At 48.0% G+C, this 72089-nt stretch overlaps 1 protein-coding gene across 4 annotated transcripts; it reads left to right on the top strand.

Moving 5' to 3' along the window:
* Positions 1-22651: 22651 nt before the first annotated feature.
* Positions 22652-49927, top strand: LOC132384013 (prokineticin receptor 1-like). 4 transcript variants are annotated; one of them, XR_009508828.1, is made up of 4 exons: positions 22652-22979; positions 32812-33380; positions 41235-48868; positions 49524-49927. XR_009508828.1 is itself a non-coding variant. In XM_059955279.1 (3 exons), exons 2-3 carry the CDS (start codon positions 32929-32931, stop codon positions 41911-41913), a joined length of 1131 nt encoding a protein of 376 aa, XP_059811262.1. In that variant the 5' UTR covers positions 22652-22979; positions 32812-32928; the 3' UTR covers positions 41914-49927. The 4 variants fall into 4 exon arrangements, 3 of the variants coding, with proteins under 3 accessions (XP_059811262.1, XP_059811263.1, XP_059811264.1); XM_059955279.1 differs by having other exon boundaries at positions 41235-49927; XM_059955280.1 differs by having other exon boundaries at positions 22676-22781; positions 41235-49927.
* Positions 49928-72089: the final 22162 nt, after the last annotated feature.

The raw sequence follows: 72089 nt of genomic DNA on the forward strand, positions 1-72089 counted from the left end.
AAGTGACAATACCGAACCTGCCTCTACAACTTCTACTGGAAACTCGTTCCACACAGCTACCACTCTCTGAGTAAAGAAGTTTCCCCTCGTGTTACCCCTAAACTTTTGCCCCATAACTCTCAACTCAAGTCCTCTTGTTTGAATCTCCCCTACTCTCAATGGAAAAAGCCTATCCACGTCAACTCTATCTATCCCCCTCATAATTTTAAATACCTCTATCAAGTACCCCCCCCCCCTCAACCTTATCCGAAGAATAAAGACCTAACTTGTTCAACCTTTATTTGTTTGGTGATGATAAACCCAGTTCTGATTCTGAATGGACGTTGAACCCATGAACACTACCTCACTACTTTTTAACGTCTATTTTTGCACTACTTATTTGATAAAACTGACATATATTTAGTGTAACACACACTTTTCCTCTCTATTATCATGTATTATATTGTACTGCTGCCGTCAAAGTTAAAGTTCACAACGTATGGCGACGATATCAAACCACTCCACGGTCCCTGAACGACGTGCTCGATGCCTGGTTCATCAACGTAACGTTTTGGATTGAATTAGGGAGATTGAAACCTTGCAGCTTCGCTGAAAGGCTGTTAATCTCTCAGGTAAGACTTGTCCTTGTGCACCTGCCTCTCAAGCTCCTGCTGTCGCTCTCCACCGATTCCTTGAGAGCTCTCCTACCCATGGAGCGGGGCCTGCACATTAAAGGGAGATGCTAATGGAGGACCTCCAGCTCGACGTGACCTCGCCTACACAATGGTTCCTTTGATCTGTCCGTTCTGAAGAGTTTTGTTTTAAAAACCCCGTGTTCCACTTCAGTGGGAGTTGGACTTTGCATCTCTGACGTTAGGAGTGGTTACTCTTGACAGGAGGGGTGCAAGAAAATGAGTTCTGATGGGGGACAGGGGAGGAAGGGGGAGGAGCGAGTGAGGAGGAAGGGAGGAGGGAGTGGAGAGCGAGGGAAGGGTGGGTGGGGAGGTGGGGAGAAGAGAGATAGGGGATTGGAGAGAGGGATGGAGAAAAGGAGGGGAGGGGGAAGAGCAGGAGGAGAGGAAGAGGGGTGAATCAGTGGGGAGAAAAGGGGCCGAGGGAGGGAGAAGACGAATGGGGGAGAAGGGTGGGTAGGGAAGGAGAAGAGGGACAGGGAGATAGCTGAGGGAAGAGCAGAGGGGAGGGGAATGAAGGGAGGGAGGAGAGAGGAAGTAGGGGAAGAGGGAGGGAGAAGAGGGATGAGGAGAGAGGATGGCAGGGTAAGGGATGGGGAGAAGGACAGGGAGGGGAGAGAAGAGGGATGGGGAGAGGGGAGGGAGGAGAAAGGAAGGGAAGGAGAGGAGGGGGAGGGATGCTGAGAGGAGAGGGGGCGGCTGGGAGCGGGTGAAGGAGGGAAAGGGGGAGGGGGAGATGGGAGTGGACTGAAGAGGATGGGGACGGCTGGAGTGATTCCCTTACCTTTGCTCAGTTTCCATCTGGATCGGAGAGGCAGGCTTTGAGAACGACATTCAATATTCACCTGCTGACCTCTCCCAAGAAACTTGCAGTGGAACCAGCAAGCGGTTTAGTGAAAAACGTGCCCTTCGTTTCTCTGCCCGCTGCTCCCCTGACTCGTACCGTACCATCTTCCAGTCTCCGTGCACTGCCCATGCCATTTCTCTGGGTTTCTCACCAACACACACTCAACGATTCAGGAACAGATTCTCCCCCTCTGGCATCCGATTTCAGAACGGGCATTGAACCCATGAACACAATCTCACGACATTTCCTGTTTTTGCACGTTAACAACTTCATACAAATTCGCTTACTGTAATTCACGGTTTTTCTCTATTGTTACGTATTGCATGGCAAAGACAGCAAATTCCACGACCTATGCCAGTGACATTCAACCTGATTCCGATTTAACCCACCAGCCGGTCGGTCTTCGGACCGCCGGAGGAAACCGGAGCACCCGGAGGAAACCCACGCGGTCACGGGGAGAACATACAAACTCCTTACAGACAGCGGCAGGAATCGAACCCGGGTGGCAGGTACCGTGAAACATCATGCTGATCTTTCAGCCCTCACCCGTAAAACAGAGCCCCTCTCATTTTCAAATCCCCGGCCCTTGGAAAGACCTTGCTTATTGTTGGATTGAAGTATAGAATGGTTATTATCCCTGCGGAGTAACTTTCTTATCCATGCTTCCACTTTTCTATATTCACCTATGTATAACAATTTTATATATATATATAAATAATTGACCAAACTGTGCAATTAATTTATATATATATATGTGTGTGTGTGTGTGTGTGTGAGAGTGTGTCTATACATACACACACCCACACACACACATTTATAAAATTAATTGAACAATTATTTATATATATATATAAATGAATTGAACAATTGCCTACAGTTCTGGTTGCCCCACTATAGGAAGGACATTGAGGCCTTGGAGAGGGTGCAGAAGAGGTTTACCCAGGATGCCAACGTGAGGAAATCTTCCTCTCCCTCCTACTTTCAGATCTCTTACTATCTTTCCTCTCAGTTAGTCCTGACGAAGGGTCTCGGCCTGAAACGTCGACAGCACTTCTCCCTATGGATGCTGCCTGGCCTGCTGTGTTCCACCAGCATTTTGTGTGTGTCACCAGGATGCTGCCTGGTTTAGAGGGAGTGCACTATCAGAAGAGGCAGGGCAAACTTGGGTTGTTTTCTCTGGAGCGACAGAGGCCAAGAGAAGATCTAATAGAGGTTTACAAGATTATGAGAGATGCCTGTTACAGTGGTAGAGGCAAATAAATTAGAGGCTTTTAAGAGATGTTTGGATGGGCACTTGGATGTGAGGAAGGTGGAGGGATGCGGACATGATGTAGGTTGGAGGGATTAGTGGCTGGGTGTTTTTGATTTACTTTGTAGATGGTTCAGAAAACACAATTACGGTACGGTACGGTACACCTTAGTTTTCACCCACAGGCATCGCCCCCACTTGAATCCGGCTATTTCATGCGTCCCGTTGTCATCACCGGACACGTGACAGGAAATCGCACTGCGGACCGTCGTCTAGGAAAGCAACTCATTGCCTTGGCTGACGAGGGGCGGGGATACCCTGTAAACCTCACCGTGCCATCACTTTCCTAACGGGTGCCCCCGTCAGGGGCTCGGCCACTCACAATGGGTGTCCTGGACTAGAAGGGCATTGCCTTGTCCTTGTCATAGGCTGAATTCCACCCGCCAGTCCTTTGCCTACTGTCCCCCGTTGACCTTGCTCCCATTTTGACTTCCACCGTGCATTACAATCTCGTCCATACAGAACACAGAACACAGCAGGGGCCTCTGCGGCTCTCCGCCGGTCAGACGCTGCCAACGTGCGTCGTTTCCTTGCGAGGGCAGGACGAAACGCCGCTGACATTTAATCTGTCTGGAAAGGCAAGAGATTAATTCAGCACGTCAGTTTTTAATAATTCTAAAATGGTTCAGACAGATACTATCTGCTCTGTGTGACAGAAATGAATAACAGTGAGCTATTTCCTTTGTTTCTTTGTCTTCGCACTTCACAGCAATGCTGATGGTTATACGGTTTCTCGAGGTTGTCATAGTCGGGAGGAGGGGGGGATAGTAGTGGGGATAAGTTCCTACTACCTACTAAATTTTCTCAGTGACGTGTGCCTCATACTACCCTGTCTTGCATATCTCAAGGACAGCGAAAATACAACGTCCATGGTCAACCCCAACCGACAGAGGGCCTTCTGAATACCCCAAAAGAAAAACCCCCTTTCCAAATTTCCAGCTGAATTATTCATGCCTGAGTTTTCATTACCGCTGGAAGATTTCAATTCAGTTCAAGTTTAATGGTCATCCAGCCGCGTGTGAACATCCATGAATGCAGCCAGGCGAGACAGTGTTACTCTGGGGTCAAGGTACAAAACACAATACCAACAGTCATACACATCTACAAGATGGCATCTACAAGATAGTGAGCACATTTAAAATACATCCACACATAAAACAAATTAGTCATCGAATGCTGCAGCTCAGCGACAGGCCCTTCAGCCCATCTAGTCCATGCCGAGCCCTTTAAACTGCCTGCTCCCGTCAACCTGCACTGGGACCATCGCCCTCCATACCCCCACCCCCCCATCCATGTACCTATCCAAATTTCTCTTAAATGTTAAAATTTAATATGAAAAAGAAGCCCAGCAACGTCTCTACTTTCTGCGAAGGCTGAGGAAAGTCCATCTCCCACCCCCCATCCTCATCACATTCTACAGGGGTTGTATCGAGAGCATCCCGAGCAGCTGCATCACTGCCTGGTTCGGAAATTGCACCGCCTCGGATCGCAAGACCCTGCAGCGGATAGTGAGGTCAGTTGAGAAGATCACCGGGGTCTCTCTTCCCGCCATCACAGACATTTACACTACAAGCTGCATCCGCAAAGCAAACAGCTTTATGAAGGACCCCATGCACCCCTCACACAAACTCTTCTCCCTCCTGCCGTCTGGGAAAAGGCACCGAAGCATTCGGGCTCTCACGACCAGACTATGTAACAGTTTCTTCCCCCAAGCCATCAGATTCCTCAATACCCAGAGCCTGGACTGACACCTTACTGCCCTATTGTCCTGTTTATTATTTATTGTAATGCCTGCACTGTTTTGTGCACTTTATGCAGTCCTGGGTAGGTCTGTAGTCTAGTGTAGCTTGCTCTGTGTAGTTTTTCTTACGTAGTTCAGTCTAGTTTTTGTACTGTGTCATGTAACACCATGGTCCTGAAAAACGTTCTCTCATTTTTACTATGCACTGTACCAGCAGTTATGGTCGAAATGACAATAGAAGTAAATTGACTTGACTTGAAATTGAACCCACATCCTCCACTTTTGACACTCTATGTCGTCACTTCGGGCGACTTTGATTGGGCCGGCCTACCCATAATGAACGTCACAGAGCCGGATCGAACTGGAACCGACCTGAATTGAATTGTGCCTGGATTCTTTCGATTTTGTGTCATATACGAGGGGTGATTGATAAGTACCTGGCCTAAGGTCGAAGGAGTCCGTTTTAGAAAACCTAGCACATTTATTTTGCAACACAGTCCCCTCCTACATTTACACACTTAGTCCAGCGGCCGTGGAGCGTACGGATCTTGGACCTCCAGAAAGTGACCACAGCATGGGGTGGTTGATAAATTTGTGGCCCAAGGTAGAAGGAGATGAGTTATACAGCTCTCGTTACATGCACGTGTAGTTCAACTCTTTGAGTGATTATGCAGTAAGTTTGAAGTTAATAACTCATCAGGGTGATTGATAAGTTCATGGCCTAAGGTAGAAGGAGATGAGTTACCAATCAAGAATCTATCAGCCTCTGCCTTAAATATACACAGTCTTGGCCTCCACAGCCGCCTGTGGCAACGAATTCTACAGATTCACCACCCTCTGGCTAAAGACATTCCTCCTCATCTCCATTCTAACAGGACGCCCCTCTATTCTGAGGTTGTGCCCTCTGGTCATAGACTCTCCCACTATAGGAAACATCCTCTCCACATCCACTCTATCTGTGTCCTCTGGTCCTAGACTCCCCCACTATAGGAAACATCCTCTCCACATCCACTCTATCTGTGTCCTCTGGTCCTAGACTCCCCCACTATAGGAAACATCCTCTCCACATCCACTCTATCTGTGTCCCCTGGTCCTAGACTCCCCCACTACAGGAAACATCCTCTCCACATCCACTCTATCTGTGTCCTCTGGTCCTAGACTCCCCCACCACAGGAAACATCCTCTCCACATCCACTCTATCTGTGTCCTCTGGTCCTAGACTCTCCCACTATAGGAAACATCCTCTCCACATCCACTCTATCTGTGTCCTCTGGTCCTAGACTCCCCCACTATAGGAAACACCCTCTCCACATCCACTCTATCAAGGACTTACAGCATTCAATAGGTTTCACTGCGAATCCTCCTCATTCTTCTGAATTCCAGTGAGTACAGGCCCAGAGCCATCATGTGCTCCTCGTACGACATGCTGGAACCGTTTTTGGTGAACCTCCTTCAGACCCTCTCCAACGTCAGCACATCCTTTCTTAGATAAGGGGCCCTGAACTGCTCACCTAATGAGAGGTTTATTTATTCAATGCCTTGGGAAAGTTTGACTCTCCCAGCGGAAAAGACAGAGAGAGCCCTTCGGCCCACAATGTTATGCTGACCTTTTAGCCCACTCCAAGATCAATCTGACCCTTCCCTCCCCCTTAGCCCTCAGCGTGTCCTTTCATCCCTGTGCCCACTAACACTTCCCCGAGGGTTCGTAATGTATCTGCCTTTACCAGGGCCCCGGCAGAGGTAAGATCGACTGAATTTGTAAACCGAGGGAATGAAAGGATGTGGGCGTCGGTTTGGGCTTTCTGGGAATAGAGGGACGTCAGAATCAGAACCAGGTTTAATATCACCGGCCTATGCCATGAAATTTGTTGCCTTTGCAGCAGCAGTACGATGCAGTACAGAATAATAGAAAAAATGTGAATTACTCTAAGTATATATATATATAAAAGAGTTAAACTAAATAAGTAGTGAAGAAATAGAAATTTAAAAATAGTGGGTTCAATGGGTTCAATGCCCATTCAGAAATCGGATGGCAGAAGGGAGGAAGCTGTTCCTGAATCACTGAGTGTGTGTCTTCAGGCTCCTGTACCTCCTCCCTGATGGCAGAGGGGAAGAAGCTGTTCCTGGATCACTGAGTGTGTGTCTTCAGGCTCCTGTACGTCCTCCCTGATGGCAGAGGGGAAGAAGCTGTTCCTGGATCACTGAGTGTGTGTCTTCAGGCTCCTGTACGTCCTCCCTGATGGCAGAGGGGAAGAAGCTGTTCCTGAATCGCTGAGTGTGTGTCTTCAGGCTCCTGTACCTCCCCGATGGCAGAGGGGAAGAAGCTGTTCCTGGATCACTGAGTGTGTGTCTTCAGGCTCCTGTACGTCCTCCCTGATGACAGAGGGGAAGAAGCTGTTCCTGAATCGCTGAGTGTCTGTCTTCAGGCTCCTGTACCTCCTCCCTGATGGCAGAGGGGAAGAAGCTGTTCCTGAATCGTTGAGTGTGTGTCTTCGGGCTCCTGTACCTCCTCCCTGATGGCAGAGGGGAAGAAGCTGTTCCTGAATCGTTGAGTGTGTGTCTTCGGGCTCCTGTACCTCCTCCCTGATGGCAGAGGGGAAGAAGCTGTTCCTGAATCGTTGAGTGTGTGTCTTCAGGCTCCTGTACCTCCTCCCTGATGGCAGAGGGGAAGAAGCCGTTTCTGAATCGTTGAGTGTATGCCTTCAGGCTCCTGTACCTCCTCCCTGATGGCAGAGGGGAAGAAGCCATTCCTGAATCGTTGAGTGTGTGTCTTCAGGCTCCTGTACCTCCTCCCTGATGGCAGAGGGGAAGAAGCTGTTCCTGAATCGCTGAGTGTGTGCCTTCAGGCTCCTGTACCTCCTCCCTGATGGTAGCAATGAGAAGAGGGCACGTCCTGGGTGACGGGGGTCATTAATGATGGATGCCGCCTTTTTGAGGCACCTCTCCTTGAAGATGTCCTGGACACTATGGAGGCTGGTGCCTATGAGGGAGCTGTCTAAATTTACCACCTTACCATCTCTTACCACCATTCAGGGTCCCAAACAGTCCTTCCAGGTGAGGCAACACTTCACTTGTGGGTCTGTTGTGGTAATCTGTTGCGTCCGGTGCTCCTGCTGCGGCCTCCTCTACATCGGCAAGACCCGACGCAGATTGGGGGACCGCTTCATCGAGCACCTCCACTCCGTCCGCCACGACAGACAAGATCTCCCGGTTGCCACCCACTTCAACCCTGCTTCACATCCCCATTCGGATATGCCCATACATGACCACCTCTACTGCCATGATGAGGCCGAACTCCGGTTGGAGGAGCAACACCTCATATACCGTCTGCGTAGTCTCCAGCCCCTTGGTATGAACATCGAATTCTCCAACTTCCGGTAATTCCCTCCCTCTCCCTTCCCCCATCCCAGTTTCACTCTCTCCTCTTCCAGCTCCCTATCACCTCTCTCATGACTCCGCCTTCTTCTACCACCCATAGTGCTTTCCCCTTACATTCCTTCTTCACCTCTCCTGTCTATCCCCTCCCTGCTTCCCCTCCCTCACCCCTTGATCTTTCCTCTGATTGGTTTTTCACCTGGCACCTTCCACCCTCCCCCCCCAACCTTCTTTATAGGGCCCCTGCCCCCTCCTCCTTCAGCCCTGACGAAGGGTCTCGGCCCAAACCGTTGACCGCTCGTTTCCACGGATGCTGCCCAACCTGCTGAGTTCCTCCAATTTAAGCATTGTCTAAATTTCCAATGCCCTGCAGGTTATTTTGCTGCTGTGCAGAGGCCCTCCACCAGCCCCCTCCCACCATCCCACCGATACTGCCAGTGAGAATGTTCTCCACGGTCCGTCTCCATGGCGACATATCAAAAACTCCCTCATTGAATGCTATTGATCGCAGGGAATGGAGGACTGGCCTCAAGGGGCCAATTGGACCACTCCCAGCATTCTTCCTCGTTAGGTTTATAAATTATACCCCCACCCGCCCCAATTGATCCTTCGTCAACACGGAGGGCCTTGGCCTGCTCTGAAATGCCACTGTAAAATGCTGGAGGAGGCTCAGCAGGCCAGGTAGCATCTATGGAGAGGTCAGCGTTTCTGGCCAAGCACCACCTTCAGGCCTGGCTTACACTAATTCCTCCAAATACTGGAGGTGATATAGAAAAGCTTTTTATTCATTTGGGTAATCGGTTTTAATGGCTAGTGAACTAGCTGGATATTCATTCTACTGTCTCTCCTCATGTGCAGAGACACAGTCCTGTGCGAACGGCTTAAGCACATATACGCATATAGCTAGGGTGGACACCTTGCACAGTACTGGAGTAATTTTATGTATCGCACTGTGCTGGTGATGCAAAAAAAAGAATTGAATTGACTTTATTACTTACATCCTTCATATACATGAGAAGTAAAAATCTTTAGACGTTCTATCTCTGTCTAAAAGTGCAATGTGTAATTTATAGTAATTTATATAACATATGACCATTTAACAATTACAGCACGGAAACAGGCCATTTCGTCCCTTCTAGTCCGTGCTGAACGCTTACTCTCACCTAGTCCCACCGACCTGCACTCAGCCCATAACCCTCCATTCCTTTCCTGTCCATATCCCTATCCAATTTTACTTTAAATGACAATACCGAACCTGCCTCTATCACTTCTACTGGAAGCTCGTTCCACACAGCTACCACTCTCGGAGTCAAGAAGTTCCCCCTCATGTTACCCCTAAACTTTTGTCCCCTAACTCTCACTCAAGTCCTCTTGTTTGAGTCTCCCCTACTCTCAATGGAAAAAGCCTATCCACGTCAACTCTATCTATCCCCCTCATAATTTTAAATACCTCTATCAAGTCCCCCCTCAACCTTCTATGCTCCAAAGAATAAAGACCTAACCTGTTCAACCTTTCTCTGTAACTTAGGTGCTGAAACCCAGGTAACATTCCAGTAAATCTCCTCCATACTCTATTTTGTTGACATCTTTCCTATAATTCACTGTCCAGAACAGTACACAATTATAATAAATATTATGTACAACAGGACAGTCAATATTACATAGAAATAGCGTTGCGTCAGCGTGAGTTAATCAGTCTGACGGCCTGGTGGAAGAAGCTGATGGTCCTGGCTTTTATGCTGTTTCCCGGATGGTAGCAGCTGGAACAGTTTGTGGTTGGGGTTACTCAGGTCCCCAATGATTCTTCAGGCCCTTTTTACACACCTGTCTCTGTAAATGTCCTGAATAGTGGGAGGTTCACATCTACAGATGCGCTGGGCTGTCCACACCACTCTCTGCAGAGTCCTGCGATTGAGGGAGGTACAGTTCCCATACCAGGCAGTGATGCAGCCAGTCAGGATGCTCTCAATTGTGCCCCTTGGTATCCTAAGGATTTGGGGGCCCATACCAAACTTCTTCAACCATCTGAGGTGAAAGAGAACTGAGTGATGACAAACCTGATTCTGATAGGGGTCTCTATTGTGGACTGAGAGTGGGAAGGGGGCAGGGAGAGGGGGATCGCGGTTGGGAAAACGGGAAGGGAGGGGGGAGGGAGCGGGAAGCACCAGAGAGACATTCTGTAATGATCCACTGACCAATTGTTTGGAATCAAATGGCCCCGGTGTCTCGGGGCTGGGTGTGTCTGCACCTGCGCCAGCCCCCCCCCCCCACCGCCCCTGGCACTCCTCCTCCGCCACCTGTCCCCCCCTCCCCCCCCCCCCCGGCACCCCACCCTCGCCATTCCCAGCATCCTTTACTCCTGGCAGGTTCACAAACTGGCTCTCCGCTCCACATTGGCAAATACAGTACTGTGCAAAAGTCTTAGGCACCCTAGCTCTGTGTGTGTGTGTGTGTGAGTGTGAGCGTGAGTGTGTGTGTGTGTGCGCGCGCTAAGACTTATGCACGGCGCTGTACTTCATTACTGAGTTTTCCAGAGCACAGCTGCAACGTGTTTAACTGACAGACAAACTGCTGCTTTTCAAGAGTATAAGCGTTTAAAGATAATGGATGCAAGCTGGTCTTTGCAGAATCTGCCGCTCTATATTCTAATTAAATCCGATGGTAGAGATTTACGGCTAAATAAATTACCTCCGCATTGTCCCATAACTATTGATGGTTAAAACGTCCTTCCCGGTGCAGTTGTTCAGCTTTTTTGAAGCTGGTTTTAAACCCCTGTTTGAAATGTACCATATAAATGCGGGTCTGTTGCCAAAATTGCTCTTCAGCTCATTAATTTAAATTTGTCTCTGGTAAGGGGTTGAACGCCCCATCCTTTCCTTCGGGGACAGCGGCAGACAGCAAGCTGCGATGGACCTCACCCTCCGGGAACGTCCCCATGGGACCCTGCTCCTCTTCGAAGGAGTCATCAAGCAGTTAAGGTGTGGTGAGCTCAAGATGTCAGAAGCGTATCCAGCCATTGAAACATGACAAGGTGGTGCGCAGGAGAAGCCTGTAATCTTCCCCAATACTCTTGTGAACCACCACTGATCATCGTGTGCACTTCATGCCAAGGAAATGTTTAATGTCGACTGCTTTCTAGACCAAATTTAAAAAAAAAACTACTGAGACACACTCTCCATGGCGGAAGCTTTTAACAGTGTAAGATAGGAAATTGCATCCCGGCAGAATGCTTGATCTCTTCTTTAATTATTTTAAGACGACAAACACTGATCCCTGAAGTTAATCAGTCTCCTGAACCTAAAACAGGCCTGAGGCCTGCCAGCCAGCAGGAAAACAAAGGAACAGGGCCATTTTTTGTGAGGGTTTTGGAACATTCTTAGTCACAAGACTTTGAATCTGCCTGTTCTAATGGCCCTATGTTCAATAATAGGTGGAGGGGTAGGTTGCTTTGAGATAGAAGGGAGGCAACAGGAGGTACTTGACAGATTAGGAGAACGGGCAACAAAATGGCTGATGGAATACAGCGTTGGTCATGGACTTTGGTAGAAGAGATAAAAGCACAGGCTGTTTTCGAAATGGAAAGAGCTTCCAAAAATCTGAGGTGCAAGGGGACTGGGGAGACCTCGTGCAGGGTTCCCTGAAGGTTAACATGCAGGTTGAGTTGGTGGTGGGGAGGGCAATTGCGATGTTAGCGTTCGTTTCGAGAGGGCTAGAGTATAAAAGATGTACTGTTGAGGCTTTCCAGGTGAGGCTTCTCTTGGGGAATGGTGAGCAGTTTTGGGTCCCTTGTCTAGGAAAGGATGTCCTGACATTGGACAGGGTTCAAGGCAGGTTCTCGAAAATGATAAGATTCCTGATTGGCCAGGGCATGAAGGGATATGGGGAGAAGGCAGGAGATTGGGGACTGAGAAGGAAAATGGATCAGCCATATATAACCATATAACAATTACAGCACGGAAACAGGCCATCTCGGCCCTTCTTGTCCGTGCCGAACGCTTACTCTCACCTAGTCCCACCGACCTGCACTCAGCCCATAACCCTCCATTCCTTTCCTGTCCATATCCCTATCCAATTTTACTTTAAATGACAATACCGAGCCTGCCTCTACCACTTCTACTGGAAGCTCATTCCACACAGCTACCACTCTCTGAGAAAAGAAGTGCCCCCTTGTGTTACCCCTAAACTTTTGCCCCCTAACTCTCAACTCACGTCCTCTTGTTTGAATCTCCCCTACTCTCAATGGAAAAGGCCTATCCATGTCAACTCTATCTATCCCCCTCATAATTTTAAATACCTCAATCAAGTTCCCACCCCTCAACCTTCTACGCTCCAAAGAATAAAGACCTAACTTGTCCAACCTTTCTCTGTAACTTAGGTGCTGAAACCCAGGTAACAATCTAGTAAATCTCCTCTGTACTCTCTCTATTTTGTTGACATCTTTCCTATAATTCAGTGACCAGAACTGTACACAATACTCCAAATTCGGCCTCACCGATGCCTTGTACAATTTTAACATTACATCCCAACTCCTATACTCAATGCTCTGATTTATAAAGGCCAGCATACCAAAAGCTTTCTTCACCACCCTATCCACATGAGATTCCACCTTCAGGGAACTATGCACCATTATTCCTAGATCACTCTGTTCTACAATATGATGAAATGGTGGAGCAGACTTGGTGGGTCTAATTCTGCTCCTATGTCTTATGATCTAACTTTCTTATCGAGTGCTTATGTATCACCATTTACTATCTGGATTCATTTTCTTGTAGGCATTCATGGTAGATATGAGGCAATACAAGAGAATCAAAGAAGAACTACACACAAAGACTGACGAATCAGTATCAGGTTTATCCTTGTAGGCGGAACAAGTGCTACACCTGCCCTTACACTTGCCCCTCACCCCCATTCAGGGCCCCAGACAGTCCTTCCAGGTGAGGCGACACTTCACCTGTGAGTCGGCTGGTGTGGTATACTGCATCCGGTGCTCCCAGTGTGGCCTTTTATATATCTGGGAGACCGTTTCGCCGAACACCTACGCTCGGTCCACCAGAGAAAGCAGGATCTCCCAGTGGCCACACATTTTAATTCCACGTCCCATTCCCATTCTGATATGTCTATCCATGGCCTCCTCTACTGTCAAGATGAATCCAAACTCAGGTTGGAGGAACAACACCTTATATACTGGCTGGGTAGCCTCCAACCTGATGGCATGAACATTGACTTCTCTAACTTCTGTTAATACCCCTCCTCCCCTTCTTACCCCATCCCTGACATATTTAGTTGTTTGCCTGATCTCCATCTCCCTCTGGTGCTTCCCCCCCCCCTCTTTCTTTCTCCCAAGGCCTCCCGTCCCATGATCCTTTCCCTTCTCCAGCTCTGTATCACTTTCACCAATCACCTTTCCAGCTCTCAGCTTCATCCCCACCCCCTCCGGTCTTCTCCTATCATTTCGCATTTCCCCTTCCCCCCACTACTTTCAAATCTCTTACTATCTTTCCTTTCGGTTAGTCCTGACGAAGGGTCTCGGCCTGAAACGTCAACAGTGCTTCTCCTTATAGACGCTGCCTGGACTGCTGCGTTCCACCAGCATTTTGTGTGTGTTGTTTGAATTTCCAGCATCTGCAGATTTCCTCGTGTTGCTCAAGTTTATTATCATCGGCATGTGTCATGAAATTTGTTAACTTAGCAGCAGCAGTTCAATGCAATACACAGGCTAGAAAAGAAACCAAAATAAAATAATAATAAATAAATAAATAAATAAATTCCTGTATACCTATATTGAATAGATTAAAAATGGTGCAAAAATCAGAAATAATATATATTTAAAAAAAGTGAGGTAGTGTTCATGGGTTCAATGTCCATTTAGGAATTGGATGGCAGAGGGGAAGAAGCTGTTCCTGAATCGCTGAGTGTGTGCCTTCAGGCTCCTGTACCTCCTCCCTGATGGCAGAGGGGGAGAAGCTGTTCCTGAATCGCTGAGTGTGTGTCTTCAGGCTCCTGTACCTCCTCCCTGATGGCAGAGGGGAAGAAGCTGTTCCTGAATCGCTGAGTGTGTGCCTTCAGGCTCCTGTACCTCCTCCCTGATGGCAGAGGGGAAGAAGCTGTTCCTGAATCGTTGAGTGTGTGTCTTCAGGCTCCTGTACCTCCTCCCTGATGGCAGAGGGGAAGAAGCTGTTCCTGAATCACTGAGTGTGTGCCTTCAGGCTCCTGTACCTCCTCCCTGATGGCAGAGGGGAAGAAGCTGTTCCTGAATCGTTGAGTGTGTGTCTTCAGGCTCCTGTACCTCCTCCCTGATGGCAGAGGGGAAGAAGCTGTTCCTGAATCACTGAGTGTGTGCCTTCAGGCTCCTGTACCTCCTCCCTGATGGCAGAGGGGAAGAAGCTGTTCCTGAATCGCTGAGTGTGTGTCTTCAGGCTTCTGTCCCTCCTACCTGATGGTAACAGTGAGAAAAGGGCATGCCCTGGGTGCTGGAGGTCCTTAATAATGGACGCTGCCCTTCTGAGACACCGCTCCCTGAAGATGTCCTGGGTACATTGTTAGGCTAGTGCCCAAGATGGAACTGACTAGATTTACAACCCTCTGCAGCTTCTTTCTGCAAAAAGAAACCAATCTGCAAAAGACAAACTGCGCAAATACAAAAACAATATAAATAATAAATAAATAGATAAACAGATAAATGAGGAACAAATGTTGAGAACATGAAGTGAAGAGTCCTTGAAAATCTATAAATTTGCTGACGATACGAACATTGTTGGCAGAATCTCAGGTGGTGACGAGAGGGCGTGCAGGAGTGAGATATACCAACCAGTGGAGTGGTGCCACTGCAACAACCTGGCACTCAGCGTCAGTAAGACGAAAGAGCCGATTGTGGACCAGAAAGGGTAAGACAAGGCAACACACACCAATCCTCATAGAGGGATCAGAAGTGGAGAGAGTGAGCAATTTCAAGTTCCTGGGTGCCAAGATCCCTAAGGATCTAACCTGGTCCCAACATATTGACGCTGCCACAAAGATGGCAAGACAGCGGCTATTAGGAGTTTGAGGAGATTTGGTTTGTCACCTAAAACACTTGCAAATTTCTTCTACAGATGTAACGTGGAGAGCATTCTAACTGGCTGCATCACCGTCTGGTGGGGTGGGGGGCTACCGCACAGAAGTGAGCTGCAGAGGGTTGTAAACTCAGTCAGCTCCATCACGGGCACTGGCCTCCGTCGTATCCAGGACATCTTCAAGGAGTGATGCCTCAGAAAGGAATGTCCATCATTAAGGACCCCCACCACCCAGGACATGCCCTCTACTCATTGCTACCATCAGGAAGGAGGTACAGGAGCCTGAAGACACACACTCAGCGATTCAGGAACAGCTTCTTCCCCTCTGCCATCAGGGAGGAGGTACAGGAGCCTGAAGGCACACACTCAATGATTCAGGAACAGCTTCTTCCCCTCTGCCATCAGGGAGAAGGTACAGGAGCCTGAAGACACACACTCAGCGATTCAGGAACATCTTCTTCCCCTCTGCCATCAGGGAGGAGGTACAGGAGCCTGAAGACACACACTCAGCTATTCAGGAACAGCTTCTTCCCCTCTGCCATCAGGGAGGAGGTACAGGAGCCTGAAGACACACACTCAATGATTCAGGAACAGCTTCTTCCCCTCTGCCATCCGATTCCTGAATGGACATTGAACCCATGAACACTACCTCATTACTTCTTTTATTTCTATTTTTGCACACCGTAATTACTTAATATTCTTACTGTAATGCAGATTTTTTCTATCATCATGTATTGCAATGTACTGCTGCTGCAAAGACAAATTTCACAGCATAGGCCGACGGTATTAAACCTGGTTCTGATTCTGAATTGAGTCCTTAGGCTGTGGGACTGTACATTAATGAGAACATTACACCAATTGGGTTGAAATTGCACCAATTCCTGGCCGAACATGCAGTCTTAAATGAAGACCTCTTTGTATATTAGGCGTAGGAAGTACACAGCATATTGGAATTCACTAGGGTAGACATGAACCTAATCAATCTGCTTCACTCACCACTGATTGAAGCATCGGTTTGTATTGGATTTGTAACACGACAGACTCTTTACCTCACCTCTCTCCCTCTCCCGGTTCCACCCATCACCTGCCACCTTGTACTTCTTCCTCCCCTACCCCCACACCTTCTTACTCTGACTCCTCATCTTCCTTCCCAGTCCTGAAGAAGGGTCCCAGCCCGAAACGTCAATAATCTTTTCCACAGACGCCGCCCAGTCTCCTGAATTCCCCCAACGCTATGTGCGTGCGTGCGTGTGTGTGCGTGTGCGTGTTGCTTCGTAGTTCCACGCTCCCTCTCCACTGCCGACGATCAATTCACTCCTCCTCGAGTTCTGTTCAGCGCCTGTGATGACTGGAAGGGGCAGAAATGGTAGAAAGACAAAATGGAGAAAAGCGGACGTTGAGTTTTATGTACAAAACACAGACATAAAAGGGGGAAAGGGGGGGGGGGGATTTTGTGTTCAAAACTACAAGAGGATCGATAGATTTGGTCACAATGGCAGGCTTGCAATTCCTGGGCTCTTGTGATTCGTGTTAAGATTCAGAAAACTCAAGAATCTGGATGCTAATTTGCACTGAATTAGGAAGAACGTAGCCAGAGACTCGTATCTTCAGATTATAAAGGAGAGAAGGAAGACAGCACGGTGAGGTGGAGACACCATACAGTCCATGGCACAGAAGCACACAAAGCGCTGGAGGAACTCGGCAGGTCAGGCTCTGCGTCTTTGGAAAAGAGCGCGCAGTCGATTTTTCAGGCCGAGACAATAGACAATAGGTGCATGAGTCGGCCATTTACTGTGATCATGGCTGATCATTCCCAATCAGTACCCTGTTCCTGCCTTCTCCCCATATCCCTTGACTCCACTATCTTTAAGCTCTACCTAACTCTTTCTTGAAAGCATCCAGAGTATTGGCCTCCACTGCCTTCTGAGGCAGAACATTCCACAGATCCACAACTCTCTGGGTGAAAAAGTTTTTCCTCAACTCAATTCTAAATGGCCTACCCCTTATTCTTAAACTGTGGCCTCTGGTTCTGGACTCCCCCAACATCGGGAATGTGATTCCTGCCTCTAGCGTGTCCAAGCCCTTAATAATCTTGTATGTTTCAATCCGATTCCCTCCCATCCTTCTAAATTCCAGTGTATACAAGCCCAGTCGCTCCAATCTTTCAATATATGACAGTCCCGCCATTCCGGGAATTAACCTTGTGAACCTACACCGCACTCCCTCAATAGCAAGAATGTCCTTCCTCAAATTTGGAGACCAAAACTGCACACAATACTCCAGGTGGGGTCTCACCAGGGCCCTGTACAGCTGCAGAAGGACCTCTTTGCTCCTATACTCAACTCCCTTTGTTATGAAGGCCAACATGCCATTCGCTTTCTTCACTGCCTGCTGTACCTGCATGCTTACTTGCAGTAACTGATGAACAAGGACAACTAGATCTCGTTGTACTTCCCCTTTTCCTAACTTGACACTATTCAGGTAGTAATCTGTCTTCCTGTTCTCGCCACTGAAGTGGATAACCTCACATTTATCCACATTAAACTGCATCTGCAGATAATAAGAAGGTGGGGGGAGGGGAGGACGGAGTACAGGATGGTAGGTGATAGGTGGAACCAGGAAGGGGTGAAGAAAAGACCTGGGAAGTTGATTTGTGGAAGAGATAAAGGGCTGGAGAAGGGGGAAACATAGGAGAGGGTAGAAGACCGTGGGAAAAAGGGGAAGAGAGAGGAGAACTAGAGGGAGGGGATGGGCAGGTGAGGAGATGAGGTGAGGGAGGGAAATGGGGATGTGGAACGGTGAAGGGGGGGCATTACAGGAAGCTTGGGGAATCGATATTGACGCCGTCAGGTTGGAGGCTCCCCAGACGGAGTATGAGGCGTCGCCCGTCCAACCCGAGCGCGGCCTCACCGCGGCGGGTCGGGGTGGGGCTGGGAAGCAGAACTGAAGCGGGAAGCCCACTGGGCAAGGCGGCCTCCCGGTCCACGTCGGGTCTCCCCGGTAAGCAACCCAGCGGTGTCACCACACTTCCAGCCGAGCGTGCCCGCAGCCCAGGGACCCAGACCTACAGCGCGAGAGCGGAGTGATGTCAGGACAGCGGAATAGTCGAGGGGATTAGATAAGATTAGATAAATTTACTGAATCCTGCAGTATTTTATTTAAGAAAAACTTAGACAGGTACTTGGATGAGAGGGGTTTGTATTTGTATTTGCATTTGTAAATGCAAGCCCTGTACTTGCATTTGAACAGAGCCCTGGTGAGACCACACCTGGAGTATTGTGTACAGTTTTGGTCTCCAGGGTTAAGGAAGGACATCCTGGCTATAGAGGAAGTGCAGCGTAGATTCACGAGGTTAATTCCTGGGATGTCAGGACTGTCTTATGCAGAGAGGTTAGAGAGACTGGGCTTGTACACGCTGGAATTAAGGAGATTGAGAGGGGATCTGATTGTAACATATAAGATTATTAAGGGATTGGACAAGATAGAGGCAGGAAATATGTTCCAGATGCTGAGAGAGTCCAGTACCAGAGGGCATGGTTTGAGAATAAGGGGTAGGTCATTTAGGACAGAGTTAAGGAAAAACTTCTTCTCCCAGAGGTCTGGAATGCACTGCCTCGGAAGGTAGTGGAGGCCAATTCTCTGGATGCTTTCAAGAAGGAGCTAGATAGGTATCTTATGGATAGGGGAATCAAGGGATATGGGGTCAAGGCAGGAACTGGGTATTGATAGTAGTTGATCAGCCATGATCTCAGAATGGCGGTGCAGGCTCGAAGGGCCGAATGGTCTACTTCTGCACCTATTGTCTATAATTCAGCAGGCCGGGCAGCCTCTGTGGAGAAAAAAGTACAGTCGACGTTTCGGGCCGAGAGCCTTCCTGAGTTCCGGCTAAGAAGTTCCTGTGGAATTAGTACATGAATTGGTGGTTGGGTGGGGGGGGGGGGGGGGGTAGGGTAACAGAGCTGTAACTGCAGATGGAGAAGGGGGGGTGTGGCGGGGAGAGAGAGGCTGGGGAAGGGCCTGGAAAATACCGCGGGGGGGTAAATATAGGTACTTGGAAATAATTCGGGGGAGAGCGCTCACAAGAGATGGACTTCGATAAGCCGAGGAGGCAGAAGTAAACCTTGAACAACCTCCAATTCCGAACGGGTCCCAGGACGGAGTTTGCAGTAGCCTAATTTCGATCGAGTATTTAAAGCTGTGGTATTCCCAAACAGTCCCCAAGTCCCGTCGTTGCGATTAAAGCGCTTTAATGATCCCCTAGGGGCGACTTCAGGAGCAGGCGCCGGCTCCAAAAGGAAGCATAAATCCAAAGAATCTGAGTGCATTGTCAGACGCTGTTCCCAGAGAGCACAGCATCAGTATTGAGGTCAAAGGATCCCAGTTGGTGCTGTCAGGGCTGACATAAGACACAGGAGCAGAAATAGGCCATTTGGCCCATCGAGTCTGCTCCGCCATTTTGTCACGGCTGGTCCATTTTCCCTCCCAGCCCCAATCTCCTGCCTTCTCCCACCCCCCCCCGCCACATACCCCTTCGTGCTCTGACCAGTCAGGAATCTATCACCTTCTGCCTTAAAGATACGTGAAGCCTTGGCCTCCACAGCTGCCTGAGGTAATGAATTCCACAGATTCGCCACCCTCTGGCTTAAAAAAAGAACTCCTTACTTCCGTTCTAAAAGGGTGCCCCTCGACTCTGAGGCTGTGCCCTCTGGTCTAGCACTCCCGCAACGTGGGAAGCATCCTCTTCTCATCCACTCTGTCGAGGCCTTTCATCGTTCGACAGATTTCAATGAGGTTACCCCCGCCCCCCGTCGTTCTTCTGAAATTCCAGGGAGTAGCGTCCCCAAGTCTTCAGACGCTCTTCATATGAGCATCACACGCAAAACGCTGGAGGAACTCAGCAGGCCAGGCAGCGTCACTGGAAAAAAGTAAACAGTCGACGTTTTGGGCTGAGACCCTGGAACATCGACGGTTTACTCTTTTCCGCAGATGCTGCTTGGCCTGCTGAGATCCTCCAGCACTTTGTGTGTGTTACCTTGGATCTCCAGCGTCTGCAGATCTCCTCTGGTTTGTGACTTCTCATATGACAAGCCATTCAGTTCCGGAGCCATACCCGTGAACCTCCTTTGAACCCTTCCCAATGTCAGCACATCCTTCCTTAGATAGGGGGCCCAGAACTGCTCACAACAGCCCAAGTGAGGCCTCGCCTTTGTGAAGCCTCAACGTTACACCCTCGCTTTTATATTCCAGTCCTCTCAAAATGAATGCTGACACCTCATTTGCCTTCCTCACCACCTACTTCATCTTCAAATTAACCTTTAGGGAATCCTGCACAAGGACCCCCCCCCCCCCCCACCCAAGTCCCTTTGCACCTCAGACTTTCTAAATGTTCTCTCCTTTCAGAAAATAGGCTCTTATTTCTTCTACCAAAGTGCATTCCATACACGGTTTTCCATCTGCCACTTCTTCGTCCATTCTCCTAATCTGAATTAAGGAGATTGAGAGGGGATCTGATTGAAACATATAAGATTATTAAGGGATTGGACAAGGTAGAGGCAGGAAATATGTTCCAGATGCTGGGAGAGTCCAGTACCAGAGGGCATGGTTTGAGAATAAGGAGTAGGTCATTTAGGACAGAGTTAAGGAAAAACTTCTTCTCCCAGAGAGTTGTGGGGGTCTGAAATGCATTGCCTTGGAAGGTAGTGGAGGCCAATTCTCTGGATGCTTTCAAGAAGGAGCTAGATAGGTATCTTATGGATAGGGGAATCAAGGGATATGGGGACAAGGCAGGAACTGGGTATTGATAGTAGATGATCAGCCATGATCTCAGAATGGCGGTGCAGGCTCGAAGGGCTGAATGGTCTACTTCTTCACCTATTGTCTATTGTCTAAGTCCTTCTGTAGCCTCTCTGCTCCCTCGGTGCTAACTGCCCCTCTACCTACCTTTGTATTGTCCGCAAACTTGGCCACAAAGCCATCTATTCAGTCATTCAAGTCATTGACATATAAAGAAAAAAAAGAAGCATTCCTCCAATTTCCTTCAGAGCCGTGGTGACACGCTCAGGAAACCCCGCAAGTGTCCCGTCTTCCCAGCTTTAAGTGCATTTTCTTTCTCAAAACTGCTGCACTTGACATAGAAACAGAATTGGGCCATTCGGCCCATCGAGTCTGCTCCACCATTCCATCATGGCTGATTTATTTTCCCCCTCAGCCACATTCTCCCTGTAACCTTTGATGTTGTTACTCATCTATCAACCCTTAATTTAAATATATACAACACGTTCCTTTTCACGCCTTGTGGCGCACCGGGCTGCGTTTTTTTTTGCCATTTCCGTGGCATTTGACTGTTTTTTTTTAACGAGGCCGAGTCGCCAGCTCGACGCTCAACCCAGCGCGGATGGAAAGCGCGCAAGGGAGCCGGCCGGATTCGAACCCCGGACCAGTCCAGATGCCACCACACCGCCGGCTGGTGTTGGCCCAATGAAGTGCGCTAAAACATGAACGGTGCCGACAAGGCGAACGTGCAGAACTTTTTTTTTAAAAAAACACTGGGGTTAAAATGGTTCCATTTTAACGTAAGAGAATGTATACAGTGTACAACCTGAAATTCTTACTCTTCACAGACATCCACAAAACAGGGGGAAAACCCCAAACTGTATTGAAATATTTATTTATTTATTGAGCGACAGTGCGGAAAAGGCCCTTCTGGGCCTTCGAGCTGTGCTGCCCAGCTATCTCCCGATTTAGCCCTCGCCTAATCACTGGACAATTTACAGTGACCAATTAACCTACGTCTTTGGTCTGTGAGGGGAAACTGGAGCACCCAGCAGTGAGGAGAACACACTAACCCCTCCTGGGCAGCGTATTTCTGTAAGATTCTGGTGAGGCCTACTTTGGAGTAGTGCGTGCCGTTCTGGTTGCCTAGCAACAGAGATGGCGATCATTAAGATTGGGAGAGCACCAAGAACATTTGCAAGGATGCTGCCGGGACCCGAGTTTTTTCTTTGGGAAAAGTTGAATAGGTTAGGACTTTATTCCCTGGAGTGTAGGAGAATGAGGGGAGGTTTGTTAGAGGCATTCAGCATCTTAAGGGGTATAATGCAAAAAAAAACACACACACGCAGAGGAGATTCTGCAGATGCTGGAAATCCAGAGCAACACACAGACACAAAGTGCTGGAGGATCTCAGCAGGCCAGGCAGCCTCTATGGAATAGAGTAACCGGTTGACGATTTGGGCTGGATAAATGGACTGGGTAGGGAGGAGAAGGGTGGAGGGGAGGGGGGGTGAGGAGGTACAAGGTGAAACCTGGAGACTGAGGGAGGGGTGCTGGGAATGGAGGGCTGAAGAGGAGGGGATCTGATAGGAGAGGGTAGAAGGGGAAGGGGAGAGAACGGGGGGGGGGGGGATGGAGGTGATAAGGTGAGGGAGGGGAACAGGAATGGGGCAATGGTTGAAGGGGGGACAGGGGCAGAAGTTTCAGAAATGGGTGCTCAGACAACCAGGTGTCCCCTAGGTGACGGCCCCCAAAGCCACAGCCATTGCCTCCCCTCCCCTCCCCGCGTCGCCCCCGGACCCGGAGGGGCGGGACTCCATTCAGACAAACGTTGCGGTCGGTGGATCAGCTCCTCCCGGCGGCTGAGTCAGGCGAGGCGCCGAGCCAGGGCAGAGCTCCGCCGGCTGGCGCGTCCCGAACCCGGGCGAGACAGGAGCGGGGCAAACTCCCCACTGCCCCACGAAGGGGAGGCGGCCCCTTCCCGGGCGGGGGGGGGGAGGTGGTGGAATCACAGGTAAGGCACAGAATAAAGAGAGGGGGCAACAAGAAAGCAGAGGCGACTTCGCATCACGCTCGTCCGTCCGGAGCAGCCGAAGAACTGAAGGCGCGGCGATTTCATTTGCCTCTTGCTGGGGCGCCAGTCCCAACCATCTGGGGGCAAGCGAAGCAAGAAGTGTTCCTCTTTTTGCCCCCCCCCCCCGAGGGGCTGAAGGTACTTCTGCAACTTCTGGGCGGAGGGCGGGTGAGTCGGGCTGAGCTTTTGAGAAGCGTCTGTCTGTGGGTAACGAGATTAAATCAGGTGCGACCCGGGAATGGGGTGAAACCGCGACTTGGGGCGGGGGGGGGGTAGGGGGAACGGGGTGCCTGGTTATCGAACTGTGACCCCCCCCTTCGAACGTCAACTGGCCATCGGGGGTGGGCTGGGGCAGTCTAGGACCAGAGAGCCCTTTTACAACGGGGCTGAGGGGGGGCATTTCCTTTAGCCCGAGAGGCGGCTGTGGAGGTCAAGTCATTTGGGTATATTCAAGGCAGGGGTCGATAAGGAGTCTTAATTAGTCGGGGCGTGAAGGGGTCCGGGGAGATTGGGGGCTGGGAGGGAAATGGATCGGCCGTGATGGAAAAGGCAGAGCAACTCGATGGGCTGAATGGCCTAATCTGCTCCAGAATCTTTTCATTACACACACGCACAGCAACAGATACACCAGCCAGCCAGAGGGTCTGCGTGGTTTAGTGGGACGCCCTGCGCTAGGCGAGAGCTGGACAACATCTGTCGATGGACATTCAGACAAGCCGGGGTCCGGTCAGATAGGTTATTATCGTATTAAACGGCAGAACAGGTTAGAAGGGCAGGGTGGCCTCAGGCCTTGTACCCTTGCAACCTGGACAGAGGTAACACTCTTAACAGGCCAAAATGATAGTCATAAGGCACAGAAACAGGCCGCTTGGCCCATCTAGTCTGTACCGAACTGTCCCCAAGGATCTAAACCTGGACCATAGCCCTCCCCTGTCCAGGACTGGCTCTGCGGGTGACCACTTCACCAGAGAGATGAGAGAAGAGCTGGCCACGGCCACTGGGGAACTCAAGTCGTTTGAGAAATCTGGAAATAACTCTCATCTCAGATCAGCCAGATTAACATAAAAACGTAGTGTTTGAGGAAGAGATATCTGCTGTCCTTACGCAGTCTGGCGAAAGTCTTGTGCATCTGCTCTTTACTTGCATTAGAGACATAGAAAACCTACAGCACAATACAGGCCCTTCGGCCCACAATGCTGTACCGAACTTGTACTTACTTTAGAAATAACCTAGGGTTACCCATAGCCCTCTATTTTACTAAGCCTCGTGAACCTATCCAGAAGCCTCTTAAAAGACCCTAACATATCCGCCTCCACCACCGTCGCCGGCAGCCCATTCCACTCACTCACCACTCTCTGAGTAAAAAACTTACCCCCGACATCTCCCCCGTACCTACTTCCAAGCACCTTAAACCTATGTCCTCTTGAGTTAGCCACTTCAGCCTTGGGAAAAAGCCTCTGACTATCCACACGATCAATGCCTCTCACTTAATTAATTTTTAATATATTTTTTAATACTTCCTGTCCATGAGTGTGAGGGGAACAAAATAATTGTTCCAATGCAGCACAAAAAAAGTCCCCACAAAAGATAAAGAATGCAAAAAGTGCAAGCCAAATGTCAAAATACGTAAGATAGCTTATGTACATTGATTGTGTGTCCATAAAATGGTGCTAGGCTGTACATAAGATGACTGATGGGAAATTATAATTGAGTGGTGGGGTGGGTTAGTGGGTGGAGCTGCTGATCAGCTTTACTGCTTGGGGGAAGGGTCTGTTTTTGTGTCTGGCCGTCCTGGTGTGGATGGTACGTAGCCTCGTCCCTGATGGGAGAGGGGCAAACAGTCCATGAGCAGGGGTGAGTGGGATCCTTCATAACGTTACTGGCCCCTTCCCTGTACGTAGGTTCTTGATGGCGGGTAGGCCGCTACCAGTGATGCATTGGGCTATTTTGACTACCCGCCGTGGCGCCTTCCTGTCTGCAGCACTGCGAACGGTGATGCAGCTTGTTAGGATGCGCTATAGGATGATGTGAGCGTGGATGGGCAAGGTCTGGCTCTCTCCAGAAAGTAGAGGTGTCGGTGAGGTGTCTTGACTTTGTAGGATGTGTCCTGGCACCGTGAGAGGTTGCGTGAGATGTGGTCTCCCAGGGGTTTGAAACCGCTCGCACTTTTCACGGCTCTGCCGCCGATGTAAAGGGGGTGCGAGTTCTCCTGAAGCCGATACCCACCTCCTTTGCCGTGCCGACGTTGGGGAAGATGCTCTTTGCCTGGGACGGGGCCCTGTGCCCTTCCACCTCCTCTCTGTTGGCCGTCTCGTCGTCGTTGGCGACGAGCCCCACCGCCGTCGGGTCATCGGCCATCTTGACGGCGCGATTGCTTGGGTGTTGGGCCGTGCAGTTGTGCGCGTGAGCAGAGCATACCGCGGCGGGCCCCGGGGGCCGCGTTGAGAATGATAGGGAGTGGGGGGAGCGATTGTGTATCCTGACCGTCCGAGATCTGGCGGTTCGGAAGTCCGACGCCCGGATGCACAGCGGCGCACTTAGACCGAGGAGCGGGAGTTTGTTCACCGCGGTCTGCAGGACGACAGCGCTGAATGCCAGAATGAAATCCAGAGATGGCATTCTAATGTAAGGGTCCTTGTTTTCGGGGTGTGTCAGGGCCAGGTACTACGGCATCTGTCCGAGAGTGGTTCTGTCAGTAAGCACATTGATAAACGTCCAGTGTGGCAGGGGAGGAGTTTGTGATACGTGCTGTTCAAATCGCTTCAAGACAATCAGCATCAGTGCCACTGGGCGGTAGTCATTTAACTCGGAAGGTGTAAGAGTCCCTAAGTACAGGGATGACGTGGCAGGGATGTCTGTGAGCTGGTGGGCGCACTATATCCTGTATAACATTTCTTATTCTAATTTATTATTAAAAAACAAAACAACAAATTTCAGCACTGATGTCGGTGACATTCAAACTCATTTTGGCACGCACAGTCGCCTCTTGTATCTCCCTCCTCGGTCCAGAGCAGCGAGGATGGATGATAATTGTATTTTAGCTTCAGCCGCACGTACACACACACACACAGAGTGAGCAAATAATGATTCAGGGGCATGAAGGTCGTCCATCAGTCAGCACTGATTGAAGGCAGCGGCCAAAGCAGTGGAGCGGAGATGAAGGGGGAGGCGAGATATGGTGATGCAAGTTCCAGTCTGGAGCCTACGGTGAGCTTAAAAGGAGCTTTCACACAAAGGGTCATTTTAAAGGGGAAGAATATCGACAGGGCTTTGGGGAAAGGAGCGGGTGATGGCTACTAGGGTGCTGCGAGGAATTGAGGCACTGAATTATAGGGACAGGGCTCCGTTCCTGTAGGGCGTTGTGTTGACTTTGTGTCCTCGCCGCGCCTTGCGGCACATCCAGCGGCATCCTTGCCGGTTATCAGTTTTCAACGAGGCCGTGTTGCTAGCTCAACCCAGCACGGGGGCGGCCATCTTGCCCCTGAGGACCGGTGCTGACGCCACTACACTGCCGGCTGGCGGTGACTTTATGAGGTGCGTTTAAAAAGTGAGAGGCATAGATAAGGTGAACGTGCACAGTTCTTTTTAAAAAACCAGGGTCCAAATGGCTCAATTTAGTATCAGAGAATGTGTACGGTATACCACCTGAAATTCTTACTCTTCACCGACATCCACCAAACAGGAAACCACTTAGAATGAATGATAGACACCTGAAGCATCTCCTCCCCCTCCCAGCACACAAGCAGAAGCTTTGACCCTCTCCCTCCCCCTCCCCACACTTGCACCAGCAAAACCACCAACCCCACCCCTTCCAAGCAATAGCAAAAGCCCCCAAAGGTGGAGGAACTAGGAGATGAGGCCAGAAGAGTTTGTAGACCCAGGCAACTACTTCCAGATGGTCCATGAAACAGCTTAATCTTCTTTCCTCGTGACTTTCTATTCTTTTCGAGGTGGCTGGGGTTGGGGAATCCAGACCTAGAGGATGTAGGTGAAGGGGAAAGATTTACGAGGAATCTGAGGGGCAACTTGTTATGCCGAGGGTGATATGGAGATATGTCTCTACCAGAGGAGGTGTGAGGCGCTCCTTCCCTCTGCTAGCCGGCAGGTCACTCTTGGGCAAGGTGTAGCACCTGTTTAGCCCCACCGACCAGGGTGACGTGAAGCCCTGAGAGCAGGTAGTGGATGGTTGTATGAACAGCCGGTGGCATATCACATATCACTAATGCCAGGCAGACAGTCTTTGAAGAGTATTGATAATGGCTGGGACTCACCCATCTGCCCAGAAGAAAGCAATGGCAAACCACTTCTGCAGAAAAATTCACCAAGAACAATCATAGATTGTTCCATGAACACCCATGTCATATGACACGGCACAAAATGAGGATGTCATAGACACAGATGATGATGTCATGTGACATGGCACATAATGATGATGTCATATGTCGTGGCACATAATGATGATGTCACAGACACAGCAAAAGATGATGATGTCATATGACACAGCACATAATGATGATGGTCCGTGTATGGGACCAGCCACCAAAGGAAGTGGTTGCGTTAACTTCATGAACATTATTTAATAACCAGTTGGAGAGGTACGTGGATAGGAAAGGTGTGGAGGGAGGTGGCCCAAATGTGGCCGAGTGGATCTAGCGTAAGTGGGCATCTTGGTTGGTTTGAAGGGCCTGCATCTATGCTGGATGAACCAAATGGAAACTTCCCCCCAGGGACAGCACTGATATAAGGGGCTGAATGGCCTCCATTTGGCTTCTATGGCTCAGTAACTCAAGGAATAGATCATAGGACAGTACAGCCCCTCTCGGCCCACGATGTTGTGTCGACCTTTTAACCGATTCCAAAATCAACCGATCTCACTCTTCCCTCGTTCCCTCATGTTTCCCATCATGCATGAACGTCAAAGTCAAAATGAATTTCTTATCAAAGTCGCCAGAATACTCTTTTTTTTTGCAAGCATTTACAGAAAAATTTAGTTTCTTAAACATCCCTGTACCACCACCCCGGCAGCATCATTCTCTGTGTTTAAAAAAAAAACCCACCTACTTCTGACATCCCCCCCATGCACTTTAAATTAATGTTCTCCCCCCTCCTGTTAACACAAACACAAGAAAGTCGGCAGATGTTGAAAACCCAAAGCAACACACACAAAATGCTGGAAGAACTCAGCAGGCCAGGCAACATCTGTGGAAACGAGACCCTTCATCAAGACTTCTTGTATTAATCATTGCCCCCTGGAGAGAAGGCGCCAGCGATTCACTCCATGCCTCTTGTCATCATACACAGCTCTACCAAATCAGATTATCGCAGATACAGTACTGTGCAAACATCTTACGCATATATTGGTCACCTAATTACAGGAGGGATATTAATAATGTTGAAAGAGTGCAGAGAAGATTTACGAAGATGTTGCCAGGACTTGAGAAACTGAGTTACAGAGAAAGGTTGAATAGGTTAGGACTTTATTCCCTGGAGCTTAGAAGAATGAGGGGAGATTTGATAGAGGTGTATAAAATTATGACGGGTATAGATAGAGTGAATGCAAGCAGGCTTTTTCCACTGAGGCCAGGGGAGAAAAAAACCAGAGGACATGGGTTAAGGGTGAAGGGGGAAAAGTTTAAAGGGGACATGGGGGGGGGGCTTCTTCACACAGAGAGTGGTGGGAGTGTGGAATGATCTGCCAGTTGAAGTGAATGTGGGCTCACTTTTAACATTTAAGAAAAACTTGGACATGTACATGGATGAGAGGGGTATAGAGGGATATGGTCCAGGTGCAGGTCAGTGGGACTAGGCAGAAAAATGTTTTTTTTGGTTTTATTGGCCCAAGAAGGCCAATATTTTTGCACAGTACTGTAGTAATTTTATGTATTGCTGACGCAAAAAATAAGACAACTTTCATGACATATGTGAGTGATGATAAACCTGATTCTGATACGGGTCTCTATTGTGGACTGAGAGTGGGAGGGGGGCAAGGAGAGGGGAATCACGGTTGGGAAAAGGGGAAGGGAGCGGGAAAGCACCAGAGAGGCTTTCTGTAATGATCAATAAACCTATTGTTTGGAATCAGATTACCTCACCTGGCGCCTCACGGCAGGGTGTGTCTGCAAATGTGCCACCCCTTCGCCCCTGGCACTCCCTCTCTGCCACCTGCCCCCCCCCCCCACCCTCGCCATTCCCAACATCCTTTCCTCCCGCCAGATTTACAAACGTGCTCTCCACTCCATATTAGGTTTTTCCAACGCATGCCGGGAGAATGAGTCCTCATAAGGAATTTGGGGCCATCTCTGTATATATGTGTCGAAGACTTTTGCACAGTACAGTCGGCCCTCCTCATCCGCGAGTTCCGCATGCGCGAATTCAACCAACTGCGAATCGAGAAAACCCGGAAGTGCTCTTCCAGCACTCGTTATTCGAGCATGTACAGGCTACTTTTTCTTGTCATTATTCCCTAAACAATGCAGTATAACAACTATTTTCCATAGCATTTACATTGTATTAGGTATTATAAGTAATCTAGAGATGACTTAAAGTATACAGGAGGATGTGTGTAGGTTATCATGGATTGGGATCGAAAAAGATCATTAGTTCTCTTACTAAGTCGGAACAGCTACATCCAGTATTATTTAGTGTCAGTTAGTCAAACGTTTGTGTCAGAAAATATTATATATTTCACTTTTCTATCCATATAAAACACTTAAGAAACATATGTATTTCAATAATTAAACCACTGTGTTGCTTAGTAATAATTATAGCTTTCATTGGGGCAGGACCTTTCTCACTTTATCCTTTAAAATTGTTCCAATTGTTGACCGACTGTAGCCCAACGCTTTTCCAATGACCGCAAGAGGTTTCACCTCTTTCCGATCACTTTATTATTTCCACTTTATTTTCAACCGTGATGGTGATTATTTTCGTGAACAGAAACACTGCGGATTCAGAGCTCCGCTGGGTCCTAAAGTCCACCGCACTGAGACAGATTAAATAAGGCCCGGGGCTCCGCTGGGTCCTAAAGTCCACCGCACTGAGACAGATTAAATAAGGGACTTAAGCATCCACCTTTTTTTTGGTATCCGCAAGGGTTCCCGGAACCAATCCCTCATGGATAAGGAGGGCTGACTGTACTTTATTTGCCAATGTGGAATGGAGAGATAATTTCTTATCTGAAAGTATTATTAAGGTAGATATGAACTACTAGGAAGGCATGCATTTTTTTTCCCCTGGTCTGGTCTACACAGAGAAGCAGCCATGGTGAATCAAGTGCCATAGCAACAATACTCAAAGGTTCAAAGGTCATTTTTTTATAAGTATGTATGCAGAACACAACTCTGAGATTTGTCTTCTCCAGATAGCCACGGTACAAAGAAAACCGCGGAAGTTCTTAAAAGAAAGACATCAATCCGCCTCCCCCTGCACAAAAAAAAACAAAATCTCACAAATCCCAAACCACCCCCCCCCCCTCAACCCCTTCCCTCGCACAGAAACTTAACAGATCACCCACATGGAAAATGGCAGCTGGAACATCAAGCCTCAAACCCCCTCCCTCGCGAGAATAATACTAATATATCGCCTATAGGGAAAAACGGCAGCAAGAACATTGAATCTCCAACCCCCAAACCCCTCCCTTGCAGGTATCTCCCTGGAGATAATCAGGAGGTATCGCGAGTGATCGTTCACTCACAATCCAGTACAGGGTCTGCTAATTTCTGTTTAATAGAGTTCATGATTCCTGGAGAAATTAACATTGTCAGATTCACCAGTATTATTCCAACAATAACTTATACATCCCGACTCAATAGGACTCAGCTGATTCATCTGGGGAGAATGGGAGCAGAGGTATCATTAGGAGGGATGGAGGCGAGTGATGCTGAGGGAAAGGCAGCCCACCCACTCTCCCCCTCCTCATCACCCGACACTACCCTCACTCCCTCCTCACCTGCCACCCTCCCCTCTCCACCAACCCTCTCTCTATTCTCCCCTCTAATGACTCACATCTATTTCTCTCTCTCTCTTCCCCTCCCCCCCCTCCCCCTCCTCTCTCTCTCTCCCCCCTCTTTCTCTCTCGTCGGTGTCTTTATGCGTGGTCTCCCATAAATTCGATTGAACTTCTTTATTTCCCAACAAATCCCTGCCAGAAAATGGATCTCAAAGTGACCCGTGCAGAATTGGATAATAGATTCACTTCACGAGAAGGAGGGAGGGGGTGGGTGAGGGGTGGTAGTAACAGTGAGAGCTCTGCGGGGACCGATAAAGCTGTGGGGCGGGGGAGGGGGTGACGTGACGGAGGGAGGGGAGGTGGCAGAGTGGGAGAGTGATGATGAATGCAGAGTAGAGGAGGGTCTGGGGGGTGGAAGAAGACGAGCTAGATGTGGGGGACGAGAAAGAGAACCATCAGCCGTACCGTTGCAGTTAGGGAGGGGGATCGGTGGTGAGTTACTGCGGACGGGGAAGGTGACTGGTCTCCTTGGGGAAGGCTGCCATGTCGGGCGTGAATTGTGTTGGCTAGCGGCAGCAGTGCACAGAAGGCAAATTTACTATCCCCACCTCGCTCCTCAACCCTCCTCACCTCCTCCGCCGCCCCACTCCCCTCTCCCCCAGTCACCCCTCGCCCCTCCCTCCACCCCCTCACCCAAACACAAGCACCAAATCACCATCGGCAACAAAATAAATAGCTGGCGCGGAGAAAGGGATAACGTGGCTGTGATCAGGGAGCGTTCAGGAACCCGATGGTGGAGGGGGTGAAGCGCGTCTATGAATCATTGGAGGGAGAGAGGGAGGTTGGAGGGGGAGGGAAGGTGAGTGTTGAGGGGGTAATGTGTGGGGAGGCATTTCGGGGGGGGAAGATGAGTGAGTGAAGGGTTGAGGGAGAGGGGTGTGGGGAATGGGTAGGGAAGGAGTGAGTGGGGAGAAGATGGGAAGAGGATGAGGGGAAAGGGGAGGAAGGGGTGGGAGGCGAGAGGGGGAGAGGTGCGGGGACTGGGGTGGGGGGTGAGTGGGAAATGAGTGAGGGGGAGGGGTGTGGGTAGGGGTAGGGAAGGAGTGAGTGAGGAGGGGATGGGAGTGTGGATGAGGGGAGAAGGGAGGAAGGGTGAAGGGGCGAGAGGAGGGAGGGGTGTAGGGACTGTGAGGGGGGTGAGTGAGTAATGAGTGAGGGGAAGGGTGTGGGGGATGGGTAGGGACAGAGGTGGGGAGGAGATGGGAGTGGGGATGAGGGGAGGAAGGGTGGAGGGGAGAGGAGTGGGGTCTGAGGTGGGGGTGAGTGAGTAATAAGTGAGGGGTGTGGGGATGGGTAGGGGAGGGAGAGAGTGAGGGGTAGAGAAGTGGGGGGTTTGGGTGAGGGGGAGGGTTAAAGAGGGAGAGGGGTGAGGGATGATCGTGAGAGAGGGGGTGGTTGGTGGAGGTGAGGAGGGATGAGTGACGGGGGTGGAGAGGCTGAAGGGGGAGTGGGGAGGGCAGGGGAAGGATTATTGGGTGGGGCAAGGGGTGTGGGGTAAGTGGGTAAAGGGGGTAAGGAGTAAGAGGAGATAGCAGAGAGGTGGACAGGTGGAGAAAGAGAGGGAGAATGGGTTAGAGAGCAAGAGAGAGAAGGTAGAGGGAGAGTGAATGGGGTGGAGATAGGGTAGAGAGAATGACTGAGATAGAAAGAAGCAGAGAACAAGAAAGACGTACAGAAGGAAAGAAAGCAAGAAAGAGCGGGGTAGAGAAAAAGAGAGTGACAGAGATAGTTGGAAAGTTAGAGAGAGGGAAAGAGAAAACGAGGTAGAGATATGAAAACAGAGAGGAGGAGGGAGTGGAGGAAACACCCAGGAAGCTTCTCGCTAAATTTCATGACCACGCGAAAACTGATCACCTCACAAACCCTTCCAGCGTCACAAACTCATCCTGCGATACATTAGCCATAGAAACTGGAATCAGGATCAAGGCCAATAACTAATAATATTGTCCTTTTCCTCCACAGCCAAATCACAGAAAAAGTCTTTTTTTGTACGGATAGAACAGGAATATTACCCAGTGTAGAGAGAAGTGCTAGAGAACACGAAGATCCCGGAGTTTGGTGGGCTGGGGAGATTCGGCCATGGAGGATCCCTGCGCCAACTTCTCACGTTACGTTGACTTAAGTCTGGCGGACGCCAGCACCCCCTGGAACGGGAGCTGTGAATACGACCAGTACGTGACATCGCTCGACCCGCGGGGGGAGGAGGACGCAGTCAAGACCTATCAGGTGCGGGTGGTGATTGGCGTTGTGCTGGTCTGCATCATGCTGGTCTGCGGCGTGGGCAACCTCCTCTTCATCGTCACCCTGGCCAGGCACAAGAACCTGAGGAACGTCACCAACCTTCTCATCGTCAACCTGGCCGTCTCCGACTTCATCGTGGCCACCGTGTGCTGCCCTTTCGAGATGGATTACTATGTGGTCAGGGAGCTGTCCTGGAACTTCGGGCACGTTCTCTGCTCCTCGGTGAATTACCTCAGGATGGTCTCCCTCTATGTCTCCACCAACGCTCTCTTGGTCATAGCAGTCGACAGGTGAGAACGCTTCCAGATACCATGGTGGGTCTTTTTTTTAAAGAAATGTTGATCTAGCTCACCTCATCTCCGTTCCTCAAACCTCTTGGTTCCGGTCGTTGGCCCTCAACTGAGCCAACAACGCTGGACGAGCCTCTATCAATGAAGCGTCCAGCTCCGTACCACCTCCCCTCTACCGTACTTGGGTTGGCAAATCTAGTGGGGTTCCTGTCTGGCCCCCTCTTCCCTTCACCCTTTGTCAACTAAAGTTAATCAATACCAACCCCTCATAAGTGATTGAGGCAGATACAATACTATCACTTAAGAAGAGTGGAAGGGAGGGGCCTGGCTACTATCATCTGACACAGTGTTCATTTTTGCCTGATTCAGCTCTTGCAAGACACCCTTGGGTGTCTTCTGGGAGTCAAAAATGACCAGCAGTCTTAATTTTAATGACCGTTAATCTTAGAGTACAAACGGACTTACAAATACTAAACAAAAGGAATACAGAGCTGAGAAATTAGCTAAGAGGCTGTTGGACGTAAAAACGAAGGAATGAAAAAGAAGCAAAGATGGTACCCCTGAAAAGCCAATGTTTCTATAGATAAGATAAGGAAAATTTCTTAGATAGAAATAAGCTAGTTAATAGGTTATACAGGTTTCCCCCACTATCCGAAGGTAGAGCGTTCCTATGAAACTGTTTGTAATCCGAAATGTCATAAAGCGAAGAAGTAATTACCATTAATTTATATGGGAACATTTTTGAGCGTTCCCAGACCCAAAAAAATAACCTACCAAATCATACCAAATAACACATAAAACCTAAAATAACACTAACATCACTAACATGTAGTAAAATCAGGAATGATATGATAAATATACAGCCTATATAAAGTAGAAATATTGTAGGTATGGTGTAGTTTCACTTATCAAAATTGGGAAGACAGCGAGCCAAAATCGATTTGGAGAAAAAAAAAATCGGCACGTACACGCATGCGCGCACAACTGCCCGCGCAAGGCTTCATGGTCATGGTCGTCTTTCTCGGGGTAAACACACGTATAAAGCGGGCGTCTTTTTCTTCGTAATGTCGAGAATCCTCTTTAGTTAGCGAAAACAGGTACAAATGTAGGTCTTTCATAACAGTGAGCTGTCGTAAAGCGAACGTTCAAAAAGCGGGGGCCACCTGTATAAATAAATTATGTCACAAGGGTAATGTTAGCCAATGAAAAATGAGGAAGGTGATAAACCGTTAGTTTAGCTGCTGTAGGCTTTCTGCCACTGTGAAAAATGTATGGGCTTCTTTAAAAAGTACAAATCTTACAAAAAGTATTATTGGACAATCCACAGCAGGGGTGAGTGGAAAGGGTCACTTTTTAATCAGGGTGGCGACCGAGATTTCAAAGACAAGAGTTTTGTGGCAGTTTTTCTGATTTGAGGAGTGAGAGGGATTCATTTAAAAGAGAAGTAACACAGGTGAAAGCAGAGCGGCCATTCCTGAGAGGGAGCCAGTCTTTAGATTGTCTTGTGAGTTGCTCTCCCTCTGTTCCCTCATCCCTCATCTATTAGCTCACAGTACACTGAGAATAGTTCCAGGGGCAGTGTTTCGTACCATGGGTGGGGTGTGAGGAGTCCGGGAGACCTCCAGTCTCCCAGATAAACGCACCTGCGCCAGGCACGCCGAGCTGCGGCTCCTTGGAGAACGTGTGCTGGAACCGGAGCTGCAGCTCGATGACCTTCGACTCGTACGGGAGAACGAGGAGGCGATAGGCAAGAGCTTACAGGGAGGTTACAGGATGACTGTCAGGGTTACTGGGTGACTGTCAGGAGAAGGACGGGAGATGCATACCTGGTGCAGAGTACACCTGTGGCCATTCCCCTCAATAATAAGCATATAAACTTTGGATACTCTTGAGGGGGAGGCCTCTGTGACCGCGTCTCTGTAACTTGAGACGGTTCAGAAGAGGAGAGGTGTGAAGAGGGCTGCAGTGTTGATCGGAGGTTTCATAATCAGAGGAACAGAGACGAGATTCTGTGAGTGTGAGAGAGACAACCGGATGGCACCAGCATCAGGGATGTCTCTGATCGGGCCCAAGGCATTCTCAAGGGTGAGGGTGATCAGCCCAGAAATCTTGGTGCACACTATAGGTAGACAAGGAGAGGAGGTCCTGAAGAGAGATTTTAGGGAGCTAAGCAGAAAGCTGAGAAACAGAACCTGCAGGGTAATCATGTCTGGATCGCTGCCTGTGCCACGTGCCAGTGAGGGTAAGAATAGGGTGATTTGGCAGCTGAGCAACTGGAGTTCAGATTTACGGATCTTCGGGGAAGGTGTGATGCGTACAAAAGGGGCAGGTTACACCTGAACCCAAGGGAATCTAATGTTCTTGTGGTCAGGTTGGCTAGAGTTGTTCGGGTGGGTTTAAACTAATTCGGCAGGGGGATTGGGAACTGGAGTGGTAGTGCAGTTGTGTTACAAACAGATGTAATGTGTAGTGAGGAGAGGGCTGATGGTAGCAAAATTTCAGTCAACTGGATGAGTTGCAACGCAAAAGGCGGACAAAATCGAAAAGGGTGAATGCAGGACTGAAGGTGTATTAGAATGCACGTAGTATACAGAATAAGGTTCATGAACTTGCAGCACAGTTACAGATTGGCATGCATGATGTCATGGGCATCACTGAATCACGGCTGAGTGAAGATTATAGCTGGGAGCTGAATGTCCAAGGATACACATTGTATTGAAATGACAGGCGGGAAGGTGGGGGTGGCATGGCTTTCTTCGTTTTTAAAAAAAATCTAAAATTAAATCGTTCGGAAGAGGTGACATAAGGTCGGAAGGCATTGAATCATTGTGGATCGAGCTAAGGAACTGCAAGGGTAAAAAGACCCTGATGGGAGGCAGTTGGATGCAAGCATTCAACTCCCCCGAGCAGTAGCAAGGATGTGGTATAAAAGTTACAAGGGGAGATAGAAAATGCATGCCAAAAGGGCTATTTTACAATAGTCATGGGGATGCAGGTAGATCGGGAAAATCAAGTTGGTGCAGGATTCCAAGAGGGTGAGTTTCTAGAATAACCATATATAACCATATAACAATTACAACACGGAAACAGGCCCTTCTAGTCCGTGCCGAACACTTACTCTCACCTAGTCTCACCGACCTGCACTCTGCCCATAACCCTCCATTCCTTTCCTGTCCAATTTTTGTTAAATCACAATACCGAACCTGCCTCTACCACTTCAACTGGAAGCTCGTTCCACATAGCTGCCACTCTCTGAGTAAAGAAGTTCCCCCCTCGTGTTACCCCTAAACTTTTGCCCCCTAACTCTTAACTCATGTCCTCTTGTTTGAATCTCCCCTACTCTCAATGGAAAAAGCCTATCCCACTCATAATTTTAAATACCTCTATCAAGACCCCCCTCAACCTTCTACACTCCAAAGAGTAAAGACCTAACTTGTTCAACCTTTCTCTGTAACTTAGGTGCTGAAACCCAGGTAACGTTCTAGTAAATCTCCTCTGTACTCTCTCTATTTTGTTGACATCTTTCCTATAATTCGGTGACCAGAACTGTACACAATACTCCAAATTCAGCCTCACTGATGCCTTGTACAATTTTAACATTACATCTCAACTCCTATACTCAATGCTCTGATTTATAAAGGCCAGCATACCAAAAGCTTTCTTCACCACCCTATCCACATGAGATTCCACCTTCAGGGAACTATGCACCATTATTCCTAGATCACTCTGTTCTACTGCATTCTTCAATGCCCTACCATTTACCATGTATGTCCTATTTTGATTATTCCTACCAAAATGTAGCTCCTCACACTCATCAGCATTAAACTCCATCTGCCATCTTTCTGCCTACTCTTCTAACTGGCCTAAATCTCTCTGCAAGCTTTGAAAACCTACTTCATTATCCACAACGCCACCTATCTTAGTATCATCTGCATACCTACTAATCCAATTTACCACCCCATCATCCAGATCATTAATGTATATGACAAACAACATTGGACCCAGTACAGATCCCTGAGGCACACCACTAGTCACCGGCCTCCAACCTGACAAACAGTTATCCAACATTAAACTCCGTCTACAAGATGGCTTTTTAGAGTACAAATCTTATGAAGAAGTACTATTTTTTAAAAGCCGCTGTTTCCAACAACACCTTCTAGGAGATGTGTGGTGATTTGGCCTTTGTTAATTGGGAGGTTGAGTCCAAAAGTTGTGAGGTAATGTTGCTGCTCTATAAAACTCTGGTTCGACCGCCGAAGTATTCTGTTCGGTTCTGGTCACCTCATTCTAGGAAGGACGTGGAAGCTTTAGAGAGGGTGCAGAGGAGATTTACCAGATTTACCAGTATGTTGGCAGCAAAGCCTTTGACAAAGTTCCACATGGAAGGTTAGTTAAGAAGGTTCAGTCGTTAGGTATTAATGCTGGAGTAATAAAATGGATTCAACAGTGGCTGGATGGGAGATGCCAGAGAGTAGTGGTGGATAATTGTTTATCGGGATGGAGGCCGGTGACTAGCCTCAGGGATCTGTTTTGGGCCCAATGTTGTTTGTAATATACATAAATGATCTGGATGATGGGGTGGTAAATTGGATTAGTAAGTATGCCGATGATACTAAGGTAGGAGGTGTTGTGGATAATGAGGTGGGTTTTCAAAGCTTGCAGGGAGATTTATGCCGGTTAGAAGAATGGGCTGAATGTTGGCAGATGGAGTTTAATGCTGATAAGTGTGAGGTTCTACATTTTGGCAGGAATAATCCAAATAGAACATACAGAGTAAATGGTAGGGCATTGAGGAATGCAGATGGACAGACAGATCTAGGAATAACTGTGCATAGTTCCCTGAAAGTGGAGTCTCATGTAGAGAGGGTGGTGAAGAAGGCTTTTGGAACACTGGCCTTTATAAATCAAAGCATTGAGTACAGAAGTTGGAATGTAATGTTAAAATTGTACAAGGCATTGGTAAGGCCAAATTTAGAATATTGTGTGCAGTTCTGGTCACCGAATTATAAGAAAGATATCAATAAATTAGAGAGAGTGCAGAGACGATTTACTAGGATGTTACCTGGGTTTCAGCACTTAAGTTACAGAGAAAGGTTGAACAAGTTAGGTCTCTATTCATTGGAGCGTAGAAGGTTGAGGGGGGATTTGATCGAGGTATTTAAAATTTTGAGAGGGATAGATAGAGTTGACGTGAATAGGCTGTTTCCATTGAGAGTAGGGGAGATTCAAATGAGAGGACATGATTTGAGAGTTAGGGGGCAGAAGTTTAAGGGAAACACGAGGGGGTATTTCTTTACTCGGAGAGTGATAGCTGTGTGGAATGAGCTTCCTGTAGAAGTAGTAGAGGCCAGTTCCGTTGTGTCATTTAAGGTAAAATTGGATAGGTATATGGACAGGAAAGGAGTGGAGGGTTATGGGCTGAGTGCGGGTAGGTGGGACTAGGTGAGAGTAAGAGTTCGGCACGGACTAGAAGGGCCGAGATGGCCTGTTTCCGTGCTGTAATTGTTGTGATTGATTGTTATATGATTGGAGAGCCAGGTCTTCTGAGGAGAAGTTGAGGGAGCATGGGCTTTTCTCTTTGGAGTGAAGGGGGATGAGAGATGACTTGATAGAGGTGTACAAGATGATAAGAGGCACAGATTGAGCAGAGACTCCTTCCCAGGGTGTGAACGACTAAGATGAGGGTGTACAATTTTAAATTGACTGAATAAAAATATGGGGAGGGGTAGGTTTTTATTTTAACACAGAAATGGCGGGTGTGTGGAATATTCTACCAGGGGTGGAGGTGGAGGCAGATATTGGTTAAGTTTCTTGTCGTTTCACTATATACATGCATGAAACCCCTTTTTACCGGGTGTCTCCAGAAATGCAGCCCATTAACCCCTCGCTAACAGCCACCGGACTCAGCGGAGAGAAAAGTACCTTTCCTGACTCCGTACGTCTAGGGTCAGTATGACCTGGGTCCCACCAGAACCAGGAGATTGGGATGTCTTGACCACCCGGACCCTGATTGGTGCGAACACTGTGCAAGTACCCGTAACGCACAATAACTTGTGAGGGTCAGGATAAAGCCAACAGATGAATCACACATCCCTTTTAAAACACGGATCAGATTAACCGGTGACACCTCGAATGTGATGCGGCAGGGAGTTCAGAAGCCTGATGGCCTGAGGGAAGAAACTGTTTCCCATCCTGACCATTCTTGTCTTTATGCATCCGGGATGTTTAAGAGAGTCTTAACTGGGCAGATGGCTGATAGAAAAATTGGCAGGCTCTGTGGAAGGAAAGGATTAGCTTTGACCTTTCAGTGGGTTAAAAAGTTGGCACACCATTGTGGGCTAACTTCCTACTTCTACCACCCTCTCAAAAACTTTTTTTCTCAATTTCCCTTTCAACTCTTCTGCTTTTTTTCTCAATTTCCCTTTCAACTCTTCTGCTTTTTTTCTAACACACCTGCCCGTTCCTGAGCTCACTGTTGAGCTTTGCCGTACCCGCCAAACCTGGGTTTCGGGGTCAGGACGGGCGGAAGTAAGCAAGGGGCATGAAGGTGTGAGAAGAGCGCTTCACCAGTGCTGTACGATCGGGGTTTGATTTCTACCACAATCCCTAAGGAATTTGTATGTTTGCCCCGTGACTGCGCGGGTTTCCTCCGGGTGCTGTGGTTTCCTCCCACCGTCCAGAGACGTCAGTGAGTTGTGGGCGTGCCACGTCGGTGGCGGAAGCGTAACGATGCTTCTGAGCCGCCCGGCCTCGATCAGTGGCGCAGTTCAATGTATGTTTCGATGTACACGTGCCAAATAAGTTTAACCTTTATTTTATTGAGATAGGCCCTTCGAGCCGTGCCCAATTTAACTCTAGCCTAATCACGGGATAATTTCCAATGACCAATTAACCTACCGACCGCTATGTCTATGGACTGTGGGAGAAAACTGGAGCACCCGGAGGAAGCCCACGCAGTCACAGGGGAGAGAGTGTACAAACTCCTCACAGGCCGTGGCGGGAATTGAACCCGGGTCGCCGGCACTGTAAAGCGTTGTGCGGACGCAAAGAAAAAAATTATTAAAGATTTTAGATTCGTTAGTCATGGAGTCATAGAGAAGTACAGCACAGAAACAGGCCCTTTGGCCCATCTAGTCCATGCCAAAAACATTTAACCTGCCCGCTCCCATCAACCTGCACAGGGACCACAGCCCTCCGTACCTCTACTATCCATGTGCCCGTCCGAATTTCTCTTAAACGTTGAAATCGAGCTTAGCTGCACCACTAGTGTTGGCAGCTTGTTCCACGCTCTCACCACCCTCGTGTTCCCTTTAAACCTCTCACCTTTCACCCTTAACCCATGGGTTGACTGGGTTGTTGTCCTACCCAGTGGAAAAAGCCCTGCTTGCATCAATATCCCTCATAATTCTGTAAACCTCTATCAAATCTCCCCTCAATTTTCCGCATTCCGAGGAATAAAGTCCTAACCTACTCGATCTGTCTTTATAACTCAGGTCCTCCAAAACCAGCAACATCCTTGTAAATCTTCAACCTTATTTACATCTTCCCCGTAGGTGACCAAAACTGCACACTGCGCCCCAAATTGGGCCTCGCCAGTGTCGTAAACAACTTCAAAATAACATTCCATCTGCTGTAAAAAAGACAATTTACAAAAGATAATCTTTATTTTTAATTCTCCTTCTCGTCTCAATAAAAACGGAGATGAATCGAAATGTCAAAGTATTTACTTCAGAATTAATCAGTTTATTTCTGGTAACTCTCCTCCCATTAGAGGACCTGGTCTTGTCTCTCACTGTCGACCTCTGCAACCCGCTTACCTCCCTCTGTGTCTTCCCGTTTCTGGCTATCCTGTAGGTATTTGGTGATCGTGCATCCGCTGAAGCCTCGCATGAAGTTACAGACGGCCTACTGCATCCTGATTGCCGTTTGGGTCGTGTCCCTGGTTATCTCCATCCCCTCGGCCTACTTCATGACCGAGACCACCTTCGACACCTTCCCGGGCGGCGGCGGAGGGAAGGTGTTCTGCGGGCAGATCTGGCCGATGGACAAGGTACACTTCTACAGGTCCTACTTCCTGCTCCTCTTTGTCCTGGAGTTTGCTGCTCCCGTGGTGACCATGTCGCTGTGCTACCTGCAGATCAGCCGGGAGCTCTGGTTCAAAAGCGTGCCCGGCGTGCAAACCAAGCAGATCAAAAAGCGGCTGAGGGCCCGGCGGAGAACAGTCCTGGTCCTGATGGGGATACTGACGGCCTACATCCTCTGCTGGGCCCCGTACTACGGGTACGCCATCATCCGGGATTTCTTCCCCGGCGTGCTCCTGCGGGAGAGGCACTCGATCACGGTGTACTACGTCGTGAAGTGCATCGCGGTGAGCAACAGCATGATCAACACACTCTTCTTCGTCACTGTGAAGAACAACGCCATTAAGTACGCCAGGAGGGCCCTGCTCCGGGGCTGCAAGGCCGGCCAGCTGCAAGACAAGAGCACCGTGGCGCACGAGTGCCGGACCACAGTGCTGCCCGTGTCCGAGTGACCGAGGGGGGCTTTACCGTGCGAGTAGAGACCCTGCAGGAGTCCTGGTTGAGCCTGGGCGGTAGTTCAGCGAGGCTTCATGGCCTTTAGAGATGACTGCTGCAAAGCTCTTTGGCTGGGATGCCAGGGCCCAAGTAATTTTAAGCCCAAGGTGATAATTTGAGCCCCGGATCCTAAGGGGATGCTGAAGTTTCAAGACTCTCCTCCTCCGTCCTCAACCGTCCGACCCACCCCACTCACCAGCATCTCACCGCAAGTATACAGGTTCACCTTTCTGACTCTAGAGGGCTTCGTGGGGTTTTCTCAATCGCAACAGAAGGGCTCGGTGTGACTGGGGCCCTGCCCGTTACCAACACAGAAGAGTTTCAGATACACCGAGTGGCCGCGTCAGTCAGCGCTCCTGTGTGCGGGCTCGTTAAACGCCTAAACGGGCCGCAGCCATGTATGCGTATGCAGACGTGGGTGGAACCGCCTTGTTAGGGAGAGAGGTTGGAGGGGAACAGCCGGACTGGTTCAAGGCGACAGTAACTCAAATAACCACCCATTTCAACAGCGGTGTGCAGACGAGCATCTCTGAACGCTCAACACTTCGACCCTTGAAGTGGATGGGCTATAGCAGCAGAACACCGCATTGGGTCCCACTCCTCGCTGAGCGTATAGCAATCCCTCCCGATGGATCCAGTCCAGGGGATTTGTGATTCACTGCACTGCAGAACGACAGACGTACGAAAGGACCTGGTGGTTCATTCCTTCCCCAGACAATGTGGTTAGGTTCACCCAGTGTGGATGTGTCGCTGGGTTTATAAAAACATAGAAAACCCTCAGCACAATACAGGCCCTTTGGCCCACAAAGTTGTGCTGAACATGTCCCTACCTTAGAAATTACTAGGCTTACCCATAGCCTTCTATTTTTCCAAAAGTCTCTTAAAAGACCCTATCATATCCACCTCCACCACCGTTGCCCATTCCACTCACTCACCACTCTCTGCATAAAAAACTTACCCCTGACATCACCTCTGTACCTACTCCCCAGCACCTTAAACCTGTGCCCTCTTGTGGCAGCCATTTCAGCCCTGGGAAAAAGCCTCTGACTAACCACATGATCAATGCCTCTCATCATCTTGTACACCTCTATCAGGTCACCTCCCATCCTCTGTCGCTCCAAAGAGAAAAGGCCGAGTTCACTCAACCTATTCTCATAAGGCATGCTTCCCAATCCAGGCAACATCCTTGTAAATCTCCTCTGTACCCTTTCTATGGCTTCCGCATCCTTCCTGTAGTGAGGCGACCAGAACTGAGCACTGTACCCCAAGTGGGGTCTGACCAGGGAAAGAGAGAAAAAGACACAGGGGTCCGGGTCGCCTCCAACCTGATGGCATGAACCTAGTTTTCTCCAGCTTCTGGTGATTGCACCCCACACCACGTTCCTTCCCCATTCCCAATTCCTGTTTCCCTCTCTCATCTTATATCCCTCTGGTGCTCCTGCCTCTTCCCTGGTCTTCTGTCTTCTGTCCTCTTCTATCCCCTTCAGCCCTTCATCTCTTCCACTAATAAACTTCTCTTTACGTCACCCCCCTCCTCCCCCTCTCCCAGTTCCTCCTGTCACCAAGCACCTTGAACTTCTTCCTCCCCCTCCCGTTCCGGTCCTGATGAAGGGTCTCGGCCCGAAACGTCGACTGTTTAACTCTTTCCCATGGATGCTGCCAGGCCTGCTGAGTTCATCCAGTATTTTGTGTGTGGGTGGGTGGGTGTGTGTGTGTCTGTCTATCTGTTGCATTGGCGCAGATTGCTTCTCCACTGCAGCCAACATGAGGGAGTCAAATTTGCCACAGGATTGGTGCAGCCCAAGGTCAACACCACAGTCGTGATTCCAAATCATGGTCTTCTGCAATACTGGTGGTGTAATTGGTCCAAGATGACAGGTACTGCAATAATTGAACATAGAACATAGTATAATACAGCACATTACAGGCCCTTCGGCCCACAATGTTGTGCTGACCCTCAAACCCTGCCTCACGTATAACCCCCCCCCACCTTAAATTCCTCCATATACTTGTCTAGTAGTCTCTTAAATTTCACTAGTGTATCTGCCTCCACCACTGACTCAGGCAGTACATTCCACGCACCAACCACTCTCTGAGTGAAAAACCTTCCTCTAATATCCCCCTTGAACTTCCCTCCCCTTACCTTAAAGCCATGTCCTCTTGTACTGAGCAGTGGTGCCCTGGGGAAGAGGCGCTGGCTGTCCACTCTTGTCTATTCCTCTTAATATCTTGTACAACTCTATCATGTCTCCTCTCATCCTCCTTCTCTCCAGAGAGTAAAGCCCGAGCTCCCTTAATCTCTAATCATAATCCACACTCTCTAAACCAGGCAGCAGCCTGGTAAATCTCCTCTGTACCCTTGCCAATGCTTCCACATCCTTCCTGTAGTGAGGCGACCAGATATGGACACTAAAGTCCTAGTTCCTGTTGGAATTCAAATAGTTATATTATTGTCAAGCTAGAGTGAAAAGCTTGTCTTTAATACTGTTCATGCAGATCAAATGGAGCAAGACAAAATTATGAAGGCTTATGGAATGATTGCTTTTGTTACTTGAAGCACTGAGTTCAAAGGTCAGGGGATTACGTTTCCAACCTTATAAAACTCCTGTTAGGCCACACCTGGAGTATTGCCTCCAGTTCTGGTCGCCCCACTATAGGGAGGACGTTGGGGCTTTGGTTTGGGTCTAGAAGAGGTTCTACCAGGACGCTGCCTGGTTTAGAGGGCCTGTGCTATCACGAGAGGCTGGACAAACTTGGGCTGTTTTCTCAGGAGCATCAGAGGCTGAGGGAAGATCTGACAGAGGTTTATAAAATGAGGACAGGCATTGGGCAGGGAGTATCTGTTTCCCAGGGTTGAAATGACTAATACCAGAGGCCAGGCACTGAAGAATGTAGATTCACTCGGAGAGTGGCGGATGCTTGGAATGTGATGCCTGGTTTGGTGGTAGAGGCTCTTAAGCTGTGTTTGGATTGGCACATGGATGTGAGGAAGATGGAGGGATCAGTGTTTGGGTGTTTTTATATTTGCTTTTTAGCTGGTTCGCCACAACTTTGTGGGCCGAATGGCCTGTTCCTGTGCTGTACTCTTCTAGGGTAAATGCAAGCAGGGCTACATCTAGAGGTCATGGGTTAAGGGTGAAAGGTGAACATTTAATGGGAACAAGAGGGGAAACTTCACTCAGAGGGTGGTGGGGGTGCAGAACGAGCTGCCAGCGCGAGTGGTGCGTGCCAGCTTGATTCAGGGTCTGTAACCGTGTGGGTTTCCACCCTGGGCTCTGGTTTCCTCCCACGTTCTAAAGACGTAGGGGGTCAGTAGGTTAATTGGCCACGTGGGTGTACGCGGACAGCACAGGCTTGTGGGCCGAAAGGGCTCGTTACCATGACATACCGCCAAATAGAATGATAACAGATGCTGGATAAAGTGCAGTGCAGGAAAGCACTGTGCAGGGTGGAGGAACTCAGCAGGTCGGGCAGCATCCATTTACTTTTTTACGGCCTGTTACGCAGCTGGCGTTGAGGGCAGTGATGAGAGTCCTCCATCTCAAAGGTTCGAAGGTACAATTTAATGTCAGAGAAATGTATACAATATACACTCTGAAATTTCTGGCAGCGTTCAGTGCTTCCTCTCGGTTTTCACTACCGTCAGTCCCGAAAGTCCCGGGCGGAGACTCGGGAATATCGTCACACTCGGATGTAGAAGGGTTCTTCATTGCTGTTTCCATAACAGTCTTGCTTGACCAGTCAGGGATGTTGGCCCTGAACTCAAACCCCCTGAAACTGGAGGACCGGTTGGCCACTCTAAGTCTGACCTCTACCCTTTGACCTGTTTGGTGTGGGTGACCCTACCAAGGGCCAAAGCACAAAGCCCAGACTCCAGCTGACACAGCCCTCCGGGTCATTGAGGGACGCGAGCCTCCAAACCCAACGACAAGCTTGTGATCTACTTGGAGGAGGCAGCATCTATAGAAGCTCAACACTTTTGAGCTAAGAACCTTCTTCAGTACTGAAAAGAGAGGGGGGGAAGATCACCAGAATAAAATGGTTGGGGGGGGCAAGGGGAAGGAGGATAGCTGGAAGGTGATAGGTGAAGCCAGGTGGGTGGAAAAGGTCGAAGGCTGGAGGAGAAAGAATCTGATAGGGGAGGAGAGTGGACAATAGGAGGAAGGGGGGATGAAAGGCACAAGAGGGAGGTGATAGGAGCAAAAAGGTAAGAGGCTAGGGTGGGGATTAAAAGAAGACGGGAGGAGGAGGGATTTTTTTTAAACTGGAAGGAGAAATTGATATTTATTCCATCAGGCTGGAGGCTACTCAGCGGGAATGTAAGGCACAAACACAAGAAAATCTGCTGATACCTGAAATCCAAAGTAACACACGCACAAAACACCGGAGGAACTGAGCAGGCCAGGCAGCATCAATGGAAAAGAGTAAACAGTAGATGCTTTCACCCCGAGGGTGGCCTTGTGAGTCACTTTGAGAAAGGGTGTATGTGAGCCAGTTCAAGGTTTTCAATTAGCCTGTGTCTCATCTGGTAACTACTATTGGTTAGTCTTTGAAAAATTTACAGGCAAGAAAAGCAGAGGATGTGATGTGTCCCTTGTGAGTAGGATTGGCAGGGCAGGTGAGAGCCTCTGTGCTCACACACAGCCTAGTGCGAAGCCACTTCCATTGCCAGGCTCTTGACATTTGCACGATGAGGCTAAATCTCTCCCCTTCGATTTATTCATCTCAAAGAGGTGGATCAACATTTGAGAGATCGGGACTTCTTGGACTTCAGAAAGGGTAAGACGAGGGAACACAAACCAATCCTCACCAAGGGACTGAATTTTTTGAGGAGGTTACTAGGAGAGTTGATGAGGGTAAAGCAGTGGATGTTGTCTATATGGACTTCAGTAAGGCCTTTGACAAGGTTCCACATGGAATGTTAGTTAGGAAGGTCCAATAGTTAGATATTAATATTGAAGTAGTAAAATGGATTCAACAGTGGCTGGATGGGAGATGCCGGAGAGAAGTGTTGGATAACTGTTTGTCAGGTTGGAGGCCGGTGACTAGTGGTGTGCCTCAGGGATCTGTACCGGGTCCAATGTTGTTTGTCATATACATTAATGATCTGGATGATGGGGTGGTAAATTAGATTAGTAGGTATGCAGATGATACTAAGATAGGTGGCGTTGTGGATAATGAAGTAGGTTTTCAAAGCTTGCAGAGAGATTTAGGCCAGTTAGAAGAGTGGGCAGAAAGATGGCAGATGGAGTTTAATGCTGATAAGTGTGAGGTGCTACATTTTGGTAGGAATAATCAAAATAGGACATACATGGTAAATGGTAGGGCATTGAGAAATGCAGTAGAACAGAGTGATCTAGGAATAATGGTGCATAGTTTCCTAAAAGTGGAATCTCATGTGGATAGGGTGGTGAAGAAATCTTTTGGTATGCTGGCCTTTATAAATCAGAGCATTGAGTATAGGAGTTGGGATGTAATGTTAAAATTGTACAAGGCATTGGTGAAGCCAAATTTGGAGTATTGTGTACAGTTCTGGTCACTGAATTATAGGAAAGATGTCAACAAAATAGAGAGAGTACAGAGGAGATTTACTAGAATGTTACCTGGGTTTCAGCACCTAAGTTACAGAGAAAGGTTGAACAAGTTAGGTCTTTACTCTTTGGAGCATAGAAGGCTGAGGGGGGACTTGATAGAGGTATTTAGAATTGTGAAGGGGATAGAAAGAGTTGACGTGGATAGGCTTTTTCCATTGAGAGTAGGGGAGATTCAAATAAGAGGACATGAGTTGAGAGTTAGGGGGCAAAAGTTTAGGGTAACACAAGGGGGAATTTCTTTACTCAGAGAGTGGCAGCTGTGTGGAACGAGCTTCCAGTAGAAGTAGTAGAGGCAGGTTCGATTTTGTTATTTAAAGTAAAATTGGATAGGTGTATGGACAGGAAAGGAATGGAGTGTTATGGTCTGAGTGCAGATCGGTGTGACTAGGTAAGAGTAAGCATTCGGCACAGACTAGAAGGGCCGAGATGGCCTGTTTCCGTGCTGTAATTGTTGTATGGATCAGATGTGGAGAGAGAGAGCAATTTCATATTGCTGGGTGCCAATATCTCCAAGGACCTAACTAGGTAAAGAAGGCAAGGCAGCGGCTATATCTCATTGGGAGTTTGAGGAGATTTGGGGGGTCACCTAAAACACTAACAGATTTCTACAGATGTACTGCGGAGAGCACGCTGACCGGCTACATCCTTCTGCCGTCTGATTTCTCAACGGACATTGAACCCACGAACACTAGCTCACCTCTTTTTTACTTCTGCTTTTGCATTACTCATTTAATTATTTAATATATAAATATATAATTACTGTAATTACTGTAATTTATTTTTTTCTCTATTACTATGTACTGCATTGCGCTGCTGCCACGAAGTTTACAAACTTCACGACGTTTGCCGGTGATAAGAACATAAGAAATAGGAGCGGGAGTTGGCCATTCAGCCCATCGAGCCCGCCCCGCCATTCAGTAAGATCCTGGCTGATCTGACCATGGACTCATCTCCACCTACCTGCCTTTTCCCCATAGCCCTTAATCCCCCTACTATGCAAAAATCATCCAACCTTGTCTGAAATATGTTCGCTGAAATATTAGATTTGATGTTAAACCTGATTCCGATTTTGAATAGAGGGACATGGAGAAATGTCGGCGGGAGGGGAGGTCCGGGAAGATCAGCCATGATCGTGTGAGATGGTGAGGCAGACTTGCGTTTGTGAGTGCAGAAGTCAAAGGAAATGTTTTCAGTTAAGCATGCTCCCAGTACTCCCTCAGGGGAACTATGTCACTGCGAGGCTGGTGAGAGCGTGGAACGAGCTACCAGCGGAAGTGAGGGACGCGGGGTTTGCTTTCAGCGTTTCAGAGAAGTTTGGGTAAGTACATGGATGGAGGGCTGTGGTCCGAGCTGGTGGGACTTGATAGGACTGGGCAGGATTCAGATCTAGTATGGACCAGATGGGCCGAAGGGTCTGTTTCTGTGCTGTGGTGTGCTCTAGGATTCTGTTTAGTTCAGATTTCCCAGGGGCTGCGGGGGAGATCTGATACAGGTTTATAAGATTATGAGAGGCATAGATAGGGAGCATCTCTCTCCCAGGGTAGAATTGTCTCATACTATGAAGGTGAGGTGGGGGGTAGGTTCAAAGGGGGTGTGAGGGGTAGGGTTTTCACTCAGAGAATCATGGATGGCTGGTATGGGGGTAGAGGCAAATACATTAGATGCTTTTAAAAGACGTTTAGATGTGAGGAAGATGGAGGGATGTGGACATGGTGTGGGGAGGAGGGATTAGTGTTGTGTGTTTTTGATCTGCTTTTTAGCTGGCACAGCACAGACATTGTGGGCCGAATGGCCTGTTCCTGTGCCATAGAACTCTTCTATGTTCTAATTCCATGCCTGAAATTGATTTTACTGGGTTTTCAGTTGTACATGCCTGTCACAGGCACTGTTGATTCAGGCCTGGGTTGGGTAGATTGGAGAACTGGCTGATGTTACAATGATCTGATTTTATTTTTTTTTTATTTTTAAAAAAGCACCAGATTTTTTTTCAGTCAGCTCCAAACGTTTTTGTAGAGCTCCCGAGGAAAATGTGAACAAGCACGTTCGGTTCAGCTTGAGTTCGGGGATCACGTTGGGGAAAACGTGGTGGAGCCAAAAAGGGATTTGAACAGCCAAGCAAAGAAGATTGATAACCGAGACTGTGAAGCATCTTGTCAGTAACTTGGACCATTCTTTCCTTGGTTGCACCAGACAGAAGCGTGAGCCCAGGAGAGAAACGTGTCAGCGATTGTTGGCCCTGCTTTGCTGTCCGTGCAAAAACAAACTGATTCTTGTCCAGTTCCGTGGTGCAATATCACAACTGTTCTTTATCTGGCTGTAGCTGTGGTCCCGTTTCGTACTCCTGTAACATTAACTGTATTGAATAAAATAATTGGAAGCCAAAGCAGGTGGCTGTCTTTCGCCTCTCTCCATCTAACACCAAGACTCCACCCCCCCTCCCCGACACCTCCAAATTATTAGAGGCTCCCCTTCAGAATTAAATGATTGGATTTAAAGCACCTTGGGATGACCTGAAGAGATGAGGCCAAGTTTGTGTTTTGGTCTCTCCCCAACAGATGGGGAGCGCATTGGTTCCATGTCCATTCAACTTGACCATTGCAGCTGGTTTTCAGTGAATTGAATTGACTTTATTACTTACATCTTTCACATACATGAGGAGTAAAAATCTTTACATTACATCTCCATCTAAATGTGCAATTTATAGCCATTTATAATAAATAGTATGTACAACAGGACAGTCAATATAACATAGAAATACAATTGTATCAGCATGAATTAATCAGTCTGATGTCCTGGTGGGAGAAGCTGTCCCAGAGCCTGTTGGTCCTGGCTTTTATGCTGCGGTACCATTTCCCGGATGGTAGCAGCTGGAACAGTTTGTGGTTGGGGTGACTCAGGTCCCCAATGATCCTTCAGGCCCTTTTTACGCACCTGTCTTTGTAAATGTCCTGAATAGCGGGAACTTCACATCTACAGATGTGCTGGGCTGTCCGCACCACTCTCTGCAGAGTCCTGCGATTGAGGGAGGTACAGTTCCCATACCAGGCAGTGATGCAGCCAGTCAGGATGCTCTCAATCATGCCCCTGCGATTGAGGGAGGTACAGTTCCCATACCGGGCAGTGATGCAGCCAGTCAGGATGCTCTCAATCATGCCCCTGCGATTGAGGGAGGTACAGTTCCCATACCGGGCAGTGATGCAGCCAGTCAGGATGCTCTCAATCATGCCCCTGCGATTGAGGGAGGTACAGTTCCCATACCGGGCAGTGATGCAGCCATTCAGGATGCTCTCAATCATGCCCCTGCGATTGAGGGAGGTACAGTTCCCATACCGGGCAGTGATGCAGCCATTCAGGATGCTCTCAATCATGCCCCTGCGATTGAGGGAGGTACAGTTCCCGTACCAGGCAGTGATGCAGCCAGTCAGGATGCTCTCAATCATGCCCCTGCGATTGAGGGAGGTACAGTTCCCATACCAGGCAGTGATGCAGCCAGTCAGGGTGCTCTCAATCATGCCCCTGCGATTGAGGGAGGTACAGTTCCCATACCGGGCAGTGATGCAGCCAGTCAGGATGCTCTCAATCATGCCCCTGCGATTGAGGGAGGTACAGTTCCCGTACCAGGCAGTGATGCAGCCAGTCAGGATGCTCTCAATCATGCCCCTGCGATTGAGGGAGGTACAGTTCCCATACCAGGCAGTGATGCAGCCAGTCAGGGTGCTCTCAAGTCCTCAGGATATGGGGACCCACACCAAACTTCTTCAACCATCTGAGGTGAAAGAGGCGTTGTTGTGCCTTTCTCACCACACAGCGGGTGTGTACAGACCACGTGAGGTTCTCAGTGATGTGGATACTGAGGAACTTAAAACTGTCCACCCTCTCAACCCCAGATCCATTGATGTCAATAGGGGTTAGCCCGTCTCCATTCCTCCTGTCGTCTACAACCAGCTCCTTTGTTTCTGCGACATTGGGGGAGACGTTGTTTTCTTGACACCATTGTGTCAGGGTGATGAGTTATTCTCTGTAGGCTGCCTCGTTATTATTTGAGATTCGGCCAATCAGTGTAGTGTCATCAGCAAATGTAATTAGCAGATTGGAGCTGTGGGTGGTGACACAGTCATGGGTGTACAGGGAGTAAAGGAGGGGGCTTAGTACACAGCCGTAGTAAATTCAATTAACGACGAGTAAAATCCTCCAACACACGGAGCCAATGGCTCAGATGGAGAAGGGAAAGAACAGCGGAGACTAAACACCATAGATTGATTTCATGACTATAGGAATATTTTATGGATTACAGTGTCTTGACTGGGTGATAAAGACAACGATGGAATGGTCATTCAATTGTAAAACAGACTAAACCCCACTTAAACGCCTCAAGGCCTCAAGGTGCCTCACCCATCATATTCCGTAACTTCAAAGCATTGAACTAATCCAAAGGAAGATGTGGGAGTTTGAAACATGAGTCTAGCTTCGTGTTTAAGTGAGGCGTGCATGTGTCATGTGGGAGCGTCAAGACATATGCAGTTCATGTATAAACCCCTAATGGATTAGTTAAACAATACAGCACAGTTCAGGCCCTTCGGCCCACAATGTTGTGCCGACCCTTAAACCCTGCCTCCCATATAACCCCCCCACCTTAAATTCCTCCATATACCTGTCTAGTAGTCTCTTAAACCACCAGTGTATCTGCCTTCACCACTGACTCATTCCACGCACCAACCACTCTCTGAGTGAAAAACCTTCCTCTAATATCCCCCTTGAACTTCCCTCCCCTTACCTTAAAGCCATGTCCTCTCGTACTGAGCAGTGGTGCCCTGGGGAAGAGGAGCTGGCTGTCCACTCTGTCTATTCCTCTTAAACGAACATGAATCCTTAAACTATATATATATTACTCACATACTAAAAAACACCGGTGTCCATCATTAAGGACCCCCATCTCCCAGGACATGCCCTCTTGCTATCACTAGGGAGGAGGTACAGGAGCCTGAAGACACACACTCAATGTTTTAGGAACAGCTTCTTCCCCTCTGCCATCAGGGAGGAGGTACAGGAGCCTGAAGACACACACTCAGCGATTCAGGAACAGCTTCTTCCCCTCTGCCATCAGGGAGGAGATACAGGAGCCTGAAGACACACACTCAACGATTCAGGAACAGCTTCTTCCCCTCTGCCATCAGGGAGGAGATACAGGAGCCTGAAGACACACACTCAACGATTCAGGAACAGCTTCTTCCCCTCTGCCATCAGGGAGGAGGTACAGGAGCTTGAAGACACACACTCAACGATTCAGGAACAGCTTCTTCCCCTCTGCCATCAGGGAGGAGGTACAAGAGCTTGAAGACACACACTCAGCGATTCAGGAACAGCTTCTTCCCCTCTGCCATCAGGGAGGAGGTACAGGAGCCTGAAGACACACACTCAGCGATTCAGGAACAGCTTCTTCCCCTCTACCATCAGGGAGGAGGTACAGGAGCCTGAAGACACACACTCAGCGATTCAGGAACAGCTTCTTCCCCTCTGCCAGCAGATTTCTGAATGACCATTGACACCACTTCACTATTTAACTCTCTTTTTGCACTTTTAAAAACTATATATTTATAATCGAAGTATTTTTAACATCTTGCCCCATACTGCTGCCGCAAAACAACAACTTTCACCACAGATGTCTGTGATAATAAATCTGATTCTGATATTAGCCAGAAATAAATCAGGTAAACAGTTACTACCCCTCAACCATCAGGCTCTTGAACCAAAAGAGATAACTTCACTCGCCCCATCAACTAAAGGATCAGTGGCTCAATATAAATGTCAGAGAACGTGGAACGTACCCAACCTGGAATTCCGACCCTTTGCGGAGATCCATGAAACAGAAGAGTGACTGACAGACAAATGTTAGAACCCCAAAGCCCCCCTCCCATGCACAAACAGCAGCAGAACATCAACCCTGCCCCCCCCCCACATTCCAGCAGGAAGCATCACACCCCCCCCCACCCACCACACAACCATTAGCAGAACCCCCAAAGAGACCACGATTTAGTCCATCAAAAACTCCGGTGCGTAACCCAGCACTTTGACATGCCCCAGACTCTCTCCGATAGCAATGGACTCCTTTCAAGGACTCTTCATCTCAAGTTCGCGGTGTTTATTGCTGAATTATTTAGTATTATTATTCCTTCTGTTTTATATTTACACAGTTTGTTGTCTTCTGTACTCTGGCTGAACGCCCTAGCTGGACGGTCTTCCATTAACCATATAACAATTACAGCACGGAAACAGGCCATCTCGGCCCTTCTAGTCTGTGCTGAACGCTTACTCTCACCTAGTCCCACTGATCTGCACTCAGCCCATAACCCTCCATTCCTTTCCTGTCCATATACCTATCCAATTTTACTTTAAATGACAATATCAAACCTGCCTCTACCACTTCTACTGAAAGCTCATTCTACACAGCTACCACTCTCTGAGCAAAGAAGTTCCCCCCTCATGTTACCCCTAAATTTTTGCCCCCTAACTCTCAACTCATGTTTGAATCTCCCCTACTCACAATGGAAAAAGCCTATCCATGTCAACGCTATCTATCCCCCTCATAACTTTAAATACCTTAATCAAGTCCCCCCTCGACTTTCTACGCTCCAAAGAATAAAGACCTAACTTGTTCTTGACTAATCTGTTGGAGTTTTTCGGGGATGTAACCAGGAAGTTAGACGGGGGAGATCTAGTGGATGTAGCGTACCTCGATTTTCAGAAGGCATTTGATAAGGTCCCACATAGGAGACTGGTGGGTAAAATCAAAGCTCATGGCATTGGGGGGAAGACATTGACATGGATAGAAAACTGGTTGGCAGATAGAAAGCAAAGGGCAATGGTGAATGGTTGTTTCTCGGAATGGCAGATGGTGACTAGTGGGGTGCCACAGGGCTCGGTATTGGGACCACAGCTGTTTACGATTTACGTCAACGATTTAGTTGAAGGCATTGAGAATAACATCAGCAAATTTGCTGATGATACTAAGCTGGGTGGCAGTGTGACATGTGATGAGAATGTTAGGAGAATTCAGGGTGACTTGAATAGCCTGGGTGAATGGGCAGATACTTGGCAGATGACGTTTAATGTGAATAAGTGTGAGGTTATCCACTTTGGGAGTAAGAACAGGAAGGCAGATTATTATCTGAACGGTGCAGAGTTAGGTAAGGGAGAAATACAAAGAGATCTAGGAGTCCTTGTTCATCAGTCACTGAAGGTGAATGAGCAAGTGCAGCAGGCAGTGAAGAAGGCTAATGGAATGTTGGCCTTTATTACAAAGGGAATTGAGTACAAGAGCAAGGAAATCCTCTTGCATTTGAACAGAGCCCTGGTGAGACCACACCTGGAGTATTGTGTACAGTTTTGGTCTCCAGGGTTAAGGAAGGACATCCTGGCTGTAGAGGAAGTACAGCGTAGATTCACGAGGTTAATTCCTGGGATGTCTGGACTGTCTTACGCAGAAAGGTTAGAGAGACTGGGCTTGTACACGCTGGAATTAAGGAGATTGAGAGGGGATCTGATTGAAACATATGATTATTAAGGGAATGGACAAGATAGAGGCAGGAAATATGTTCCAGATGCTGGGAGAGTCCAGTACCAGAGGGCATGTTTTGAGAATAAGGGGTAGGTCATTTAGGACAGAGTTAAGGAAAAACTTCTTCTCCCAGAGAGTTGTGGGGGTCTGGAATGCATTGCCTTGGAAGGCAGTGGAGGCCAATTCTCTAGATGCTTTCAAGAAGGAGCTAGATAGGTATCTGATGGATAGGGGAATCAAGGGATATGGGGACAAGGCAGGAACCGGGTATCGATAGTAGATGATCAACCATGATCCCAAAATGGCAGTGCAGGCTCAAAGGGCCGAATGGTCTACTTTTGCACCTATTGTTTATTGTTCAACCTTTCTCTATAACTTAGATGCTGAAACCCAGGTAACATTCTAATAAATCTCCTCTGCGCTCTCTCTATTTTGTTGACATCTTTCCTATAGTTTGGTGACCAGAACTGTACACAATACAGTTGATCCATTGATTCTGTTATGGTTATTATTCTGTATGTATATTGAGTGTTCCTGGAAAAAATGAACTTCAGGGCTGTACGTGGCAGTGTATATTGTACTTTGATAATAAAATTGATTTTGGAATTTGAGAAAATTAAATGCCAGGTGAGGAGCGAAAAATGGCTAGAGTTCTGATTGGCTGCTTCACCATCTGGCTTGGCGGGGGGTGGGGGGGTGAGGGAGCTACTGGACAGGATCAAAATAAGCTGCAGAGGGTTGTAAACTCAGTCAGTTCCATCACGGACACCAGCCTCTGTAGTACAGAACATAGAATACAGCACGGTACAGGCCATTCAGCCCACAATGTTGTGCCGACCCTTAAACCCTGCCCCCCCCCCCCATTTAACCCTCCACCTTAAATTCCTCCATATACCTATCTAGTAGTCTCTTAAATTTCCAGGAAATTTAAATCCAGGACATTTTCAAGCAGCAGTTCCTCAAAAAGGCAGCGTCCATCATTAATGACCCCCATCACCCAGGACATGCCCTCTTCTCACTGTTACCATCAGGGAGGAGGTACAGAAGCCTGAAGGCACACACTCAACCATTCAGGAACAGCTTCTTCCCCTCTGCGATCAGGGAGGAGGTACAGGAGCCTGAAGACACACACTCAACGATTCAGGAACAGCTTCTTCCCCTCTGCCATCAGGGAGGAGGTACAGAAGCCTGAAGACACACACTCAACGATTCAGGAACAGCTTCTTCCCCTCTGCCATCAGGGAGGAGGTACAGGAGCCTGAAGGCACACACTCAGCGATTCAGGAACAGCTTCTTCCCCTCTGCCATCAGGGAGGAGGTACAGGAGCCCGAAGACACACACTCAATGATTCAGGAACAGCTTCTTCCCCTCTGCCATCAGGGAGGAGGTACAGGAGTCTGAAGACACACACTCAGCGATTCAGGAACAGCTTCTTCCCCTCTGCCATCAGGGAGGAGGTACAGGAGCCCGAAGGCACACACTCAGCGATTCAGGAACAGCTTCTTCCCCTCTGCCATCAGGGAGGAGGTACAGGAGCCCGAAGACACACACTCAACGATTCAGGAACAGCTTCTTCCCCTCTGCCATCAGGGAGGAGGTACAGGAGCCTGAAGACACACACTCAGCGATTCAGGAACAGCTTCTTCCCCTCTGCCATCAGGGAGGAGGTACGGGAGCCTGAAGACACACACTCAGCGATTCAGGAACAGCTTCTTCCCCTCTGCCATCAGGGAGGAGGTACGGGAGCCTGAAGACACACACTCAGCGATTCAGGAACAGCTTCTTCCCCTCTGCCATCAGGGAGGAGGTACAGGAGCCTGAAGACACACACTCAGCGATTCAGGAACAGCTTCTTCCCCTCTGCCATCAGGGAGGAGGTACAGGAGCCTGAAGACACACACTCAGTGATTCAGGAACTGCTTCTTCCCCTCTGCCGTCCGATTTCTGAATGGGCATTGAAATCGTGAACGCTACCTTACAATAACTTAGTTACTGTTTAGTATACATACTTAGTGTAATTCAGTTATTTTATCTCTACATTTATCATGTGTTGTGTTGCTGCCGTAGAGTTAATCAATTTCACCACGTCTGCCGGTGATATTAAAGCTGGCTCTGATGCCAACGGCCAGTTCACTGACAACAAATGTAGTGTTGGGTAGTCCCAGCCCGATGAGCGACTCCAGCTCCCCCCCTTTCGCCTTTGAAGCTCTCCGAGCTCACGACTCCCCAGTTGCCGCCCGGTCGCTCGGTGCGACGGCTTCAAACGACACCTGCCTCGGCAGCTTGATGCAAAATATCCATCCCCTAAGTACCGGCCGCTAATGGCTGCGCGTCGAGATAAAATAACACTTGTCAGATCAAAGAAAGAAATGCAAGTGGAATAATTTAAGACAAAAGATCAAAAAGGGAGGCTCTAGGCCATAAGGGACGGGAATAAGTGGAATTACTGATGTAATAACCAACCTTGATGACTAGCCTCTTCAATACTCTTCAATTCGATACTTAAGACCATCCACGCTGACTACCGCAAGGTCACCTATTCAGCTCGATTTTAGCTCGTGACAGGGCAACAACCCTCGTTAAAAACATGAGAGAATCTGCAAGTGCTGGAAATCCAAAGCAACACACACACACACACAATGCTGGAGCGACCCGGCATCCACTGAAATGAATTAAGAGTCAACATTTCAGGTGAAGACCCTTCTTCAGGACTGAGAAGGAAGTGCGGTGGGGTGGGGGGGAGATGCCAGAATTAAAAAGGTGGTGGGGAAGGGGGAGAGGAGGACAGCCGGAAGGTGATGGGGGAAGCCAGGTGGGAGAGAAAGGTCAAGGGCTGGTGAGGAAGACATGTGGGATAAAAATAATCCAATTATAGCAATTCTAACGTGTGTATAATGTGTTAATGTTGCCTCGTGAACAGAGTCACCAGGGAGAAGTAACTAGTAGACATTCGACAAAATGAGACACGGCAGGCAACATGTTGAGACCCTTCTAGAGGAAAAAGGCCAGTTTGACCCAACACTACATGACATTTTACGTGCTAGAGATCAACGGACAATTCCATATTTACAATGCTTCCACAATGCTTTCTTTGAAACAGACTCAACCTTCACACCTGCCTCTTCGCACCTACACTGCAGACCCCCAAAATTCAGATTCAGATTCAGATTCAGTTTATTGTCATTTAGAAACCACAAATGCAATGCAGATAAAAAATGAGACAACATTCCCCCAGAATGATATCACAAAAGCATATGACAAAACAGACTACACTAGAAAATCCACGTAACGTTTGGCAATCCCCAATTCAGAGTCTGGAGAGGCTGCTGCGTATTAATATCGCGCTACAGTCTTAGCGTGTTCCCCGGAAAGGAGCTCCAAATCCACCAGACAAAACAAGACCAAAAACTAAAGCTACAAGACCTGCACAAAACCACATAGTTACAACAGTGTAAACAATAGCATAATTGATTAAAAAACAGACCATGGGCACAGTAAAAATAGTCCAAAGATGTTAAAGGACTGTAAGTTCAAAAGAAATCACCACACAGTTTCCACAAGTCCCCAGGGTCCCAACAGACTCGCCATCCCACGCCGGCGGCAGAAGGGAATACCCCCGCTATGGACTTACACAGCGCCGCCCGACTCAGCCTCGCAGACACAGCACACACCGAAAGCGACCTGACCACAGCGGACTCCGAGTCCGTCGAACCTCCGAGCCTCCGACCATCCCCTCCAGCACAGCTTCTCCGAGCACCATCCTCTGCCGAGCGTATTAAGACGGCCCCGTCAATGGCCATTGGCAACGCGACCCCGAGGACTGGGGGCCTGTCCATCCCAGCAGAGACCCGGACCTCACAGCAACAGCAACGAAGAAGCAACAATGAATTTAAATCAGCAATGTCTGGTCTTCCAAGTAACTGTGGTTCACAATGCTTAGGAACCCATTGTTCAGAGCTGCATTTTAAATCAGCTCTACAAACCATATTCAGATCTACAAGACCATAAGACATAGGAGCAGAATTAGGCCATTCAGCCCATCAATTCCATCATGGCTGATCCTGGATCCCACTCAACTTGCCTTCTTGCTACCTTTGATACCCTGACCGATCAGGAAACTGTCAACTTTCGCCTTAAGTTGGCCTCCACCGCAGTCTGTGGCAAAGCATTTCACAGGTTCACTACTCTCTGGCTAAAAAAAATCCTCTTTACCCTTAATTTTTGCCCCTTAATTTTGAGGCTATGCCCTCCAGTTCTGGATACCCCCACCATAGGAAACATTTTCTCTCCACATCCACCCTAGCCAGTCCTTTCAACATTCAGTAGGTTTCAATGAGATCCCCAAGCATGCTTCTGAATTCCAGTGAGCCCAGACCCAAAGCTGCTAAACGCTCCTCATATGTAAACCCCTTCATTCCCAGAATCATCCTCCTGAACCTCCTCTGGACTCTTTCCAATGACAACACATCCTTTCTGAGACATGAGATCCAAATCTGTTGACAATACTCTGGGTGTGGCCTGACTAGTGTCTTATAAAGGCTCAGCATTATCTCCTTGCTTTTATATTCTATTCCCCTTGAAATAAATGCCAACATTGCATTTGTCTTCTTTACCACAGACTCAACCTGTAAATTAACCTTCTGGAAGTCTTGCACGAGACTCCTAAGTCCCTCTGCACCTCTGATGTTTGAACTTTCTCCCCATTTAGGTAATAGTCCACACTATTGTTCCTTATACCAAAATGCATCATCATAAGTTTCCCTACACTGTTTTCCATCTGCCACTTTTTTGCCCATTCTTCCAATTTGTCCAAGTCCTGCTGCAATCGCATTGCTTCCTCAGCACTAGCTACCCCTCCACCTGTCTTTGCATCATCTGCAAACTTTGCCACAAAGCCATCAATTCCATTATCTAAATCACTGACAATGTGAAAAGTAGCGGTCCCAATACTGACCCCTGAGGAACACCACTAGTCACCGGCAGCCAACCAGAAAAGGCCCCCTTTATTCCCACTTGCTACCTCCTGCCTGTCAGCCATTCCTCTAACCACGCCTGTATCTTTCCTGTAACGCCATACGATTTTATCCTGTTTAAGCAGATTTATATGAGGAATCTTATCAAACGCTTTCTGGAAATCCAAGTAAATGACATCCACTGCCTCTCCTTTGTCCACCCTGCGTGTTACTTCCTCGAAGAACTGCAATGGATTTGTCATACGCGATTTCCCTTGACAGAAGCCATATTGACTTTGACTTATTTTTATCATTGGTCTCCAAGAACCTCGAAACCTCATCCCTAATAATAGACTCCAACATTTTCCCAACCACTGAGGTTAGGCTAACTGGCCTATAATTTCCTTTCTTTTGCCTTCGTTCTTAAAGAGTGGAGTGATGTTTGCAATCTTCCAGTCCTCCAGGACGATGCCAGAATGAAATGATCCTTGAAAGATCATGATCAATGCATCCGTTAGCTCTTCAGCACTCTCTCTCAGGACTCTGGGATGTCATCCTTTTGGCCCAGGTGACTTATCCACCTTAAGACCTTTGAGTTTGCCTGGCACTTTTTCCTTTGTAATAGCAATGGCATTCACTCCTGCTCTCCGATACTCACGGACCTCTGGCGCACTGCTAGTGTCTTCCACAGCGAAGACAGGTGCAAAGTACACCTGTCAAAAATTTGCCTACCATTTCTTGGTCCCCCATTTTACTTCACTAGCATAACTTTCCAGTGGTCCAATTTCAACTCTCACCTCCCTTTTACTCTTCATATAACTGAAAAAAAAATTGGTGTCCTGCTTTATATTATTGGCTAATTTGCCCGCATATTTAATCTTTTCCCTTCTTATGGCTTTTTTTTGTTGCCTTCAGTTGGATTTTAAATGCTTCCCAATTATCCAGCTTCCCACTTATAATGCCCTTTCCTTAGTTTTTTAAGGCAGCAAAAGTGAGCGGGAAGCTGGATGATTGGGAAGCTTCAAAAAAACCCAACGTCTGGAGAAGACTGGTGGCTGAAGTTAGCTGCTGAAGTTATTTGCTGCATGTGCTGACCCCAAAAGCACGCCAACGCTAAGACTTAGACAATTAAAAATATGAAAAAGGGTGTAATGTAAACCGTTATGTAATGGTTATACCACTTTCCACCAATAACCGGAGGCAAAACACCCCATACTATCATGGCAAATGTGGGTTTGTCAAAGATACAAATTAATAAAAATACAAATGATGTAAGAAACTACGATTTCATTCTTGAATTGGGTCAACTAGTATCTTATAAAAAATATATAAAGAATGTAGACCAACACAGCACAGTACAGGCCATTCGGCCCACAATGTTGTGCCGACCCTTAAACCCTGCCTCCCATATAACCCTCCACTTTAAATTCCTCCATATACCTGTCTAGTAGTCTCTTAAATTTCACTAGTGTATCTGCCTCCACCACTGACTCAGGCAGGCTTAGGTGTGCAAGGCAAAATTTCAGTGGTGGTGTTTGGAGTTCCATCGAGAATTCCTTTCTCTTTTACTCTTAACCTCACGGCAGTAAAGCCCCTCTTGCCCTGTTAACTGGTTTATACACGAGCATGAGGAGACACTTACTAATTGCTCTCCTTTTTAATAATGGTCTGCTATTCTTTACGCCACTGTGAATAACCCGATATTTCCATCTCTCACCTTACTGCTTGTGCGTCCCTTTGCAGAGTCCTCACTGTCTCACACTAAGCTTTCTTTCATCCATCTTAATGTGTTTCATTTAAGCCGTGAACACCGTAATTAAAAAAACAGCCAGGGGCCTAGCATCGATCGCTGTGGCAACCTCAGTGTAAAAACAAATCATAGCTCGTCTCTGTTCTTCAACAGTCATATTAATATGTGAACCAACCTCTTTTACTTCATTTGGAGGTACAGAAGGGTAACGGCCTTCTGGCCCAGAAAGCCACGTTGCTGAATTGCAGTGTTGTAAGCCAATGTTCCTTCTCATTGTAATGACCAGTGCGCGCAGCAAGCTTGTGCCGTGCAATTGTTTTGTTGCCCGCTGACAACAGCATGTGCGCACTGAATAACTCCTTCATAAAAACAGTGTTAAGTAAGCCGGTTCTAAAGATCTGCTGACAAGTCGCCGCAAACTCCGCGTTGTCAGCACGTCTCGCGTCGGAAGCTGGGAGAGGGGATGTCATCGTGGACAGTGGTGAAAAACGCTGAACGTACCGATGAGGGTGACGAGCTCTCGGGCGCAGTTTAAGCAACACACACAAAATGGTGGTGGAACACAGCAGGCCAGGCAGCATCTATAGGGAGAAGCGCCGTCAACGTTTCGAGACAAAACCCTTCATCAGGACTCAAGTGTGAAGTGGTTCATTTCAGTAGGTCCCCTGCTGACCGGGAGGATTCAGGAGAGTGGTCCCAACATCTAAAACAGGTTCAATACCGCCCCCTGCTGACCGGGAGGATTCAGGAGAGTGGTCCCAACATCTAAAAAAGGTTCAATACCGCCCCCTGCTGACCGGGAGGATTCAGGAGCGTGGTCCCAACATCTAAAACAGGTTCAATACCGCCCCCTGCTGACCGGGAGGATTCAGGAGAGTGGTCCCAACATCTAAAACAGGTTCAATACCGCCCCCTGCTGACCGGGAGGATTCAGGAGAGTGGTCCCAACATCTAAAACAGGTTCAATACCGCCCCCTGCTGACCGGGAGGATTCAGGAGAGTGGTCCCAACATCTAAAACAGGTTCAATACCGCCACCTGCTGACCGGGAGGATTCAGGAGAGTGGTCCCAACATCTAAAACAGGTTCAATACCGCCCCCTGCTGACCGGGAGGATTCAGGAGAGTGGTCCAAACATCTAAAACAGGTTCAATACCGCCCCCTGCTGACCGGGAGGATTCAGGAGAATGGTCCCAACATTTAAAACAACACACACAAAATGCTGGTGGAATGCAGCTGGCCAGGCAGCATCTATAGGGAGAAGCACTGTCGACGTTTCGGGCCGAGACCCTTCGTCAGGACTAACTGAAAGGAAAGATAGTGAGAGATTTGAAAGTAGGAGGGGGAGGAGGAAATCTGAAATGATAGGAGAAGACCGGAGGGGGTGGGGTGAAGCTGAGAGCTGGAAAGGTGATTGACAAAAGAGATAGAGCTGGAGAAGGGAAAGGAACATGGGACAGGAGGCCTAGGGAGAAAGAAAGGGGGAGGGGAGCACCGGAGGGAAATGGAGAACAGGCAGAGTGATGGGCAGAGAGAGAGAAAGCTCCTAAAAAAAATAAATAAATCAGGGATGGGTAAGAAGGGGAGGAGGAGCATTAACGGAAGTTAGAGAAGTCAATGTTCATGCCAACAGGTTGGAGGCTACCCAGACGGAATATAAGGTGTTGTTCCTCCAACCTGAGTGTGGCTTCATCTTGACAGTGTTATGAGTGCTGAACAGACCTGATTGTATTGCTTAGTTTACTAATAAACACCTTTAGTTTTCGGTACCACCAGACTCCAACGGATTCTTCTATTACTGCTGGTCTGTTAACCCAGTTACGGGGTACGTAACAACAGTAGAGGAGGCCAAGGTTCCTTTCCCTTCTCCAGCTCTGTATCCCTTTTGCCAAACACCTTCCCAGCTCTTAGCTTCACTCAATCCCCTCCGGTCTTCTCCTATCATTTCGTATTTCCCCCTCCCCCTCCTACTTTCAAATCTCTTATGATCTTTTCTTTCAGTTAGTCCTGACGAAGGGTCTCAGCCTGAAACATCCGACAGTGCTTCTTCCTGTAGATGCTGCCTGGCCTGCTGCGTTCCACCAGCATTTTGTGTGTGTTGCTTGAATTTCCAGCCTCTGCAGATTTCCTCGTGTGGGCGTAGTTTAAATTCCTTTGTGCGCCAGCGGCAAAATATGTGTGCGCGCACACAACTGATTTAGAGGTAACGTGGCCAGTTACCTAGGTCTGTATAACATGGGTGGAAACCAACACACTTTGGGGAAACCTACACCATCACGGGATAGACGTACAAACTCTTTACAGGCAGCGGCGGGAATTGAACCCGGGTCGCTGGCGCTGTAAAACCGTTATGCTATCCTCCATGCTACTGTGCCACCCCCATCAGACTTTTTGTTACACACAACATTCGGTGAGAATCTATTTCCTCCACTGACCTCTCCTCCCGACTGCCCAATCATGGTATATATGATCTACATATTAGATTCTATATTTTACAGGTAATTTAACTGGTCAGTAGAACAAATGATAAGATCCGGGCTTCATGTCTGCAGGCTCTGTGTCATTTACTCTGCTGGGCCCTGAATTGAGGCTGAGGCTGTGGGCCTGCTCCGGGCTTCGAGTCTGAGGAACTCACTTTCATAAGAACATAAGAAATAGGAGCAGGAGTCGGCCATCCGGCCTATCGAGCCTGCCCCGCCATTCAATAAGATCGTGGCTGATCTGTCCGTAAACTCAGCTCCATCTGCCTGCCTTTTCCCCATAACCCTTAATTCCCCTATTACGTAAAAATCTATCTAACTGTATCTAGCTGTCTAGATACACAACCTAGGCCAATATGATATGGAGACCAAGCTGTTGCCCATGTAGCAGGCTCCCCCTCTCCACGCATCTGGTGAACCCAAAAGAACGGCAGGGACCAATACAATTTGGCACCAGAGGCGTAGCAGGAGTTGCCAGTCAGCGCTGTTGACTGAAGTCAGGGATTTGTGCTTTGGCTCTTGGTAGGGTCAACAGGTCAAAGGGGAGAGGCCAGACCGAGAGTGGTCCTCCGGTCTTCCAGGCTCTGGGCTAACAACCTTGACTGGTCAAACAAAAGTGTTACAGAAACAGCAATGAAGAATCCTTCTCCATCTGAGTGTGACGGTATTCCCGAGTCTCTACCCGGGTTTTGCGTGACTGACAGGAGTGAAAACCGAGAGGAAGCTACTGGCACGATGAAGGAAGCCCTGAACACCCCCAGAGAAGGAGGACCTTAATTGCTGCCCGAAACACCAGCAGCGTAACAGGCCGTAAAAGTATCTGGACAATAGATATTTGACGTTTTGTTTAATGAATTCTTCCGAGTTTCTTAGTTTTGTGGCTGCCTGCAAGGGGACAAATTCCAACGTTGTATAATGTATACATAGAACATAGAATAGTACAGCACATTACAGGCCCTTCGGCCCACAATGTTGTGCTGATCCTCAAACCCTGCCTCACATATAACCCCCCACCTTAAATTCCTCCATATACTTGTCTAGTAGTCTCTTAAACTTCACTAGTGTGTCCACCTCCACCACTGACTCAGGTAGTGCATTCCACACACCAAACACTCTCTGAGTAAAAAACCTTCCTCTAATATCCCCCTTGAACTTCCCTCCCCTTACCTTAAAGCCATGTCCTCTCGTACTGAGCAGTGGTGCCCTGGGGAAGAGGCACTGGCTGTCCACTCTATACATTCCTCTTAATATCTTGTACACCTCTATCATGTCTCCTCTCATCCTCCTTCTCTCCAGAGAATAAAGCCCTAGCTCCCTTAATCTCTGATCATAATCCATACTCTCTAAACCAGGCAGCATCCTGGTAAATCTCCTCTGTACCCTTTCCAATGCTTCCACATCCTTCCTATAGTGAGGTGACCGGAACTGGACACAGTACTCCAAGTGTGGCCGAACTAGAGTTTTACAGAGCTGCATCATTACATCGCGTCTCTTAAACTCTATCCCTTGACTTATGAAAGCTAACACCCCATAAGCTTTCTTAACTACCCTATCTACCTGTGAGGCAACTTTCAGGGATCTGTGGACATGTACCCCCAGATCCCTCTGCTCCTCCACACTACCAAGTATCCTGCTATTTACTTTGTACTCTGCTTTGGAGTTTGTCCTTCCAAAGTGTACCACCTCACACTTCTCCGGGTTGAACTCCATCTGCCACTTCTCAGCCAACTTCTGCATCCTATCAATGTCTCTCTGCAATCTTCGACAATCCTCTACACTATCTACAACACCACCAACCTTTGTGTCATCTGCAAACTTGCCAACCCACCCTTTTACCCCCACATCCAGGTTGTTAATAAAAATCACGAAAAGTAGATGTCCCAGAACAGATCCTTGTGGGACACCACTAGTCACAACACTCCAATCTGAATGTATTCCCTCCACCACGACCCTCTGCCTTCTGCAGGCAAGCCAATTCTGAATCCACCTGGCCAAACCTACCTGGATCCCATGCCTTCTGACTTTCTGAATAAGCCTACTGTGTGGAACTTTGTCAAATGCCTTACTAAAATCCATGTAGATCGCATCCACTGCACTACCCTCATCTATATGCCTTGGCACCTCCTCAAAGAACTCTATCTGGCTTGTTAGGCACAATCTGCCCTTCACAAAGCCATGCTGACTGTCCCTGATCAGACCATGATTCTCTAAATGTCCATTGATCCTATCTCTAAGAATCTTTTCCAACAGCTTTCCCACCACAGACGTAAGGCTCACTGGTCTATAATTACCCGGACTATCCCTACTACCTGTTTTGAACAAGGGGACAACACTCGCCTCCCTCCAATCCTCCGGTACCATTCCTGTGGACAACGAGGACATAAAGATCCCAGCCAGAGGCTCAGCAATCTCTTCCCTCGCCTCGTGGAGCAGCCTGGGGGATATTCTGTCAGGCCCTGGGGACTTATCCGTCCTAATGTATTTAACAACTCCAACACCTCCTCTCCCTTAATATCAACATGCTCCAGTACATCAACCTCACTCATATTGTCCTCACCTTCTTTGATACATACTTTGATAATAAATACACTTTGCACTCTGTTGTTTGTTTCACTACTGAATAAGGTTATTAATTATCTTTTCCAAATGAATTGTCACAGTGGAGCCAATACTTCGGATCAATAACACTGTACAAGAATTTTTTTCAAGATTCTTCCTTCCTCAGAATTTTTTTTGTTTATGCTAGACCACTTGAAGTGAGCATGAATATAATTTCAGACTGCTTGTATCGCGTAGGGATTTGGAGAAACAAGAAATTAACTTTTATTAAATTATAGGAAAGATGTCAACAAAATAGAGAGAGTACAGTGAAGATTTACTAGAATGTTACCTGGGTTTCAGCACCTAAGTTACAGAGAAAGGTTGAACAAGTTAGGTCTTTATTCTTTGGAGCGTAGAAGGTTGAGGGGGAAATTGATAGAGGTATTTAAAATTATGAGGGGGATAGATAGAGTTGACGTGGATAGGCTTTTTCCATTGAGAGTAGGGGAGATTCAAACAAGAGGACATGAGTTGAGAGTGAGGGGGCAAAAGTTTAGGGGTAACACGAGGGGGAATTTCTTTACTCAGAGAGTGGTAGCTGTGTGGAACGAGCTTCCTGTAGAAGTGGTAGAGGCAGGTTCAATATTGTCATTTAAAGTAAAATTGGATAGGTATATGGACAGGAATGGAGGGTTATGGGCTGAGTGCAGGTCAGTGGGACAAGGTGAGAGTAAGCGTTCAGCACGGACTGGAAGGGCTGAGATGGCCTGTTTCCATGCTGTAATTGTTGTATGGTTATATGGTTATATAATGCCTTTAATAGCTTCATGGTATTAATGCTTTACAATAGTCCAATTAAGCAAATTGTTTTGTTGATGATTTTCATTTGTACTTGGTGTCTGAGGCTTCTTGCTTAAGCGTCCAACAATGATCAGCCAGCGTTGATGGACTCCAGTTGCCCTGATACAGTTTCTCCATGACCGCAATGTCCTGGTGAAACCTTTGGCCGTGCTTGTCACTGACAGCGCCGAGATTGGCAAGGAAGAAGTCTAAGTGGGAAGGCAGAAAATGAATCTTTAGTGACATGTTGCACGTCATGGTTTTGTATGCTTGAAGCAACCAGCTGCAGGTATTTCGGTGCTCTGTAGTTGCCAAGGAAATTTTCAACAACATCCTTGAATGCCTTCCATGCTATTTTCTCCGGTCCCACTAGAAGATCTTCAAATTGCCTGTCATTGATGACCTGTTTGACTCATGGATCTTTCTGCAACAAAAATGCCTTCCTTAACCTTGTCCTCAGTTATTGCACCTTGAATTACATATTTAAATATAGATGATTTTTAATGGTGCCTGATAGGGAAATTTCATGGCAATTTTCATGATCAAAAGCCCAAACTCCATAGGGTACACCCAAAAATATTCAGGAAACAAAATCGCCTGTTGTGTCCAGTGTAATCCAAGGTTCCACCATATCCCAATTTTATCTCCTCATGCTTCCTTGAAGAGCAGTTTCCAAACTGATGGAATTGCTCCAGAAATCTGAAGAATTTTGGAAGGTCACCATTCATGCATGAACACTTAAAGTAGCAATATCTTTTGTTCCCCGCGGAGCTCAATGATCTGGAGAACTGTGAACTTTCCATGTCATTAATTTCCTTTTGCAAAATATGCACTTCATCATGGCTAGTTAACGAAGAAACAGAGAGCATGGGAGGAGTGGGAATCACATGGGGGCTGCAGATGTCGGAAAGGCGGAAATTAGGGATGCAAAGGTCAGGGGAGGGTTAAGAGACCAAGAGGAAGGGGAGTGTTGGAGATGTGAGAAGGGGTCAATCAGTGAAGGGATGACTTCTTGCCAAAGAAGGTGGAAGAAGAGCTCCTGTTGAGAGGTGTGGTCAGGTGAGGCCTCTGCGGTGGTCTGACCCCCTGAGCAGATCCCCCGCACTCCTTTGCAGGGTTTGACTGCGATGTCCAATAAGTCCTTCCCTCTCACAGATGCTGCTAGATTTCCCTATTTTTAATCAATGCAATTCAAGTTTAATTGGCATTCAGCCACGCACGGATACAGCCAAACGAGACGGCATCAAGGTACAAAACACAATACTGACAGTCACACACAGAACAAAGAGCCCATAGCACATACAAATAAAAAGGCACGCCCACTCAATATAGACCATGAGCCAGGACCCCAAATTTGGGCCACTGGTACCATCTGGTGGGGGGGGGATAATTCTTATTCTTAGTGGTAGCTTTCTGTGGGGTAGCATCGGGTTGCGCACATACACAGGATGCAGGCAAAGGGAAGACAATTGCCCTAAAACTTTTGACCAGCAACAGGGAAACTCAGGACACGTTCTTAGAGCTGGGTCAGGACCTCTCCCCAGAACCGATGGACAAACTGGGGACATTTACATGTCTCCTGCACGCTCCAAAAGCATCGACCGCCAAGGTCAATGAGCTCAGGTATCACCTTTTCTGTGCCAAGAAAGGTGAAGTCGAAAGTCATCAACTCCCACCATGCAAGGACTGCTTAACAAAACACGCACAGCGAGCCAACTACCAGGCTGGTGTCTGGAGAAGAGCCCACAAGTGCCAAGCTCTGTTGGTAGAGGATGAAAGATGGAGAGAGAAGAGGAAGATGAACAGTTGGTGGTGCACTGGATGGAAGGCCAGCCAGCACCCGATGCCATCCTGGATCTACTGACCTGTAACTGTCCACAAAAATATTCACTCCCAAGATGTATGTGTGTTGCAAATGGCCTCAGGTGTACTGACATATGCAGACTGGCAGACTGTGAGAATCAGGCATCCACCTCAGAGAGTGTGGAAAGTTCAGATGAAGACGTGGAAGACTTGGAAAATCATTATGATTATTAGTAGGTTATGAAAGTATGGAAAACAAAGTACGGAAAGCATCTTTGATTAAATATATTCATTTTACAACCAAATAAGGCCTAGGTTATGGCCGTGTGGAACCCCACATTTGAATTATTGTACTGTAATTCTATATGCTATGACAAAAGCTTAAGATCGTTTTGATTTGATACAACAATATGGAAAATAGCATGACATTGATAAATCTCCAGAAATCTCTCCAAACGGGGTTTTATACCTTTTGGGGGATACATTTTCTGCTGTGCTGATGCTAATATGGAATATATAAACAAAAAGTGGTTCCTTATTTGAATTCCTGAATAAATGCTTTACAAATCCATGTGATTATATGTGTCCTGGGGTTTTATTGACTTTTCCAAAATAAACAACAGACAAATATTTTTCTAAAAATGAAATGATTCACTCTGCTGAAATTGGGCACTGTACTGCGAGAGCCACCAATGACATAGTTTTCAACATAGAATTTTACAACAACATTTGATGAAAAATGCTTGAACTCGGCTATCATTGTGACAAATTTCAATGTTGAAGGATCACTGATGACAAAATACCACTAGGTTGAATATATATGTTGGACTTCATATTGGCCACTTTTCAGAAATGCTTATTTTAGGATAGTGTTATAAAATGCATGATAGCACAGATATAAATCTACCACTGGTGCAATGCTATCACATATTTTCTAACTCTAGACATGTATACCTTGCCAAAAATCACTGAGAGCATTATTCCCCTCAGATGGTACTGACCAACCCTACTGGCTCACGGACTAATAAAAGAGACTAGCCTCAGGCCACCCAATACCGCTGAGATCTGCAGACGACCACAACGGAACTAGTCTTTTGCCGTGCCAACACTGGGCCCTGACTCCAGCCCGGATGGTGCACCACCCCTCTGGAGCACGCCAGTTCTGATGCCTCTCCCCCAGCAACTGTAATCAGGCGAGGCCGCGGCTTGAGACCTGATCCTCGCACGTACAAGATAGCAAGCACATCAAAGGATATCATTAATGCTAATACGCAAAATATGTATGTAACAGGAAATAAAATTATTTCCTATACCATTTCATTAGCATTAAATAATTTACAGGCCTTACAAGTTCCAGGATGTTTCCAGCTCACCAATGACCGCACTAGGGACATACTGGGCCTGAGAATCGAACCACTTTATGTTTCCACGAGTACGCACAGTTGGGAGGTGACTCCTCTGTACAAATACGGATAAGTTCCTCCAACAGTTCATTTGTTGCCCCAAAGAGTTGACAGTCTGGGGAATAGCAACAAACAAACAGAATCAATGGCTGAAGATGCTTGAATATGAAGTAAAGAAGTGAGGGAGAAAGAATGCTGATTGTAAGACAAATAAATAAAGATAATAGCGAGAAAATGGTGGTGCGATGGCAGCATGAGTGGCCGCTCCAGGAATGAATATCTGTAAGTAGGGGCCGTGCACAATCCTGACTTGATGGGGACGGACGTGAGAAGCACGGAGGAACATCCGGTGAAACTTCAGACATGCCGGTTTCGCTGCCGCTGCTACTGTGCGATCGGAAATCTCCGGAGAGGAAGGCCCCGAATCCTCGGCTTTGCCTGTCGCTTGGCGGCCAGGGCTGGGGTCGAAGCGCTCGGCAGAGATGGCGCTCGGTGTCGGAGGCTCGAAGTTTTCGGACAGACTCGGAGTTGGCTGTGGTCGTGACTCCCAGAGGCTGCATCGGGAAGCTGCGGTGCTGGAGGTTCATGGCAGGAAGAGTTTTTCTTCCTCCTACCGTCTGCGTGAGATGACGGGCTGTCGGGGACTTCGAGACTTTTTTTTAATGTGTCCACAGTCTGCTCTTTATCAAATTACGGCATTGATTTGTACTATTGTAACTATATGTTATAATTATGTGGTTTTTGTCAGTTAGTCTTGGTCTGTCTTGTGTTTCTGTGATATCATACTGGAGGAACTTTCTATCATTTCTTAATGCATGCATTACTAAATGACAATAAACGAGGACCGAGTGTCCTCACAATCTAATCTAATCAACCTAAGAGTTTCTATAGCTACGTAAAAGAATAGCAAAAGTAATTGCAGGTCTCGAATGCCTGTGAAAAGGGCGGTGAGTACCTGGCCCCTTAAGCGTGCTTAGCCTGCTCTGATCTTGGCCTCATTTCTCCATTTTTTCGCTTGGTTCCCATCCTTCGCTTAGCCCACAGACTGAAAATTTACCTCAGTCATGAGTAGGCCTCCGTTGGTCAGGGTCGACCATGATATGCTAGCCTGGGCAGGACGATACGGAGAGCAAGCTGTTGCCCACGTAGCAAACTCCCCCTCTCCACGCATCTAAAGAACACAAAGGAACGGCAGAGGCCGATACAGTTTGGCGC

Source organism: Hypanus sabinus, chromosome 31 (genome assembly GCF_030144855.1).
Source record: "Hypanus sabinus isolate sHypSab1 chromosome 31, sHypSab1.hap1, whole genome shotgun sequence".
NCBI lineage: Eukaryota > Metazoa > Chordata > Chondrichthyes > Myliobatiformes > Dasyatidae > Hypanus > Hypanus sabinus.

Coding starts and splice junctions, on each gene's coding strand:
- LOC132384013 (XM_059955279.1), top strand. CDS start 32,929: ATGGAGGATCCCTGCGCCAACTTCTCACGTTACGTTGACTTAAGTCTG. Junction 33,381..41,234: donor TTGGTCATAGCAGTCGACAG/GTGAGAACGCTT, acceptor GCTATCCTGTAG/GTATTTGGTGATCGTGCATC.